A 70,007-nucleotide genomic window follows, 5' to 3' on the forward strand; every position below is an offset into this window, starting at 1 on the left:
ACTTTCCCTGAAGATGGAAGAAGGTCGGATTTCCCTAGGAGGGTCCTCACAGGACCTGCCTGGCCACTCCTTGCCCCAGGACGCCCTGGGCCGGGCACCTCCAGAAACATCTTCCCGCATCCCCGGCAAGAGCTCCCTTTCCACAGACACAGAATCCTCTGCATATTTTCTTACACGAAGACCATTCTTTCTAAAAGAATCTTGTCCCCGCTTTAAAGTTTGTGCTCCCTCCCTGCAGACGGAATGACAGTCCCCACCTCTATTCCCCTCCCGCAGCCGTGGACCCCACTGTCCCGGGAGCGACTGGCTCCCTTATGAAGACTACATTTCCCAACGTCCTTTGCGGCCACGGCTGGCCATGTGACCCAATACTGCCAATGGGGTGCGAGCGGCGCGAGGAAGTGGATGAACCCACACCCGGCAGGGCAGAAAAGAGATAGAACCCAGTCCGCCGTCGCCACCGTGAACCACTGACTGCTACAGGAGCGAATAATCGTCTACCTTGTTTAAACCATCATTAACTTGGATTTTGGTGTTTGTTTGTTTGTGTGTTTTTCGAGACGGAGTCTCGCTGGGTCGCCCAGGCTGGAGTGCAGTGGCGCGATCTGGGCTCACTGCAACCTCCGCCTCCGGGTTCAAGCAATTCTCCCTGCCTCAGGCTCCCGAGTAGCTGGGATTACAGGCGCCGGCCACCACGCTTGGCTAATTTTTGCATTTTTTAGTAGAGACGGGGTTTCGTCATGTTGGCCAGGCTGGTCTCGTACTCCTGACCTCAAGTGATCCGCCCACCTCAGCCTCCCAAAGTGCTGGGATTACAGGCGTGAAACACTGCGCCCGGCCGGTTTTGTTTTTTAATAAGTAACCAAGCCTGCATTCTAACCAATAAACTCATTCTATTAAAACACGCCTGTGGTGCCCAGGGCCAGCAGGTTGTCTCATGTCAGGTTCTCCCAGAAGCCGAGCCTGAGAGCAGGATTCAGGTGCAAATGTTTCCCTAGGGAGTTTCTCCCAGCTGAAACCAGCGAGGGAGCCAGGGAAAAAGGAGAAGACAAGCAAGGGTTTCTTCAATTTCCATCCCTGCCGTGGCCTGAACCCAAGGGAGCTCTGCAGCACAAATTATGCCTCTGAGTTTGTCCTGCCTTAAGGCAAAGGGCTAGGCTTTCCTGCTGCATACTTCCCTGAAGCAGGTTTGAGATGCAAGGGTTAGCAGCACAGCACAGAGCAGGCGGGGAGCTGGCTTGTCCCAGTAAGGAGGTCTGTAGGCTCTGGTCAAGGCACCAACATTACTCTATGCCCAGGAGTCCCAGACTCTTCGCAGCAGCTTTCCAGGCCCTCTGTGATTTCCACAACTGTCATCCTCCTCCACCCACCTCAGTCCACCTCCTCACACCTTGGCCTAACAAGATGAATGAGTGACAGCCCCACGAACACTTCCCCAGGACCTTCAACCGGGAGTGCAATACCCCCACCCCAGCAGCCTTCGTCCCCAGGACCTCCAACCAGGCACACTAACGCCCAGGCCTTCATCCTCTGCCTCCCGGAAATTTCTGGCAGACACCACAAGACCTGGGATAGGACTGCTTAGCAAAGCATGCTGGCATTTGCCCAGAGAGGGTGTCAGGTCCCAGCCATGGGACTGAGAACGTGGAGAAGCAGAGAGGTGCAGTGACTTGCCCAGGGCCACACAGCTAACAGGAGGGAGAAGCTGAGATGGTGAGGAGAGGAGAAAGCAGTGCCACAGAGAAGTCTAAAGGTGCGAGAGAAGCTGGGGGAAGTAGACCTCAGACTGTGGGGAAACCACCAGCGCTGGTGTGGAGGGCGTGGTCCAGTGGGGCAGCAAGGATCCCTGTAACATCAGGCGTCATTTGCCGAGCACTTCGTCGTCAGGTCCTGTTCTCTCCACCGTGATTCCCAGAGGCACTGTCTCCTTGGGTTCTCCCAGTACACTCTCAGACACTGAGAAGCTTTGGACTCAAGTAAATCCTAGGAAATACCCATAGGGAAGTGGAGAAGTGAGACAGGGAAGAGCCAACCAAGGCCATGTCGTCAACAGAGCTACCGCTGGGTGCAACTGGAGCTCCATCCCTTGGAGATGGCGCAGGATATACACTTCCAGGTCTCCTCTCTCGGCTGGACGGACGCTCCTGAGGAACACCAGCCTCAGCTGGCTGGCTTTGCACTCATGCAAGCAACTTTGACCCCTCCGCTCCACTTCACAGCAACCAAACCGTGAGGGACGTGGTGACTCACTGAAAGTCATCCACAGACAGAAGGGACCAAGTGGGCCCCAGGAGGGGGTCTGGGTACCTGGCCAGGCTCTGCCCTAGCTCCAATCAGGGCTCCAGGACTCCAAGATGGCAGATCTGTGCCCACTTACAAGCACAGCCTGTGAAATCTCAGAGTCCCAGGACAGATGCCTCCAGCCTCCTAGCCCAAGGTTTAAGGGCAAGCCCAGCTCTGCCATGGATGTGCATCCTGAGGGACCCCACAGGGACAGATTGTAGTTGAAGGCAACTATAGGAAGCAGAATAAACTTGGGTTTGGCCCAAGAGGGGGCAGTGGAGGCAGGGACCAGGGGGACAGCATTATTCATGGAGTACCTACTGTGTGCCAGCCTGTTCCATGCTGCAGGGTTCTGTTGAAACCACCTGCAATCCTGCCAGATCCTGCCCCAATTTGCAGATGAGGAAACTGAGTCTCTGAGAGGTGCAGTGACATCTTCAAGGTCATACAACCTGGGGTGAAAGTGTCAAATTCAAGGTTGTCTGACCCAAGGGCTGGGGACAGTGGGGGCTGAAGAGGCACGGAGTAGGGCTTTGAGGGCAAACAGGTGTGATCTTGCTGCTGCTGTTGTTCTTAATGCAATCAGATGATATCTCTCCCCGGCTCACAGCCCTCCAGTGACTTTTGCCCTGAATATGAAGTTCAGCCTCTCTGCCATGGCCTGCAGGGCCCGTGCCATCTGTCTTTCAACCCCTTGGTCTCTTGGGTGGCACAAAATCCCTGTCTGCCCCAGGGGCTTTTAAATTCAAATGTAAAAAATTTAATTAATTAAATGTAATCATTTAATGGTAATTAAGCTTAACTAGTTTAAATGACTTTGCTAATTAACTTAGAGTTCACTGCTTCTCCTTAGGGAGTGATCATGGGGTGATGCTGGAAGAATGGGGGGAGCACAGCTTTCCGTGAAGGTGAGTGCCTCCTCCCTGCCTGACACCGTGGCTGAGCAGGTCCAGGTCTGTCTGAGCCCTGCTACAGCTCTGGTTCTAGAACACAACGTGGCACATAGAAGGTGCTCAGATAACACGTGCCATGGGCCAAGCCCTGTGGAGAACAACCCAGATAAGACCCTGCTGTCAAGTTCATGCTGTGCCTCCTTTTCCTTGGATGTTGTGGGAATAGGGAGCCATGGAGGGTTTGGGAGGCAGACAAGGAAAGAATTTCCTAGGCTAGTTCACAGAGCAACTCCCCCATCCCCAACCAGAGCTTGCAGCTGCTGCTGCCTCCCCAGGCCTCCCCAACTCAAGTCCCCAATAAGGCTGGCCCAGAACAGGAATAGAGCAGCCCACGGCTTCTGCGAGGACAGAGTGGGTGGCTGCAGCTAAACCTGGCTTGGCAGGTGGCTCACTGGGGCTGGGCAGAGCCTCAGCTGGGGGTAGGGACTAGGGGCAGGACGCCTGGGTTTCTGGGCTTCCCTGGCTCTGCCTCACTCTCTGGTGGCCTCAGGAGGGGTCAGAGCCTCACTGAGCCTCTGTAACCTCCAGGAGAAGCCGGCTGCCCTGGGCGTGAAGATACACAAGCTCTGATAAACATAGTACAGCCAATGTATATATAGACCCTCCCACCTGGTTTCCAAAAGGATTTGCAACAGCTTTCACAAGAGGCGAAGAAATGAGCATTGAGAGTGAGCCAGGGTTTACACATGGGCCCCTCACGTCACAGGCCTGGGGAACTAGAACAGGGAAAAGAAGATGGAGCCCAGATCCCTCCAGGAATCGCATCTGTATGGGAGTGAGCTCCCCATCGGGGCAGGTATGCAAGCAGAGGCCAGCAGGCCTTGGTGGGGGTGTGGTCAAGGGGATTGGTGCATCAGGGAGAGGTGTGGTCAGATGCGAAGCCCCTGTTGGAAGATGAGGTGACTGGTCCTGCCTGCCCACCACAGCCCCTGCCCACAGGGAAACCAGGATGAGATAATGCTGGTGTTGGGGGCCTGTATTCATCTGTTTCATTGTTGCTATAACAAAATACCACAAACTGGATGATTTCTTCTTCTTTATTCTTTTTTTAAATTGAGACAGGGTCTCAATCTGTCACCTAGGCTGGAGTGCAGTGGCAATCACCGCTCATTGCAGCCTCGAACTCCTGGGCTCAGGCAATCCTCCCACTTCAGCTCCTGGAGTAGCTGGGACTACAGACATGCACCACCACACCTGGCTTTTTTGTACAGATGAGGTGTTGCTATGTTGCCCCAGCTGGTCGTGAGCTCCTGGCCTCAAGCGATCCGCCTGCCTTGGCCTCCCCAAATGCTGGGATTACAAGTGTGAGCCATGTGCCCAGCCCAGACTGGGTACTTTCTAAACAACACAAATTTCTCAGGGTTCTGGAGGCTGGGAAATCAAGATCCAGGCCGGCATCTGACAAGGCCTCCCTGCTGTGTCCTCCCATGGCAGAAGGAAGGCCGAAAGGCAAGAGAGTGCTGGAGGCAGCAGGGGAGGGCAAAACGCCCTTTTATTACAACCAACCCCCTCGGTAACTAACCCACTGGGAGATGGCTGGCAGCATTCATCCATTCAGGAGGGCAGGCCCCCAGGACCTAATCCTGCTGTGAGGCCCCACCTCCCAACACAGCAGCTTGGGGGACATATTCAATCCTTGTGGCCCCTGCCGATTCCCTGGGGGAAGAGGGACTTGACCACAGTTTCGGGGCTGCTGCAGCCTGAGCCGCCAGGTGGGCAGCACGGGCCTCCTAGGGCTCTGCCCTCAGAAGCAGAGCTCGGCCCCGAGGGAGGGCATGGGAACGGGAGCGCAGCCGGGACGCTAACCCCCGGCATGGGTGCTGCCCGTTGTTTGACTTGGAGCTCCTGGGTTCCCTTCTCTGAGGTGCAGAGTCCTCAGCCAGCACAACGCGCCTATCGGCTCAGTATCGGCTCGCTCCTGGAAAGCCTTCCCAGAGCAGACCCCCGGAATAAATGGAATGGCAGCACCGTCCCCAGACCACCTCCCGCACAGCCCTGCTGCCTGCTGCCTGCGCTGGGCCTTGCGGCAGCCTTCCTGCACCTGCCCTGTCTCCTGTGAGCAAGGCCGGCTCCTCCTGGTCTTGCTGGGGAGGCGGCCAGTGGGCAAGAATGAAAATAAATAAATGTGAAGAAAGTGCAGCAGGACAAGGGTGGTCAGGGAGGCATCTGAGCAGACCCCTAAGAGGGAGCACATCCGGGGAAGAGCGTTCCGGAAGGAGAACAAGACAGCTTGTGCAGAGGCCCTGCACCGCCAGGCTCGGGGTGAAGCGCAGGGAGCCAGGCACAGGGTACAGGGGAGGCAGGGGTGGGCGCCCGGGGTGGGGCACTGTGGACCATGAGGAGGCCCCCACCGAAGACGGGAGCTGCAGCAGGGATCTGGAGGAGAGGCTTCCCGCCCTGGCCTCTAGAAGGGAATTCACCAAATCCTCCCTCCGCAGCCTCCCTGCTCCTGAGCAGGCCTGTCTGCTGCATTTTTTTCTTTTTTCTTTTCTTTTTTTTTTTTTTTTTTTTTTTTTTTTTTTTGAGACGGAGTGTCACTCTGCCCCCCAGGCTGGAGTGTAGCACCTCGATCTCAGCTCACTGCAACCTCTGCCTCCCAGGTTCAAGCGATTCTCTTGCCTCAGCCTCCCAGATAGCTTGGATTACAGACGTGCGCCACCATGCCCGTCTAATTTTTGTATTTTTTTAAGTAGAGACGCAGTTTCACCATCTTGGCCAGGCTGGTCTCGAACTCCTGACCTCAGGTGATCCACCTACCTCGGCCTCCCAAAGTGCTGGGATTACAGGCGTGAGCCAACACGCCCGGCCTGTCTGCTGCAGTTTTAATGCTGCCTGATGAGGAGGCTCTCACGGCTGTAATTGAACAAAGTCTACATGCCCCTGCCATCTCCCAGTCCAGAGACTCATTAATCCCGGGCCTGGAAGAGGCGCCTGCCCGGACCCTGCTGCCTGACAGGAAATGCGGGCGTCCGGCCTCGGGGGAGGGGGGGCGGCCGCTCCCCATCCTCATTCCCCCACCTCAGGGACAGGGAACAGGGGAGAGGGGCCCTGCCGCTTGAGACCTCCACTGGTAGTATAAACTGTCAAGGGCCTGGGCTTTGTAAATGTTAGTGATCTGTACTGGCTTCCCCACTCTGATGGCTGGACACGCTCTGTAAAAGCCAAAGGATCCCATAAATGGCAAGGGAACTGCAAACGACTGGGGCTGCAGTCGTGCGCGGAGAAGCCTGCTCTCTGTGAAGGGCTGCGGCATCCAGCCAGGCCTGCGGCGTCCAGCCAGGCCTGCGAGCCGCGAGGGGCGCGGTGGGCTGCGCGGCGCTGGGTAACTAAAGGAGCGCGCACGGTAAATCTCTAGGCGTTGGGTCTGCTGCTGTCTGCAGGCTGCAGAGTCCCCGGAAGCCCCGAGGGCCGGGCCAGGGGGTGCACACGGGCGGGACAGCCGCAGAGGCCGAGAACTGGGCTGACGCGTGGCAAGCCCGCGGCCTCCAGCTGCGCCGAGGACGCACGAGGACGCGGACGGGCGCTCGGGGCCGGGCGGGGCTCCAGGACACGCGGTTGAAGCCGAGCTCTACCGCCCCCTGGCGGCTACAGGAAACAGAGCCTGGGGCCGCGCCCCGGCAAGGGATTCATTCCCTTCCTCCCCCCTTCCCTCCCTCCCTCATTCATTCTTTCATGTGTTCATTCAGCAGAAGCCGAGCGCTCCCTCGGTGTCGGCAGCATTCTCAGCGCTGACGACACAACAGTGACAAGTCAGGTCTCGGCCAGGATAACCCAGGATAATAAGCTAGATTGGCTGGGCCTAGTGGGCGGAGGCTATTTGAGCCAGAGTGGTCCTGGAAGACCTCGCTGAGGAGGTGACATGGGAGACCGGGATGGGGTTGGGGGGAGCCAGCCACAGGAAGACGGGGGAGGGGTGTTCTACGCAGAGGGGACAGCCAGTGCAAAAGCCCTGGGGTGAAAACAAATCTTCATGATTGAAGGATGGAGAGAGGGAGACAACAGCTCCCAGGAACTGTTAGCCCCTGTGCCAGGGAAGGGTTAGTGGGCAGAGACCTGTCCCAGACTGGGGCTGGAGGACAGGAGGAGTGCAGACAGACCCCATGGGGACCCTCCTCCTGGGAACACACCCTAAGCTTCCTCAGAGGACCACAGAGACCCTGCTCTCAGACCTTGAGCTGTAGTGGGCAGAGTCCCCTCATGCCTGACCTGACCTGAGCTGTCACACCCACCCTCCTGGCCTGGGGATGAATTCGACTCCTTCCCAGCTGGTAAGAGCCAGTCCTGGGACTTCAGGAGTACCCTGGGCATGGTGTGCCGAGCTCTTGGAGTCCCTGGGTCCTGACTGGTCCCCATGAGGGGGTGAACCTGAGAACGATGAACAGCCAAGGTGGATGCAAGTCCTTCAGGCCATCAGCTGAACTTTGAACCTAACGGTACCTGAAGCTGAGCACACCCGGCTTACGTGAGCAAATTCCCTGCTGCCCCAGCCATGCTGCCAGCGTCACAGGGCCAGACTGCAGGGCGCCTTCATCAGGCTGCCCCTACTCCCCTCAGAGCCTTCTCTGGAGCCCACCACCTGTCCCCAAGTCTGTTTTTCTGTCTTATAAGCTGTGTGGCTTTGGGTAAGTGATGTCAGCTCTCAGGGTCTGTTGTTCCCATCTGTAAACTGGAGGTCATGTAACCTCCATGAGGTTACCGTGTCCAGCCCAGGCACAGTGTGCGGGGTGCTCGCTGCTCTGTGACCTGGCTGTCATCACTACTTCAGGACAGTGGGATGGGTGGCCGCCACCAGCAGACTGGACCTGTGTGTTCGCTGCTCTGTCCAGTGTCAGTACAGGGCCTGGTGCCTGGATGATCACAGGATGTTACCTCGTCACAGCCCTCTGGGGGCCTCTGTGTCCTCAGATGTAGAAGGGCCTGGTAGGTTGGCAGTCCTCCCTCCCCTGAGCACGACACCCTGCCCCTGGCCCAGAGACAAGGGTCCCTTGAAGGGCCACAACCTTCCCCAAGTAAGAGGGGGGCTCACAGGTGTCATACACAATCTCACACAACCTTTAGTCCTTTTTTTTTTTTTTAATTAAAACAGCAACCAGGTAACTGCCCCAACCCATCAGGGAAAGGACCCGGGATGGGCAGTCGTTTTTTCAAAAAAATATATTTTCTTTTTTTAAAAACAACACCAAAGCAAACCCATAGCCCCTGTCAAGCCAGTCCTCAGGGAGAGTGAGCTGGAAGGCTCCCTCTGCACTTCTCTGAGCAGAGACCTTGGGCCCCTCCCACTGGACCCCAGCCTGAGCAGAGGGCAAGGCTCTGCCTGCTGGTACCCTAGGGGGTGGGGGAGAAGCGATCAGCTCCAAACCATGCAAGAAAAATAAGCCAAACCCATAAAGCAAAAGAAAAAATCAACAGAGGATAAATTAAAAAAAAAAACGAAAGGTGAATGACACCGATAACGGTGGCGGGCAGGACTGGGTGAGCCAGTGTGCCCTGCAGAGGCCCTGTTTGCCAGTGCCAGGGGAAGGCCTTGGGTGGCTCATGGCATCTCCCTCATGGGAGTCTTGGGGTATTCACACAACTCATCCCCTCTTGTGTACCCCGCACCAAAGCCGGGATAGAGGTGTGGCCACCCTGGGCCAAAGTGTGCAAAGTCCATTCAGTCGAGAGATTAAAAAAATATACAACTTGGATGGCATCCAGGCTGGGCAAGGCGGTGGCCCATCCACCCACGCACTGGCAGCCTGCTGTGCAGGGGCAGCAGCATCCACAGGGGGCATCCAGGCCCCCTCAGTCCAGGATCTCAGCAGCTGGAGACGGGTCCTAGGAGCAGCAGGGAGAGGCGCTGGTGGGGCCGACAAGGGCCTGGCCGGAAGCCCCAATGGTCTGCTTCTTTGGCACTTGGGACAAGTGGCTCACCACAGAGCCAGGTGGGAGCAGCCCCCTCAGTTCCTCCCAGATGCCCTGGGCCAGGATGGCAGTAGCTTATGGTGTGGGTGAGCACTGCCCCCGCAGATGGGGCTGTGGGGCTCTGGAGGGCCGGAGTGGGGTCCGAGGCCCAGCCCCTATGAGTCTTCTCCCAGGATCTCCTTCACGAAGGCAGCAATGTCCGTCTTCTTGGTTTTGTGCAAGGTGAAGAAGGGGTGCTCCTGGGGGTGACAGAAGGCACAGTCACCATGGAGGGGTAGCGGGAGGGAGAGGTGGCCACTCTTCCCCAACCAGCTCCAGCCCAAGTGTTCTCCTGACTGGCAAAATCCTACTCATCCTTCTAGGACCTCCACCCCCAGGAGGCCCTCCATGACTGTCACAGATGGCATTTGTGGCTCCTCCTCAGCTCTCCTGTGGTCACTCTCCAGCCACACTAACCTCCCTTTCCCCCCACACGTCAGGCCTCTGCCCATGCTGGACCTTCTGCTTGGGACAGCCTCTCCATCAGGAGATAACCCTTATTCATCCTTCCAGGCTCAGTTCAAATGGTACCTCCTCCATGAAGCCTTCCCTGATGCCACCCTTGGCCCCTCTGCCCCATTCTGTCACACACTGCCTGTGTACCCTTCCCAGGGCCTGGCATGCAGGAAGGAGGGAGGAGGGAGCCAGGTATGCAGGAGCAAACAAATGACCAAGCACCTAAAGGAGAGAACGTGGGGCCAGCCAGAGGAGCTACCCATCTGTGTGCAGGATGCAGCCCTCTCCCCAGAGCCCCACCCAGCCCCAGCCAGCCTGAAGAGCAGGGCAGGCACCTCCCGCCCATACTCACCATCAGCTCCAGGTAGCTCATACGCTCTGCGGGGTTCTTCCTCAGGCTAGGAGAGAATAGTACAGCTGTGGCCTGGCTGGCAGGGAGGAAGGAAGCCCAGCCCCCAAGGGCCAGCCAAACCACCCCAGGATTGCCCCAGACCTAGCAGCAGGGGACACGTGCACCCAGGGAAGAAGGGACAGGACTGTCTAGGGCTTCTTCCAGGGTGGAGGGGCATTCATAGGAGCAAACTAGAGACTTGCAGCGAGTTTCTCTGGCTCTTGGGGTCCTGGTTTTCTTGTCTGCATAGTGACCTAGGAATTTCCATATCAACACCAAAATGGGGCTGCAATGCTCTACCTAACAGTCACACACTTGGTATCCTCAATCAGGAGAGAAACTCCTTATCATGGGTTCTGGGAGAGGTTAGTCCACAATTAAAGGGGTCAGACTGACTAGGGACTCTGCTGGGCTCCTCTGTTGCTGCTTATGGTCAACAATAAAAGTGCGGGGACCATGGGTGTGAGCCACCGCACCCGGCCGCTTCTTCCTTACCCAATTCTTGCTCTATCTAATTATGGTCAGAGAAGTTGCCCTCTTCCTTATTCCTTCTGTAACCTCAAACATGATTTTTTTTTTTTTTTTTTTGAGACAGTCTCGCTCTGTCGCCCACGCTGGAGTGCAATGGCATGATCTCAGCTCAGGCTCACTGCAACCTCTGGCTCCCGGGTTCAAGCGACTCTCCTGCTTCAGCCTCCTGAGTAGCTGGGATTACAGGCATGCGCCACCACGCCCGGCTAATTTTCCTATTTTTAGTAGAGTCGGGGTTTCACCATGTTGGTCAGGCTGGTCTCAAACTCCTGACCTCGGGATCCACCTGCCTCGGCCTCCCAAAGTGCTGGGATTACAGGCGTGAGCCACCGCACCCGGCCTCTCAAACATGATTTTTATAAGGTTCCTATGGGGCATTCTTTAATTTGGTACAAAGTTCTAGATATCAATAAAAGCAAACTTGTTTTTTGTGTTCAAATTTTCCATATACTTTGTTCTCTTTTTCAGTCTATCTGATTTGTCCACTTCTGGAAGAACTGTATTAAAATCTCCCACCAAGACCATCGTTTTGTCAAATGCTCCTCATGCTCCAGCTGTTTCTGCCTTACATATTTGGACGCCAAGTCATCTGGGGGTTTATTTGCCAAAGGAATAAAGGAACAGGGCCCAGGAAGGTGCAGGGATCTGGCCAGGGAGGGGCAGTGGCAGGCACTCAGCAGCACCCAAGACTCACCACTGAGCAGTGAAGTCCACAAACTCGGGGGAGAAACGGTCGGCTGGGAGCTGGGGGGATGGCTCCTCCACCACCTGCTTCAGCTGCTGGAACGGGGTCCCCCAGGACTCGTAAGGGAACCGCAGGATGGCCATCTCAATCTGCAGCAGGGAAAAGGGGGTCAGAGGCCCCGGCCCCAGATACAACCACGCTCTGCACCCAGGAGCGAGGGTTGGGGGCTCCCACCCATCCTGGTACCAGAGCCAGGCATCAAAGCTGCACAGCTGATCTCCCTACCACATCCCAGCAGAACAAAGGCGAGAAAGCTGGGGATGCCAGCTCTTAGCTCCTCCGACCCAGCCAGCAGGACCCAGCTCAGGAAGCAGATTCAGCCCACACCGGGACTGGTGGGACCATCATTGGGTTTTCAGAAAACCTGAATTCTGAAGATTTTACAAAACAATGCAGGTTCCAGCTGCTCTGGAAAAATCTGAGGAGCTGGCAACCTTGGGCCGTAGCCTCATGAGCCAGGTGGGCAGGTCGCAGGTGGTCACAGCCAATCCCCTTCCTAACATCTGACCATCTCAGACTTCAGCATCTGCTGTCATTAATTTGGGCTGCTGTTTTCACAGAGGAGGCACATGGGAAATGCTACACACACACACACACACACACACACACACACACAAACACACACAGCTGTCTCCAAGGCCGCGGACAGAGTGTGAGACCATGAGGCTGCTTCACCTCTGCACCCGTGAGCCTGAAGCCTCATCTTCTGCAGGGCCCCAGCAGTTTCCCTCCTAGACAAGTGGCCTGTGTGGCCACATGTGCCCTGCTGGATCCAGATTTCCTGTGGGTGACATCGGGCCGGTGGGTCTCTGTCCTCGCTCCAAGCTCCCAGCCCTGTGGTTGGCAGGAAGTCATCATGGAAGGGACGGACTAGCTAGCTTACAACCAACTCTGGGCTCCAATCATGATGACTGGATGGAAAAAACAAGTCATGTCAGCTCTGGCCCCGGCCTGGAAGAACAGAGAATTCCGAGGCTCCAGCACAAGGGCCCTCACTGCCGGCCGTCATCACCATGATGAACGGAAGAGACCTCAGCACAAACACTTGGCGCTGGCAACTGGAGCCCAGACAAGACCCTAAGGACTGTGCTGAGACTGTGCCTCCCATCAGGCTAGAGGCCCTTTCCAGCTCAAACACACCCACACAGGCAGGGCCCACTGCGTGTGTGTGCATGTGTGCATGCGTGTTCACAGGACAAAACCGTACCGATTTGGGGGGCTTTTCTCTTAGAATTTTCACTGACTGCAATATGTAGAGCAAGTACCCCATACGAGCTGCAGGAGAAGGACCAGCGGCCATGAGAGTTATAATTAGAAAAGCAGAAGTGTCCAAACCTTCAACCTCGTACTCCTTTATTTTTTCTAAAGAGCTCAAAAAATGAAAAACAACAAAAATAGCCTCCGGGCACGAAGATGTGCCATATGGTGTTATCTGCCAGGAAATACTAAGAAACAGCCTGAATGTCCAGCGCCAGGGGCCGGCCCCACCATGGGGGCGGAGACCCAGCCAGGACCATAGTCGCACCCCTGTGACTCCCCAGCGACAACACTAACAGGCCAGCACCCAGTCAGCACTTGCTCCTGGCCAAGGGCCATCCCCGGCATGACCCCTGTCTGTTCTGGGTGATTCCCACTGGCATCCTGAGGCTTGTGCAGTGAGTGGGAAAAAGCCAACGCCAAGAGAGCTCTGGGGCCCTTGCAGGATGGGGGGAGGCCGAGGCCAGAGCCCCACCCAGGGGGAATCTCCCGACTCTGTTTCACCAGTCACTCCCCCAGGATGGCTGAGAATTTGAAATGGAAGGAAAACATCAGGAACAAGGGAAACATCCCACATCAGCAGACAGGGTGACTGAATGGTGGCAGATGGTTATGGAGTCTTTGGAAGGGATACATACAGGAGTCTATTATAATTTAGAGAAATTGGCCAGGTGCGGTGGCTCACACCTATAATCCAAGCACTTTGGGAGGCCGAGGCAGGCAGATCACTTGAGGTCGGGGGTTCGAGACCAGTCTGACCAACATGGAGAAACCCCATCTCTACTAAAAATACAAAATTAGCTGGATGTGGTGGTGCACACCTGTAATCCCAGCTACTTGGGAGATTGAGTGAGGCAGGAGAATCACTTGAACCTAGGAGGCAGAGGTTGTGGTGAGCCGAGATTGCACCACTGCACTCCAGCCTGGGCACCAAGAGCAAAACTACGTCTAAAAAAAAAAAACAAAAAAAACAAAAAACAAAAAAAAAACAGAGAGAGAGAGAAATATGAACAACATGTAATGCTACAAAATTTTTTTTAAAAAGTTTTTTAAAAAGAAGCATTATGAGGCCAGGCGCAGTGGCTCACACCTGTAATCCCAGCACTTTGGAAGGCCAAGGTGGGTGGATCACGAGTTTGAGACCTGCCTAGCCAATATGGTGAAACCCCATCTCTACTAAAAATACAAAAATTAGCCAGGCATGGTGGCGCACGCCTGTAGTCCCAGCTACTCGGGAGCCTGAGGCAGGAGAATCACTTGAACCTGGGAGGCGGAGGTTGCAGTAAGCCGAGATCGCACCACTGCGCTCCAGCATGGGTGACAGAGCGAGGCTCTGTTTCAACAACAAAAAAGAGAAGCATTACATATTGTTTGTATTTCTCTAAATTTTAATAAAACATATTTTATTATATGTAATATAATAAAAATATTATATATATAATATAATGCACAATGTTGGCACTGAAATGGGGTAAGAGGTATCTCTAGGTAGAATAACTACAGTCATTTTCCCCTTACTGTGCCTCTATTTTTATGTTAGGTTTCCACTACTTTTGTAACTTGTGAGAGAAAAACCTAACCTGTGCCTAAAGTGACCACCTCCGCCTCCCACTGTGTGCGCCTGCCAATCCTCCATTAAGCCGGGAGCATTCCCTGCCCTTGAACCTGGGCTGGCCTGTGACTCGCTGACCAACACAATGAGGCAGAAGTGATGCTGTGCCAGTTCCAGGCCTAGCACTTCAGAGAACTTCCTTTTAGATGCCAGCCATCATGAAAGAACTCCAACTCTGCTGACACTGCCATGCTCTGAAGCCCAGGGAGCAGGCCAATGTGAGTAAGTTGCATGGAGAGGCCAGGCAGAGGAGGCCCATGTTTGTGAGGCCGTCTTGGGCCTTCCAGACCAGCCCAGCCCAGCCATGACCCCAGCCAATCCCAGGTACAGCAGAAGAGCCACCCAGCTGAGCCCAGCCACAGTGGTGGAAACACGAGAAATAAGAAACCGCTGCTTGTTTGGGTCACTAGGTTCTGGGGTGGTTTGCTATGCAATATTTGATAACTGAAATATACACTTAGCACACACTTGTCCAAGTTCCACCAGCCATATCAGAAGGCCACTAGCCATGGTGGCCCCAACAATCATGATGGATGGACAACTGGAAGGGAGACAGGGAGATGGGGAAGGGACATAGGGTGTGTGTATGTGTGAGGTAGTCATGAGCGGGGTCTCTAATATCCAACCAGTTCTGTGCAGTCTAAATACAGCAAGAACTTGTCCTTTGCATCAAACTTAGGACTTGGAAAACTGTTATTGCAGATACAGCACCTGCCTTCAGGCTGAATATTCCTCTCCACCTCAAAAAAAAAATTTTTAATTGAAAAATTACATGTCACCAGTTAAAGAAAATTGAAGGTATGGCCCAGTCCCACCTCTCTGACAAAATTATTTCGACTTTGAGTCTTTCCCAGTCACTGTCTACAGATACACTATTTATAAAGTTACAGCCACAGGCCAGGCGCAGTGGCTCAAGGCTGGGCGTGGTGGTTCATGCCTGTAATCCCAACACTTTGGGAGGCTGAGGCAGGTGGATCACCTGAGGTCAGGAGTTCGAGACCAGCCTGGCCAACATGGCAAAACCCTGTCTCTACTAAAAATACAAAAATTAGCCGGGCATGGTGGCAAATGCCTGTAATCCTAGCTACTTGAGAGGCTGAGGCAAGAGAATTGCTTGAACCTGGGAGGCGGAGGTTGCAGTGAACTGAGATTGTGCCATTGCATTCTAGCCTGGTCGACAGTGAGACTCCCTCAAAAAAAAAAGGCCAGGCACAGTGGCTCACCCCTGTAATCCTAACACTTTGGGAGGCAGAGGCAGTCAGATCACCTGAGGTCAGGAGCTTGAGACCAGCCTGGCCAACATGGTGAAACCCTGTCTCTTCTAAAAATACAAAAATTTGCCAGGTGTGGTGGCTCACACCTATAATCCCAGCTACTGGGGAGGCTGAGACAGGAGAATTGCCTGAACGCGAGAGGCAGAGGTTGCAGTGAGCTGAGATCATGCCATTGCACTCCAGGCTAGGCAACAGAGTGCAACTCCATCTCAAAAAAAAAAGATAGCTGGGCATGGTGGCACGAGCCTGTAATCCCAGTTACTCAGGAGGCTGAGACAGGAGAATCACTTGAACCTAGGAGGCGGAGGTTGCAGTAAGCCGAGATCGTCCCACTGCACTCCAGCCTGGGCAACAGAGTGAGACTCCATCTCAAAAAAATAAAAATGAAAAATAAATAAAGTTATAACCACATGATGATGATAACAATGGTAGCAGCAACACCAGTAAAACCCACAACACCTGCGTCAACTCTCTACCCACCAGACATTTCTCTTCCCTCGCTCCCAACCCTCCCTCCCTCTCCTCTGACCCGGCCACCCAGGCACACAGCAGGCACAGCCCCACCTCAGGGCCTTTGCACTTGCACCCCCTGGTCTACCCTGCCCTCAGGTCAGCAGGGGGCCCTCCTTGCAGAGGCCTCCGCATCTGCAACAGTGGCCTTTCACCTGTCCCCAGAGCCACCCCCACCTGCTCCACCCTTCTCCACCCCCGTGGCATAAAAAGGAATTTATTTGGTCTTTGTTCCTGGCATGGAGCTCCTAAAACCCTTGGAATTTCCTGAGTGACAGGAGTGGCTTTGTTATCCACAAGGAGCCTGAGTTTATGCTAATGAGGTGACTCAGGGTAAGGCCCCTAGACAGCCTCAGATGGGGCTGCTCCCCAGAAAACCCAGCTTGATTATAGAGGGTGGGAACTCTCAGCATCACCCGCCAACTGATGCTGAGAGGAGGGGGGCCTGGAGACTGTGCTCTATAAAAACTTTCAGTGGGTGCGGTAGCTTGTGCCTATAATCCCAGCACTTTGGGAGGCCAAGGTAGACAGATTGCTTGAGCCCAGGATTTCAAGACCAGCCTGGGCAACATAGTGAGACCCCTTTTCTACAAAACATTTAAAAAGTAGCTGGGCATAGGGGCACACACCTGTAGTTCCAGCTACTCAGGAGACTGAGGTAGGGGGATGGCTTGAGCCTGGGAGTTCAAGGCTGCAGTGAGCTGCGATGATACCACTGCACTCCAGCCTGAGCAACAGAGTGAGACCCTCTCTCACAAAAAACCTCTCCATGTGAGGCTGGGCGTGGTGGCTCATGCCTGTAATCCCAGCACTTTGCGAGTCTGAGGCGGGCAGATCACTTGAGGTCAGGAGTTCAAGACCAGCCTGGCCAACATGGCAAAACTCCATCTCCACTAAAAATACAAAAATCAGCTGGGCATGGTGGTGCCTGTAATCCCAGCTACTCGGGAGGCTGAGGCACAAGAATCGCTTGAACCCAGGAGGCAGAGGTTATGGTGAGCTGAGATTGTGCCACTGCACTCCAGCCTGGGTGACAAAGTGAGACTCTGTGTCAAAAACAACAAAATTCCATGAGCTTGAGAAGCCTGTAGGTTGGCAAGCACAGGGAGGTACCAGGAGGGTGCCAGGCCCTGAGAGGGCACGGCAGCTCTGCACCCCACACTCACACCCCTCCCCCGTGAGTCTCTTCCATCTGGTTGGCCCTGAGTTATATCCTTTCTGATAAACCAGTAAACACAAATAAAGTGTTTCCCTGAGTTTTGTGAGCCATTCTAGGAAATTATCAAACCTTAGGAGAGGGTCGTGGGGACCCCCAATTTGTAGCTGGTCAGTCCAGTAGCATGGGAGACCCGCTACTTCCAACTGGTGTGTGATGTTGGGGGCAGTCTGGTGGGACAGAGCCCTTAACCTGTGGGGTCTGTGCGAACTCCAGGTAGCATCAGAACCGAACAGAACTGCAGGGCACTGGGTGGGTATCTGGAGAATCCGAGAATGGGTTGCGGTGTTGGAAAACACCCCGCCAGCGCTTCTCACCACATCTTACTGATTTCATCTGACGGCCTCATCCCCAACACCAAACAGTCAAAGGGACTAGGGACAAGCAGGAATGTCCTGGGCCAGGCTTCCCTGGGCAGGGAAGGAGCTGATGCCCAGGACACTCCATTGGTCCCAAGCCACTCAACTGGCCAAGGCCACCAGCCTGAGCCCGACCTGCTGATGGCATCGTCCTTCCACGCATCTCCTGCACAGCTTCCTAGCCCTGGCTGGGGGACACATCCTGGTGGTCTTCCCATCCCTCCAATCCACTGTCCACAGGGGAGCCAGAGCGGGCTCACCCACACCTTGACCTGAGCCCCAACACGGAAGGCATGGGGTTCTGCCAGGCAACTCCAGAAGCAACTGCTCTGGGCCCATCCCTACACCTGGACTTCTGCCACATCTGCCCTCACCCTACCCAAGCCAGGGATGCCTTTGGCTTCCGCAGGCCCAGGATTGAGAGCCCACCCACCCTTTCTGCCACCCCACCGCAATGTACCAGGACGCCACCGGCAACAAACCTTCTGCTATGAAATATTTTTGAAAAGATCTTTACCATCTTGCTTTTGCATGATTTACATACCAGGAACTTACGTAATTTGGGATTGGCTGTGATTTCTCAACAAGCACCAAGAACTCCAGAGAAAGCCCTGTGGCCACCATATCACAAAGCACCCAGGACTTCACGATGAGTGACCCTGACCCTAGGAGATTCCCTTAAATAGATGGTAATTTCTGATGGCACATTTTCTTCTCAGATTTTGAAGCCAATACTTCTTTCCAGAACCTAAACTATTTGATGAGTCCCCCAAAAGCTCAGGGCCCCAGGCACGGCTCCACCCAACCCACCTGACCACCAAGGGCAGGCCCTGGCCCCACACAGTACCATGGTGATGCCCAGGCTCCAGACGTCGGACTTGACATTGTAGCCCTTCTGGTTCAGCTCTGGGTTGATCCTCTCAGGCTGCAGGAGGGAAGATTGAGGCCTGAACACCCGCCCCAGGTAAGCCCCCATGGCTAGGCCTTGCCTCCCAGTCCCCAAACTGAGCGCTCAGCTTAGCCCACCTGCCCATGTGACGGGGGAGGAAACTGAGGCTAGGAGGGCCTGGGTCATGCTTAGAAGGCCCAACCCTTGCATCGGTCTGACCCTACCTGGGAGCAGGCCCCTAAGGCCCTCCTCACAATGAGGGCGGGGCGGGACCTGCACAGTCCACCAGTGTCCTCCACAGAGGTGGTCCATGAGCTTATCACCCAACTGGGGCACTGTGGGGGTCAGTTAACAACGGGGTACAGAAGGGCTGCCCCTGGGCAGCAAGACACAGGTGGCCCCACTACAGTAGGAAACGCAGTGTGGGGAGGCTCTGCCCCTACGGACAGAGGGCATGGCCGGGGTGGCCAGCCTGGGCAGATCTCTCCCCGCCCCATCCTCTCCTGAGCCTGGGGGGCTTGGGGACCACTCACGGCCATGTAGGGCTTGCAGCCGGCATCCATCGTCTTGGCCACAGAGTCCACCAAGTAGCCACTGATGCCAAAGTCACACATCTTCACATGGCCCTCCTTGTTGATAAGGACATTGGAGGGCTTCACATCTGCCAGGGAGGGACATGCCTCAGCCACGTCTGTGGAGCACGACTGGAGGCAGGTGCCATGCTCTGCATAGCTGTGCCCCCCTCCCTCACCCAAGACCCCTCCTGTGCCCCCTCCCACGCCCCAGTGGGCAGGTTCCACCAGGGTCCCAAGGGTCGGACCAGGGAACTGAGGCTGCAAGAGGTGCCGGGCCAGCTGAGAGTCATACTTGGTCCTCAGGGAACAGCCAGGACGTGCCCAGCCCAGCCCGGCCACTGCAAGGAAGGCAGGACTCCAGGTGCTTTGCTGGGGGCACCGTGCCTGCATCCGCCCTCCAGATGTGAGGTCCAGTGAGAGCCTGGCTTGTGTGGGTGCTCCCAGAGGGCAGCAGGATCAATTAAAGCCTGGGAGGCAGGATCTGCGTGTTTGGACATGGAGTCCCCACAGACCAGCATGGGAGAGCAGCCCAGCAGGGATTCTCCATACAAATGCGCATAGGACACTCACATCCCCGTGCCCTCCATGGGGATGTGTGTAAAGATGGAAATGCACATAAAAAGGACCAGAAGGTTCCATGCCAACCGCCAACCACAGTGACCTGGGGGGCTGGGATGGGCACCCAGTGGACAATGGGAACTAAGCCTAATTCATTTTTTGAAAAGCAGTAAATCTGGAAAAATAGACTTGTGCTCAGCAGCAAAAAGGAACAAACCGAGACCACACCAGACCCAGGTGGGTCCAGAAACATCAAGCGAGGCTGATGTTCCAGAAAGGGCGAAACCAACCCACCGTGGGAAAACCAGACTTGTGGGTGCCTTAGGCACATGGGGGATGGCAGGGAAGGAGCCCAAGAGAACATTCTGGGAGGGGGTGAGAGAATTGTCCTGCATCTTGGAGGGAGGTGGTTGCATGGGTGTGAATATGATTATATGCACTCTATGCTGGAGTTTCACGATTTGTAAACTATACATCAGAACAGAACCCAGTCCACCTTTCTCAGGACAGAAGTCAAGCCAGTCCTTGCTTCGAGCACCAGCAAACCTGAGGGGAGGCAGCTGCAGGGCTGCAGGCGGAAAGCGGCTGGAACCCCATCGGGCACGTCACAACCTATCACCTCTCGGAGCCACAGTTGCTCATAGGGAGACGTCCACCCGCCTTGGCCTGGGATCCCTCCCACTGGCTACACCATGCCTGGGTGGCTGCCAGGCACTGACCTCTGTGGATCACCGACAGCTTGCTGTGCAGATGCTCCAGGGCCCGCACGATCTGGCGGTGGGGTGGGGAGGAGGGAAGAGACAGGACTCTGTTATTCCTGGTCACGTCAAAAACGACAGAGCAGTAAGACCCCATCCATGTCCACCTGTCTCCCGCTCCCGCTGCACAGGCTAGGCACCCTCTCACCCCAGCCTCCTGCCCTGTCCTGGCATTTGCCCCAGCATCCTAACAATCCTGGTGCAGACACACTCGGCCTCCTGCCTCCTCTCATCCTCCCAGGCTCACCTCCCAGGGAGCCATCATCACTGCCTGCCACACTCTTCTTGGGTAAAACCCAGCTCTTGGCAGCCTCCCTGTCCCATCTCCCCTCCCGTGGCAGAGCCAGTATTCTAGCAGCTTGGAGCCATTTCCCTTGGGAAGGCTGGGTGGGGAGCCTGAGGCAGGGGTTTATTGTAAATGTTTCCAGATGCAGTGAGGATTGAACCAGTCTCACTGGTTCTAGTTTCCTTTTTCCTTTGGCTACTGGAATGCTCAAGCCCAGTGTTGCTGACCTCCCTCAAGGACTTTTTAGACTCAAAAAGCCCACATTTTGGATGCTAACCTTTCCCCCAACTTAGCTTGTACCTCTGTGAGCTGCCCCAGGGCATTTTTAGTATGACGCTGTTGTAAATACTAAATTCCTTTTTTAAAAAATGATCTGGAACTCAAGAGTTGGAATCAATGGCTCAGACACCTGGATCTGCCAAATCTGTAGGGCTCCAGGAGCCCCAGGAGCGGAGGTCTCCTAAGCACAAAGGCTCTGGTCTGGGGTGGAGAAGGGCCTATGCAGGGCAGCTGCCCAGGTTCAGGGGGCACATTGATGCCCAGCTCTGCCCAAGACACCATCATCAGGCAGGCTCCCTGCCTCCTGGCAGGGCTGGGCCTCTGCCTATGCACCTAGGACCCCCCGCCAGCCCACCCAGGCCACTCACAGACACAGCAATCTCCCCAAGGATGTCCTCTGGAATTGTCATGTTTTTATCCAGCACCTTCCGGTAGAACTTGTCCAAGGATGTGTCCATGAGCTCCATGCAGATCCACACGTCTCCCTGTGGGTGACACCCAGAGCTCAGCCAGGCTGCCGGGCTGCCCGTGTCTGCACCACCTGCACTGCTTGCCCCAGCACCAGCCCCAGCCCCAGCCCCCTCCCCGACGTGTGCCCACCCACTCAGCCACAGTTCACCGGGCTCCCACCCACCACCCACTTGCCCGCTTCCCCCACCCTCCAACTCTGCCTGCACTGCCAGGTTCGGGCGCCAGCCTCCTCCATCTGATCCCTAATTCCAGGTGTCTCCAGGGAGGAGGAGGATTAGCACACAGCCTCGCTGGGTCCCTCCACCAGAGCTTCAGGATGCACCTGCACCAGCTCCATGGCAACAGCCGGCCCTGCTGACCGACAGACACCCTCATGCCAGCTGACCCTGGCAGATGGCTCCCTGCCTGCAAGGACCTGCTCCCTCTTCCCCAGTGAACTCCTGAGGACCCTCCTGACAGGAAGGTTGGGAGATGCGCAGGGGGCACCCGCAGGCTGCAGGGGCCCCATCGGCTAGGAGCTGGCACAGAGGATGCTGAGCTCTTCATGAGTGAAGAGTGAGGACAGGTGAAGCAGCCCTGACCTTGCCCGATTGCTGGACTCAGATGCCCTGACCCTGCCACAGCTCCTTGAGGGGCAAGTGACCAGTATGAGCCCAGCATCGCCTAGGCTCCCGGCCTCCCTGCTCACCCACACCCACCCGGCTTGGCGGAAGGCAGCTCCACTCTTCCAGCCTCAGTCACTCTCTCAGCACACACCCCATCCTGTCCACAAACCTAGAACCCAGAATCCAGATCTCGTATCTCCATGGCCGCTGCCTGCTTGGGCACCCCACGCCCCATATGCCATGCCCACGCCCTATATGCCATGGGGATGCGAATGGTCACACAGACAGAACTGAGTGCAGCCGAATGCCAGGCCCCAGGCCATGTCGTTTAACTTCCGTGTCAACTTTGGGAGGCACCCACAACCACCGGCCTCATTTGACTGACAAGGAAACTGAGGCACTGAGCAGGACAGTAACAGCCAAGAGGCGGGGGAGCCTCCTGCCAATATGCCAGGTGTCCCCAGCACCTGGCGTACTGGAGGGATTGAGTGACAGTGGGTTGCAGGCGACTGATGGGTGGGAGGTGGAGATCCCCAGCTGCATCACGCAAGGACGCACCTCTCTGAATAGTGCCCCGTAGAAGGTGACAGTGTAGAAGCAGTCGACCGTGCGCATGTTGATGTCCAGGTCCATGAGCAGCCGCTTCTGCTCCTGTGAGTTCACAGTGGCCCGGATCCGCTGCAGGGAAGGACTGCCATTCAGAGGTTGCCGTGGCAGAGGCCAACACCCACACTCAAGACAGGAGGGCCAGGAGCTCAGGGGGCCACTGCCCAGTGTGCCCCAAAAAGCCTAGCCTCAGTACTGATCACTGAGAGGGATAGGCAGGGCCCCATGGCAGAGCTCAGCCCGCCTCCTCCAGGGAGCCCTCCCAGCTGCCTCCAGGCCCTGCTCACCTTCACGGCCATGATGGTGCCGCTCTGGGCGTGCCGCACCTTCTCTACCACCCCATAGGCTCCACGGCCCAGTTCTGAGATGGTCACCAAGTCATCAGCCTCCACCTCAAAGTTCTTGAAGGATGGAAAAGAGAGTCAGTGGCCAGCAAGCTGGAAGCCAGTCCTCACCCCATGCCCAGTGGAGATACCTGGGCAGCATGAAGAGGACCAGCTGATTAGATCTGGGCTCAAACCTCATATCCACCGCTCCCTGCTGTGTGACCCTCAGCAAGTCACTTAACCTCTCTGAGCCTCACGTTGCCCTCTATAAAACAGGCACAGTGCCAACACCCCAAGGCTGCTATGGAGTGTGACTGAGACAAAATGCCCCACCAGCAGGCACAGCTCTGAGAAAGAGGTGCCCCGTCCCTCTTTTCCCGACCCCACTCAGCTGGCTAGAATGAGTCACTCATTCAGAAACTGTTTACCAAGCATCCACAATGTGTTTTGGGCACTAGGGACACAGTGACAATAAAACAAAAGTATTGCCTTCACAGATGTTTCCCTCTCTTGGGAGGGACACAAAAAGGAGTAAGCAAGTAGATGAACAGGACAGCAGATGGTGAGTGTCAGGGAGTGCGACAGCCTGGAGGGAGTATCGTCAAGGACAGGCCTAGGGAATGGGGTTTATGTTTTTTAGACAGAGTGTCACTCTCGTCACCCAGGCTGGAATGCAATGGGGTAATCTTGGCTCACTGCAACCTCCACCTCCTGGGTTCAAGCGATTCTCCTGTCTCAGCCTCCTGAATAGCTGGGATTATAGGCGCCTGCCACCACACCAGGCTAATTTTTGTATTTTAGTAGAGACAGGGTTTCACCACGTTAGCTAGGCTGGTCTTGAACTCCTGACCTCAGGTGATCTACCCGCCTCAGCCTCCCAAAGTGCTGGGCTTACAGGCGTGAGCCACCGTGCCCAGCTCTTTTTTTTTTTTTTGAAACGGGGTCTCACTCCGTCACCCAAGCTGGAGGGCAGTGGTACGATCATGGCTCACTGCAACATCCACCTCCTGGGTTCAAGCAATCCTCCTACCTCATACTCTCAAGTAGCTGGGGCCACAGGCACGCACCACCACGCTGACTAATTTTCTGTATTTTTGTACAGACAGGGTTTCGCCATGTTGCCTAGGCCTGGTCCCAAGCTCCTAGGCTCAAGTGATCCTCCTGCCTCAGCCTCCCAAAGTGTGGGGATTACAGGTGTGAGCCACTGCACCTGGCCTGGGAGTAGGGTTTCTGTTGGGAGGAACGGGGCATAGCACGGTCCCTGAGCCAGGATTCTGAATGGCTAGTGCCCTTCCGAGGCTTCTGGAAGCATAAAATGCAGGTTGCCCAGGTGCTGGCCTGAGGGAGTGATCCAGCGGGTCCAGGGCGGCCTAGGAGCCTGCATGTTCAATACTCTCCCCTAGGGCTAGGATGAGGTGCAGGGCCTTGCTCTCAGCTCAGAAACCTTCCTACCAGCTCTGGGCTCGCCAAGCTCCAGTCAGGCAGCCGATGGTCCTCATTCCCACCAGGAGGGTCAAAGAGTGGGTGGCCCAGGGCCACACAGCAGCAGCGCAGGACGAGGCTCTTCTCCAGAGCCTGACCCTCTCTGACCCCTCAGTCACCTCCCCCCAGAGTGGCCCTGCAGGGTCAGCTCTACCCGCTCGTCAGGTGAAGTGAGAGGCCCTGCAGGGGTGGCGGCTGGCACCTACTCTGTCTCCAATGGTGATGAAGGTCCGGGAGTCCAGGTTCCGGGGGGGTCTGTGGAGAAAGAAGACTCCGTGAGCTTCAGAGAAAACCACAACCTTCCCCAAGTGCAGCAGTAGATGGGCCAGTGTGGGGCCTGGCGTGGGGACAAGGTGCCTCCTGCCCCGGAGGCGCCTTCTCCGGCCACCTCCTCTCACTGGCTGCTGAGCATCTACACTGAGCTGGGCACGGCCTCATCGAGCCTCCAAGACAGGGTGAGAAGTGAGCAGAGCAGAGCAAATGGTGCCGCATGAACCCCCAGCAGCCGTCGCCTAGCTATACCCACAGCAGGGGCTGCCCAGGACAGGACGAGGTAAAGCAGGGCTGGCCCCACCTGCCTCTCACTCCTTCCACTGAGCCCTGTTCGGGAAGCCTCTCCAGGGTGAGCCAGGGAGAAACTGAGGCAGACTCACGTGGGGTTGGGTGCGGGTGGCTTGGACATGCAGGATATCCGTAGATCCTTCTTCCTCTTGGATTTTCCTAGAGTGGAGAGAAGGTGAGGCGTCTGGCCTATCCCTCGGCATCAATGTCCCCTGCACTCCCCTGAGTCATCAGGCCCTGGCCCACAAGGGTGCCAGCCTCTGCCATCACCCATGCCGGGAGCCCCCTCTCTCCAAGCCAGGCTGTTAGGCCTTCAAAGGGGGAAGGAGGCCCGCCAGCCCTGCAGCAGAGCAGAGCAGGACAGACCCAGGCCTGGAGGCTGGACTCCATGGCCTTATCTCAGCCCTGCCCACTGGGCACATCTTGAGTACCTCCCTGGGCCTCAGTTTCCCCATCTGTGAGGTGTCCTCACTGCCCTGCCTGACTAGCCAACGGGATGTGGGGTGAGAAAGGGCCCAGCGGGGGTCCAGCCAGCACCTGCAGCAGCCACTGTACAGGGGCTTCATAGCTGCAGGTAGCAGGATGGGGCTCATACTGCATCCAAGATGAGGAAGGCCAGGCCCCCAGAAAGGGCAACAGGCGGTGGAGCAGGCGGGGACTCCAGCCCAGGCTGCCCTCCAGGCTAGCTCTGCTGGGCCCTGCTCACCCTGGAGGCCGACACCCGATGCCCGTTTCTCTCCCTCCCCTGAAAAGCGCTGGCTCTCTCCCCTCCCCTGCACCGGGCAGGCCAGAGTCCCGGGGCAGTACCTTCCTCACTCCACCCCTAGGGACAGGCGAGAGGCCCCAGTGTCCACACCTCTCAGGCTGGCTACAAGAGCCTGGCCAGGTGCACAGCACTCAGCTGGTACTAACGGAGGGTCAGCATTTCTGGGGCTCCAGGCACAGTGGGGCTGGCATGCAGAGAGAGCTCCCTGTAGTCAGGGCCGCCCTTTGAAGAAGGCATAGCCGCCATTCCACAGGCAGGAGAAGCAAGGATCAGAGATGCCAGGGTCACCTGGTGCTCTGGCACCATCAGGCAGCAGGGCTGGGAGTGACACGGCTCCCGGAGACCACCCAGTACAGACATGCTGGCCACATGCCTGCCCTTGTGGGAGCTTCTGCCTCATCATTTCCCAAGCATGATCCTGCCACACCTTGGCCTTCACCCACCACCCCCCACTCACTGCTGCTGGCTCACCCTGGCTGCTGGTACTGGGGCTTGGAAACTGCCCATGGCCCTGCTGCCGCCTGCCAAGAAGACCCCAGTCTCTGAAGCCGCCTCCAAGCCAGGTTCAGATCCAGCCTTGGCCACGGTGCAACACAGACTTGTGGCCCCATCTGAGAGCCACGCACCGGGGCCCAGCAGCCAACCCAGCCCAGATGGAGGGCGAAGGGTGGTTACCGCTACTGGGAAGACAAGGCCAGAACAACAGGAAACAGAATAGCCTTGGCAGGGACAGGGGTCCCAGGGTCCATCCTGGGGCAGGTGGGCAGAGTGCAGGGGCCAGGCAAGCAGATACCTGCAGCCTTTCCACCAAAGCCACCCCGGGGACCCCGCTGCCAGGCCCCAGAGGCTTCAGGAAACAACAGCGTCCACAGACAGAAGCAGCAGCAGCAGCAGCAGCTGCCGCCACATGCACTGGGTGCCTGCCTGCTAACTGCTCACCCCATGAATCAATCGCCTAGTCACTACTCCTGTGTGCAGCGTTTTTATCTCATTTTAAGATGCAGCAACACCCTGGCTGTCAGGGACCGCATGGGTCTCACTGCGAGTCTGTCACAGCCACAGCACCGGCCACGGGCAGGGCCCTTCTCATCTGTGACTCCAGATACTCCCACAGCCCTACAGGGAGGGGCTCCCAACCTCACTTTACTTGGGGAACAGGCTCAGAGAGGTGAAGCCACTTGCCCCAGGCTGCACAGCAAGTCAGGGGTCTGGCCAGGAGTCACTCCTGAGTTTATTGACTCGCAGACCCCAACAGGCCAGGCCATGGCTCACAGCACCCTTGCCACAGGGAGCCCTCCCTGAGGCGGAAGGAGGGGCCCAAGTCTCGTGCTCAACAAGAAACGGCAACAGAGTCTGGAGAGGCAGAGGCTCAGCACATTCTAACAGGAAAAACCATGGCACACAGGGCCAGCAGCTTCTGAAGCCACTTCTATCCTGCCTCTGGGCCAAAGTCTCTGAACTTCTGAGGCTCTCAGCTTGGAGTGGCACAGCCGTGGTAAACTCCAGCTCTGCGACCCTGGCATGGTGCCCTCCTCTGCACCTTGGGTTCCTCATGTACAAAACAGCTCGAGGCAGAAATGCCACCCACCTGCCCCACACAGTGCTGCAGGACGAAGCAAGATCACGTCTGCAAGGTGCTCAGCACAGGGTTCACTGCGCAGATGGGGACCTGTTGTGGCCCATAAATGGTCACCATGGATATGACCAACCTCTCTGCAGAGGTGAAAAAAAAACTGCCCTAAGTAATGAGAATTATAGGTAGCTTTTATTCCTGATGTCAGGCTTCTTGTAACCAGAATATAAAATATTTTCTGTTAAAAATTAAAGCTCTGCACAGAGACCCTGGGCCTTGACCTTGCCCCCAGCCCCTTGAGTCCCACCCTTTCCCTGTGGGGTCCACGCCACACCCTCCCTGCACTCTCTCTGCTCTTGGTCCCTCTGGCCCCAGCCTGCCACCCACCTCATGCCTTGGGATTTGGGAATGTTGTATCATGTGCCCCCCCTTCACCAAGCCTCAGTTTCCCCACCTGTCAAGGGCACTTGCACATATGGGCTGGATGGGTGGGGACCATGCTCCTCGCAGGCCTGGGTGGTATATGGACTGGCCTCTGCATCCACCGGCCTGTTGGGGACACCGAGCCTGCATCAGGAGGGCCACAGGCTCCATGGGGAAGCCACCCAGCTGTCAGAGGGAGTGGGTGAGGCCGTCATGGAGACAGCCTAGAAACAGGCCTCAGGCTGCTGCAGACGTCAGAGCTGGGCCCAGATGGCCAGGCAGCCCAGGGCTGCCCAGGTGCAGCCGTTGTGGCGACCGTCACCACAACAAACAGAGGCTCTCGGCGGCCACTGGCAACCCACGATAAGCCCGCCTGTCCCGGCTCTCAGCACGGGGTGTCCTGGGGTGTCCTCCACATACTCCAGCCTCATAGCAGCCCCCAGGCAGGGGCAAGGAAACTGAAACTGACCAGAATTCAGCCACTGACCTGAGGCTACACCACAGGTAAAGAGAGGCACCCCCAGACTAGGACACAACTCTCACTGGCTGTGGCAGTTCTGCCCTATCTCCTCCCACTCACCCCCAACTAGAGCCCCTGACCCTTGAGTGAGCCCTTCTCTGAATGAGACACCTGCTTTCCCACCACAGGGCCTTCACACATGCCCTTCCCTCTGCCTGAAATGCTCTTCCCTGTGACTGTCCTAGCTGCTATGTGGTCTTGCCTTTCACCAGTTCAGAGAGGCTGCCTGACTGCGCAGGCCCCAGTGACCGGCTCTCCCTGTGGCCTGATGGCTTCTCTGCTGTGGAGTCCCACAGGTGGCCGTTCTGCAGTTACCATCTCAGAGAGCCAGTCAGCAGGTCACCTGTGAGCACTCACTCTGGAGCCAAGGCCTGGGCTCAACTGCAACTCTGCCCCTTCCTAGCTGTGTGCCCTCAAGCAAGTGGCTTCACCTCTCTGGACATATATAAAGCGGAGACTACAGACAAACCTCCCCGGGTTATCAGCGCCATGCCGTAGCAGTGCCTGGCGCGTGGAGATTAGATGGGGCCATCTGGAAGTGCACAGCTCCCAAGAGAACACCACCCTCATCCCCAGACCACCCCTGTCCACCCTCTCAGTGACTCCACAAGGGAGTAGGGGAGGTTCACTTATCTGTTGTACCAAGCATGCGGGAGAAGAGGCGACTTAGAGAGGCCACATGGTGGGCGTCTGGTGAGGAGTGGCCATAAATGCAGGTCTGTCTGGCTCCAACGTCCAAACAGCAACAGCCTGAGGGCAGAGCCCCCACTTCGGCTGCTCCCTCTAGCCTGGGCCTGGGAAGACCAAGCTGTGTGACCCTCTAAGGGTCACCCACAGGGGCAAGATGACAACCCCTCCTTGCAGCCCCTGCTCCGCCTCCACTCATAAAGTCAGCCCCACACCATGCCACGTGCAGGAGCATCACCAGGTTTCTGACGACAGAAGTAATCCCTGCTCCTAGTTCACTGCCCTCACCTGACTTCCGGATGTTCCAGGAGGTCCCTGTTCTACTGCAGAAGTTCTGGGCCTGCCAGGGAAGGAGCCACAAGGGCTGGGAGATGTGAGAAGTAAGAGGCGCCGCCCTGCCCCAGGCCACCTCTATTCCGCAGGGTCCCTCAGAGGGACAGCAACAAGGCCAATGCGCTCCATGGCACGGGGGAAACTGAGGCCCCGAGAAGTGGGCACAGGCTTTTGCGTGGGCAGATGTACCTCGACAGTGTGGATGGATGTGTTTGGCTGTGACCTGCCAGACACTGGCCCCTCTCCCCAGGACAGGTGCCATCAGAGGTCCTGAGGTGCTGCAGGCACCACTGCCAAGCACCTGTGGGCAGCAGGGGGTGGCCATGCACCTTCAGGCAGGGCCCCTTGCCCTGAGGTTCTGGGGGCCCTGTCCTGGGCTCTGGAGAGGATGCAGGACAAGGGGAAGGTTCTCCCATCTAACCAAGTGCCTGCTCCATGCCAGGCCCAGGCTGTGCCATCTGGCCTCATACACGGCCACTGCAGGCCCTACCTTCTCTATCCTCACCTTGTAGGTGTGCAGCAGGCTAGGGTGAGGAGGAGTGACCAAGGCTCTGCCCTCCACAGCCCTGCCCTGCCTCTGCCCGGCTGTGCAAGGCCACCTGGCCAGGGCCTGGCCTCCAGGCCCTCACACCCTCCCCACCTCTCTACCCTACAGGGACTTCCTCACCTGCAGAGAACTGGGGACCCCCAGACTATCTACCTGGCAGCACCCCCTCCCCGGTGATGCTCCAGACCAGCATGGCTCGGGAGCACCCCTAACATCTGGGGGGGAGGCCAGATGCTCAGCTGCACAGGGGCAACCATGGCTGCCAGAGCGTCCTCCTGCCCAATGCCAACAGCCCAGCAGAGACAACCATGGCCCGCCTGTAACATGGAACCACTTGTGCTTTGGAGGGAAGGACGTAGGGAAGGGCCAGAGGCACGGGCCTCGCTGGAGAGGGAAGGAGGCAACACGGGAGGACCCTGGGCAGAGTGGCTGGGGCACAAGGCATGTGGAAAGACAGGGGGCCCACGGCAGGTGGCTGCGGGCATCAGGGTGCGGCCTGGCCTCCCATGGCCAGACCTCACTGGTCTGGGTCCTCCATGCCCCATGGCCATCAAAATGCCCATTCTTCTGCATCCAGAAATTCCACGTTGAGCAGCTTACCCCCACACTACAACACCCACTAACATTTAGTGAATACCTACTATGTGCTGGGGTGTCCTGAGGTGTCCTCCGCGTGCCTGGCCTATGCAAATTACTTTCATTACATCTCATTTGATCCTCTCAGCAACCCCTTGAGGCAGGTACTAATGTGATCTCCATGCTGCAGATGGGGAAACTGAGGCCCAGGGTTTATAGAATCAAAAGGCTGGCACATGGAATTGGTGAGGATCCTGCAGGTCCTCAGCAGGATGCGAGGAGTGGCCTCCCAGGGACAGGAAGAGCCAAGAGCAGCAGGAGTACAGCAGTGTGAGAAAGAAAATGCCGGTCAGACCATGTGAGGTGGTTCATGCCTATAATCCCAGCACTTGGGAGGCCAAGGCAGAAGGATTACTTGAGGTCAGGAGTTTGAGACCAGCCTGGCCAACATGGTGAAACCCTGTCTCTACTAAAAATACAAAAATTAGCACATGCCTGTAATCCCAGCACTTTGGGAGGCCAAGGTGGGTGGATTACTTGAGCCCAGGAGTTCAATACTAGCCTGGGCAACATGACAAAATCCTGTCTCTACAAAAAATAAAACAAAACAAAAATGTAGTGGGCGTGGTGGTGCGTGCCTGTAGTCCCAGTTACCTGGGAGGCTGAGGTGGGAGGATCGTCTGAGCTGTGGTGAGCCATGACTGTGCCACTGGGCAACAGAGCAAGACCCTGTCTCAAAAAAAAGAAAAACAAAAGAGAAGAAGAAGGAAAAAAAAATGCTTGAGTCTGCAGAGTATTCCGAGGAGAAACAAGAGACTGCCTTTTTATCCCTTTGAGATTCCTGCACTGTGTGATAAAGGCTACTCAAGTGCAGGCAATTTAAAGAAAAGAAGAAACAAAGAGGCCTGCTTGAAGCCAGCCCCAGCACTCTGCTCTGTCTGAAGGGGCAGCCAGGCTCACTGAGCACAGTACAGCCCCCACAGCAGGCTGCTCGGGCTGGAGGGTGCCCCAGAGACTGTCCAGTGCAGATGCTGACACCAGGGGCCCCAGGACACGCCTGAGGTGACACACCAGGGCAGCAGCAGAGTCAGGCCCCCAGCCTGGGTCCTAGCTCCTGCCTTCCCCGCACCTCAGTGGAGAAACCACCACAGCGTCAGCCCATGCCAGCCTGGGGGCGAGCCGCACTCCCTCTCTGTGCAAGCCTCGGTTTCCTCCTTTGACGTCCTATGAATGGGTGAAGGGGCCATGACCTCTGGGAAAGGATGAGCAAGGGTCCGGAGTTGTAAAGACAAAGCCATGCTCCCAGGACAGTCCTTCGTGACCTTGAGCAGGTCACTGTCCCACCAGGCCTCAGTTTACTCACTCCTAAGATGGGGGTGATGACAACACACCCAGGTTGCTGGGTAGCCGTGAAGACTAAACAAGTCCATGCACACAAAATCCCCAGCACAAAAGGGGTCAGATCGGTGGGACTCTGGCCCCAGGCTCCCACACTGTGGGGCAGGCCCCATGCTCAGGCTTTAAGAGGCCATGACAGGGCAGGGGGACCTACAAGTGATGCTCAGCCCTCCCAGAGCATCAGAAGAATGGGACATTCCTTGCACCAGGATCGTAGGCTGTGCTCCAAAGGTCCCCACGTGGGCCCGGCTCGAGGTCAGCAAGGCCATTGCCAGCCACCTGCACTGTCGACAGGCCAGTGCTGCTGCTCCTGCAGAACGGAAAACAAACCTGAACAAACGCCATCTGTGCTTCACTGTTATCAGTACGTATTGTATTGTATTGTATTGTATTGTATTGTATTGTATTGTATTGTATTGATTGTATTGTATTGTATTGTATTGTATTGTATTGTATTGTATTGTATTTATTTTTGAGACGATTCTCTCTCTATTGCCCAGGCTGGAGTGCAGTGGTGCGATCTCGGCTCACTGCAAGCTCCGCCTCCCGGGTTCACGCCATTCTCCTGCCTCAGCCTCCCGAGTAGCTGGGACTACAGGCACCTGCCACCATGCCCGGTTAATTTTTTGTGTGTTTTTAGTAGAGACAGGGTTTTACCGTGTTAGACAGGATGGTCTCGAGCTCCTGACCTCATGATCCACCCGCCTCGGCCTCCCAAAGTGCTGGGATTACAGGCGTGAGCCACCGTGCCTGGCCTACTTCTATTTTTTTTTAAAGAGACAGGGTCTCACTCTGTCACCCAGGCTGGAGTGCTGTGGCACTCATTGCAGCCTCAACCTCCCAGGCACAAACGATCCTCCCACCTCTGCCTCCTGAGTAGCTGGGACTACAGATGTGTGCCACCATGCCCAGCTAATCTTTTATGTTTTTTGTAGAGATGAGCTCTCCCTATGTTGCCCAGGCTGGTTGTGAACTCCTGCCCTCAAATGATCCTCCTGTCTCGGCATCCCAAAGGCCGGGATTTATCATTACTATTAAAATCTTACAAAGCATGGGATTGATGATGAGACATACCAAAAACTGGGTTCTTGGTGATGGAAATGCTAGCACAGACATCAGGTTCAAATTCAGCGCTGACTGGTACCTAGGGACTCCCTGGACTTGCCAGGTCTCATTCACCCTCAACAGCAGCCCTGAGAGGTAGGTAGGGAGCTGGCCTAGAACCAGCCCTGCCACCTGGAAGTCCCTGCAGACTTTCCCAATGAGTGTCTGCCCACGCCACCCTGGGGTCTGCCCCAGCCATCCGGGATGCAGTGTGCCATGCCAACGGCAGGAGGCTATGGGTTGACCAGAAGGCTAAGCCAGGCAAGAGCAGAATGACAAGGGGATGGGAGCTGTCTCCATCCCCATACCCAGAGCCATCCTGGGCAGGCCTCCAACGTGTGCCTCAGCTACCAACTGACACCGCCAAAGCAACCCTCCCAGGCAGCAGTGCTCCCCAGCCCCCACACACCTCCTGATTAGGTCTGAACACACCGCTGGCATCCACAGCCCCTCGCAGCCCTGCCCCAGTGAGGCAGCCCCCTGGCCTGTCACCGCATCACCACACACACTGGCACATGCAAACCTTGGGACGGGCCTTGGAAGCCCTTGGGGGCATCAGCACAGTGATGCAGGCAAGGACAGTCAGGGCACTCGATATAGCCGCCAGGAGGTGTCAGCAGAGCTAGGTGCAATCCCGGCCATGGGCCACACGGCAGGAGGTGGTGCCGGCCACCCTGGGCAGGGGACCAGCTGGGAGAGGGGCAGCTGGACATGGCCTCCCCAGAGAAACCAGGGAAGGTGGCCCTGGAGTGCAGGGCAGGGAGGTGACAAGGACATGTGCCCAGGACTGGGGTCAGGGGAAGAAAGTCTGGGGCCCTCTCTGGAGCTGCCGCAGTCAGGCTTGGTATCTGGAAGCTGCAAGGGGCCCAACAAACTGCTTCTGCCTCCCCTGGCCCTGTATGGCCTTCATGCCCCTGGCATGAGGCTGTTTGAGGTTTCCAGGGCCACTGCTTCGGGGAGGCATCTGCAGAAGCCACTGGGCACACAGGCCTGATGGAGGTGGGCAGCGCCAGGAGGCACGGACAAGGGCAGGCGTGGACGGCATGTGGGCATCAGTCGTGGGGCCCTGCCACAATGCGGTGTCCTCCATGCTGCTGCCCAGCAGCCCTCCTCTGGGACCCTCCCAAGACACTGGCACCCAGTTGCTCCCCTCAGCTTGGCCCACCACCCCCCAACACCCCTGACTCAGGACCGAGCCCCTAGAACCATGACCCCAGGCCCTCTTGCTTCCCGGGCTGGCCCAGGGGCCTGAGTCCTAATTCCCAGTCCCACCCCACCTTCCCCATATTCGTCCTGTTAATGCTGCATGCCAAAGCCAGGGGCAGGGCAGGCCTGCAGGAGCAGGCCCCAGCTCTCTGTTCCCCACTCACCCTCCCAAGGGAGGCCCAGGAGGCCAGGGGCAGTCCCCAGCCCCACGTTGGGGACCAGTGGGTTAAGAGGCCCTAAAGCCTGGTAAATTCTGGCCTGCGTGAAAGGACCCTACAGCCAAGAGGCCTCATGTCACAGCGCCTACGAGCCCATTGTCACGAAGCCCTGCTACTGTTTATCCACCTACCAATGAACTACACCCACAAAAGTAACAATAATAAAATAATAACAGGTGCCATTCACTTAACAAATGCTATCTTCAATCTCGACCACTACCCTGCAAGGGAGCATGTTTACTCCCACTTTACAGAAGAGGAGACTGAGGGCTAAAGAGGGCACAAGACTTGCCCAGGTAAGGAAGTAGTGGAGCCAGGATTCGAACCCAGGGCCATCCCAGCAGAGCCCAGGCCCCCCGGCTTCCTGCCTGACAGAGGCATGCCTCGGCTGGGTTCTCTGCAGGCAGAGGGCAGTCTCACTATGACTTGTGCCTGACACTTAGCAAGTGTGGAATGGAACTGTCTACATCCAGACAAGCAGGGTCCCCATTCTCAGTCTGCAGATGAGGAAATGGAAGCTTCTCCTCTGAGAGCTGGGCCATGCCCAGGGGACAGAAATCATTTACAGAGTTCAGAGAGTGGACCAGATGCAACTTGTCCCACGTCACATCGCAAAAGGGACAGAGCTGGGGTTTGGACCCAGGCAGTCAGGCTCTGGAAACTGAGGTCTTAGCCTCTCCACATCACCGTCTTCCAGGAGCTCAGGCCGGGTCCCACCCCAGCCGACCCTGCACCACCTCTGCTCCTCACCCTCCCTGAGTCCCAGCTGCACAGCTGAACCTGAGGTGTCCCCTGGGCCAAGGGTGGTAAACAGTCACTGCCACCTGCTCCTGCTCTGTGAGCAAGAGGAAGCAGAGCCCCTTGCCTAATAGAGGAAGTTCCTGGGTGGGGCACAGAGGGCCTGCCCAGGGGTTCCCAGCCCAGTCCGAGGCCCAGGAAGGGGCCACCTCCAGTGCCCCAGCTCAGGGCTAGGTGCCACCTGCAGGACACGTAACCCCCTCCCCACCCACCAGGCTGGCAGGCATCGCCCCTTTAAGCTGTAGGCAGCCGGCTGGCATGCCCAGCGGGTGAGTCAGCACCCAGTGCCCGCTGACTCACCGCCGGAAGCCTCCGCTGCCCCGGCCTTCTCCTCACACGGGCCAACTGAGAACTTTGCTCCCTTTGGGCGCTGGGCCATGGGTTGGCTGACAGAGAGTTTCCTGTGCGTCACAAGAGGGGTGGGGGAAGTCCCCGAGGTGCCACCTCCAGTCTTTCCGACAGCCAGGGGTTGGGGGGGTGGCCACAGCAGGCAGGGCTAGGATACAACAGTGCTCTATGAAACCTCAGTGTCACCATCGGGCAGTCAGGAGTCCTACAGCCACAGTCCAAGCTGTGTGAAGATTAGCCATGAAGTGCCCCCACAGGTGGCACTCTTAGGGCAGAAGGGGCAGAACCCATGTTCTGAACGACAACAGGACACATGTGGTACCCTCCAAGGACAAATGTGGCTTGCACACATGCCCCCACCCACTGGCCCCAGCGCCAGCCACTTGGCCTCTAACCCCAGCCAGAGATGGCCATGTGGGCAAGGAGGCCAGGGGAAAACCAGCAGAGCTGTGGGCCTGAGGGCCTCACACACTCATAGAAAACTCCCCAGGCCCATGGCATGGAGAACAGTGCAGGGCACCTGCTGCCAGGCAGGAAGCTCAAAGGTAAAGCTCCAGTAAGGTCAAGCGCCAGCCACTCCCTGCTTTGTTCAAATTCCTTTGAGAAGGTGGAGAAGGGATCAGTGCTGGGAGGCCCAGTGCCCAGGATGGGGTGGGCACAGAGTGAGGCTCTCCACCTATGGGGGCAGTCCGGCCACTCCTCCAAGCTGAGTTCTGCATCTGTCAAATGAGTGGGATTTTGCAGCGAGTATGCAACAGGCCCAGTGTAAAGCGCTGTGCACAGGAGAGGCATCACCTCTGCCTCAGTCTGTCCTCTAGGTCCGACATGGCCATGAGGACAGGCCCACTGCACATGCTCTGAGCAAGGCCAGGGGTGGGGACACCCCACCAGCTCAGCTCAGGCATCCAGCATGGGAGGGGCACATAGGGGAGCATGGGGAAGGCCACTGTGGAAACACAGTCCTAGGGGGAACCCTAGCTCCGCCTGTCACAGTTGTGTGGCCTCAGGCAAGGCACTTAATGCCTCAGTTTCCTTATCAGTAAATGGGGCTATGAGGAATAAATGAGAAAATGCATGGCACATGAAAAAAAAGAAGGAGCTCATAGGGTTTTTGGTGAAGGGCATTGTGGCTCTGCCACCACAACCTTCCCCAGACCCCAAAGAGACTACAGAGTCCCTGGGCCTGAGGGAGGTCCCTGACCCTCCATCCAGCCCCCTCAACCTCATCTAGGACCTGGGTCCACATCTAGAAGTTCATTTTGGCCCTCTCACAGCGTTCTCACTGCATCTATGACCCCTCTCCTTTCACAACTCTGCAACTGGAACTTTTATTTTGATGAGGCATTCTCTGCCTGGAGAGCTAAAAAGCCTCCAAAACAAACAGTGCTTCCTACCCTTCCCCGAGCTCTCCAGAGTGGAGAAGTGTCTGATTTCCTGGTTCCCAAGCTCCACGAGGTCTGTGCAGTGCAAGTCCCTCCCCAGACACCTCCCCCGTCGAGTGCCTCCCGAGTTACTCACAGTGGTTGGGCAATGGTCAGGGATCCGGCCTCCCACTTATGTAAGGCATAATTATCCAGCCCACCCAGCTCCAGCCACCATAGCAGCCAGCAGCAGGGGCCAGGAAGAGCCCATGCCCTCCCCAGGCCCCCATAGGGCTCCCACTGGCCTGCACCCTCCAGAACAGTAGAGCGGCTGACCCCTGATGAGGTGCCCACTAGGTGCCCGCTGCTAGGTGCTTCCTCCTGCTCACTCTGCGGCTGCACTTCCAGCAGTGGAGGCCTTTCCAGCAAGAAGAATGGAAACAATAGCGAGATGTGTGCAGCCAGTGTCCCCTGGTGAGCACCGGCTCTGCGCCAGGTGCTACGCTGAGTGAACGCCTCAGAGCTCTTTAGTATTCACCACCCCACACCACACTCCCACGTCCACAGAAGCAGGTGCGATTACTTCCAATTTACAGAAAAGGAAACTGAGGCCCAGAGATACCAGGGAGCTTGCTGGGGTGAAGCAGCTGCAGGTTCAGAAAGCCAGGAGGCAGCCCATTCATTACGGCTATGTCCGGTTTGGAAATCTCTCGCACAACCCAGCCTACTGAAACTCCGACGCACCAAAAACATCCTTTCCTCTTCCTGAAAAAAAAAAATTCCCCTTTTGCCCTCCGAGTTTCATCCTTCCCCCTCCGCATGACAAATCCTGCTGCTGCCACCTCACAAAAATTTCCAGGAAGGCCAGCTACTTGGAGAAGAGCAAATCCCTTGCACAGCCAGCACCCTGGCCTGGCGGCTGGCCCAGATCCCAGGCAGCCAGGACAGGAATAAGATGGGGTGAGAACCCCAAGTGCAGGGAGAAGCTTGCAACTCAAGACAGAGAGAGGCCGGTAGAGAGGGGGCTGTACCTTAGGGAGGGGTGGGAGGACAAGGAAGGTTCCTGGGAGCACAGGGCTGCAGGACAGGGTGCAGGCCAGCCAGGGAAGGGGCAACATAGGGCCTATAAGGATAAGAAGAGCTGGGGAAGAGAAGGACGGGGAGTTCCGAGCTGGGGTGTAGCCAGAGCACCCGCATAGGGGGTACAGTGAGGTCCGCAACAACAGGAGCACTCTGGGGCCCAGATGGAGACTCAAGTTAAATCCCAACCTGGATACTGCCCTGGGACCCGAAGCTGGAAATGGGACTGGGTGCTGCCCAAGGACCCAGGTGAAGGCCAGTGTGAATCTCACCTGGGTCCCGCTGAGGGAGAAGACTGGGAGAGTTCATGTCCAGGCTGCAGCCATAAGGCCCAAATGAGGTCAGAATGAGGCTCCTGACTTGGAAGGGGTGAGCAGAACAAAGTCCTAGTCTGGGTCCAGCCTGGGTGATCTCGGGCCTGAGTGCAGTCCCAAGGCCTAACGTGGGGGTCCAGGTGAGGGCCCAGGCGGGGGCCGGTCCCGGGACCCCGAACAGGAAGGGGTCCAGGTGAGGGCCCAGGCGGGGGCCGGTCCCGGGACCCCGAACAGGAAGGGGTTCCGGGACCGGACGCCGCTGCCAGATCGAGAACAGGATGGGGTGGGACCAAAGAAAGGTCGGGGTTTGCAGCCCGGCCCCAGATTGGGCGCGGGGTCAGGCCGAGGTCCCGGCCGGGAGCGCCTACCTTTGGACTGGGGCATGCTGGCGGGCTGGCTCGAGGCGGGCGACTCCATGCTGCAAGTGGGTCCTGGACGGCGGTGGAGACTAATCTAGAGGACTGCGGGCTCCACCGGGGCCGAGCACGCTCATGGCTGCGGGCAGACGGCCCAGGCCAGGCGGAGGAGCAGCGGCGGCGGCGGCGGCGACTGCGGCGGCGACTGCAGCAAGGACGAGTCCGCGACGGGCGGCGCCGGAGACAGACTGGGCAGCGCCGGGGAGACCCCGGCCGAACTGCGCTGACTCAGGCCCCGCCCCTGCGTGCCCGATTGGTCCTTTCGTTTCCAAGGCCCGTCCCCTGCCTATCAGACGCCGGCCTGTCCCTGCCTGTCAAGCACACGCCCCACCCTCCGTAGGCCCAGGATCCGGGCCCCTCCCGCTCTCTGTCAAGTCCGCCAGCCGCCCGAAAAACCCAGGTCCGGTCAGGCTCCGCCCCCTGGACTAAAGCCGCGCCCCTCGCGCTGCCCGTCAACACGCAAGCCCCACCCACTCCCGGGACCCACTGAGCCCGCTGCTCCCTGCAGGCGCCAGGCCCAGCCCGGCACCCCCAGACCCGCAGCCCCGGCGGGTGCGATGCGCGGGCGCGTTCTCCTGGGTGCGTCGTCTGGAAAAAACCCGAGATCCCTAAAGGTGGCACGGCTGGGCCTGCCGAGGTGGGCGGGGGTTAAAAGTGCGCTGCTGGGCTGCCTCCTGGCTCTCTGAACCTGCAGCTGCCTCACCCTAGCAAGCTCCCTGGTGTCTCTGGGCCTCAGTTTCCTTTTCTGTAAATTGGACCCGGGTTCGGATCCGAGTCGGCAGCTTTGTAGCGGAACTAGCCTTGGTCAGGTGGTGACACCTGAGCCTCAGTCTACGCATCTGTGAGCGGGCGGCGGTGACAGCCATCTCCCGGCGCTGCTCGCTAACACGCACTGAGGGCCTGGCGCCAGCAAACGTCGCCCGCGCCCGCGCTCCAGGCGCCCAGCCAGGGCGCGGGGTCGGTGGTGAGCTCAGCGATGCCCGGTGACGAGGCAGCACGAGGAGTTTTCGTGGCTGGTTACTGCTGCCCCTGTTCTACACAGGGGGAAACTGTGTCTCAGAGGGAGTGAGGCGGCATGCGGTGCATTTTATCCCGCGAGCCCCGAGGCCCCATCCTGGCTCTCTCCTGGACCTTCATTCTCTCCTCTCCTCCTAGGATCTCAGTCTGCCCATCTGCATAATGGCTGGATGGGCCAGTCCTCCCTCTGCTCCCACACGGAACCTCGGGGGATTTCAGGAACCGCTGACCAATCTGGCGCTGGGAACAGATGACTCTGGATGTAAAGCCAGGGCTAGTGAAGGCAGAATGTACCAGGCAAAGGTCAAGGGGTCAGCCCCTGGCCTCCAGGCAGACATGAGTGTGTACCCTGTCAGGGACCTCACGTGAGGGAAGCGGATTCCACCACCTGCTAGAAAGGCTTGAGGCCGGGCCTGACCTCTGCTTGCCCAGGTGTAAAGTGGGGGTGATGCAGGGCCCCATGCACAGAGTGGGGAGCCACATGAGATAAGAGGGAAGCCTTGCAGCCATCACCATTCTCTTCCTGCGTCTCCTGTTCACCCTTCCCAGGCAGTGGGACGGAAAATCATGAGTCTGGGGCTCAGATAGGTATGGGTTCCAATACCAATTCCTCCACTTACTAGCTGGATGACCTTAAAGAAGTCACTGAGCAGCTCTGTGCCTCAGTTTACCTATCCCATGGGGACAATAAGGTCTCTGAAAGCGTTTCATGAGTTCAGGAGTGGAAACACCTGGCCTAGGGCCTGGCACTCACTAGGTGCCCAGGAACTGTGAGTTCGAAAACACTGTGGGCTGCCTCCATCCTTGCCATATCATCCCTGGTGACCTGTGCTTATCCGTCTGTAAAATGGGCATCCAGGAGCAGCTTCCTTTCTACCAGTACTGCAAGGCTAGTCCAGCGAGTTTTCTGGGTTCAGGCACCGGCCAACAGCCTTGACTTCTGCACAAGGCCACACTCCGCCTTGTGCACTCTGCTCCTTGGGATGTTCAAGAGTCTCAGTATTGCCCCTCAAATGTGCCAGGGATGGTCCTGCCGCAGCAGCTTCACCCTTGCTGCTCCTGCCCAGAACATTGCTCCACTCAAGCCTCCTGGGGCTGGTTCCCTCTCATCCCTCAGACCGCTTCCTAAATGAACACCCCTAAGAGGCCTTCTCATCATGGTCCCCAGACTGAGGCACAACACTTATGCTGCTGATGTCTTTGTTACTGACTCAGTTTTTAACACAGCTCTCCCTCCAGACCATCTGAGCCTCATTCCCTGCTGTGTTCCCAATGCACAGCCCAGAACCAGGCACATAGTAGGTGCCTGATAAATATTTGAGGAATGAAAAAAGGAAGGAGGAAAGCATCCACAGACCAGGGTGAAGCGACTCCAGTCCCGTGCCAACCTCCTTGGCAGCCAGATGACTCAGACAGGCCCTCGCATACAAGGAGTTTGTGGATTAGTCAGGAGCCCGATAAACAGCTCAGGAATCACAAAACTCCATGTGAGTGCTATAAATAGATGCATGAGCAAAAGTCCCAGGAGGGTGCCTGGGTGATGCAGCCATCTCCATCTGGGTGGGGATAAGGAAGGCCTCTCAGAGGAGGTGATTTTGAGACTGGACTTTTAAGGACCAGTAGGAGCTTACCAGGCAGAGAAGCAAGAAGAGCATCCCTGGAAAGGAACAGCAGAGGCAATGGGTTGGAGATGTAAAAAGGGCCACACATGAGGACCAGGTGAGGGCCAGACTGGGATGCACAGCTGCACCACTGGAGCTCAAGAAGTACCATCAAGGACCATCAGAGACAAAGGTCTCTTGCTGGCTTGCTATAGTGACATCTCTTGATTTCTTTCTGTCTGCAAGTGGCACAGTCAGATTGGGGAACTCCATGACCATGCAGAAAGCAGAATAAATGTTTGACATGGGTCACAAGAGGCTGCCTCTTACCTTGATTCCTAGGAGAAAAGTCCCAAACCTGCTCTCTGTGGATGCAGGAAACTGAGTCTCTGGATGGGAAGGATTGTGGCCAAAGTCAGGATACAAGCATGATCTGAGGTGGGCAGGACCTGGGGTGACAGAAGGCTGTAAAGAGAGGCTGACTCAATAGCATTAACTATAAGTTTTGTGCTTCCAAATCACTTTTTGGTTTTTAAGAATTTCTTGATACTGTTATAGCCTGCCTTCGATTTTGATCCTTTATTCTTTCTAGTTGTCAGGTGCACAAGATTACCTTCCTTTTTTAGCCTTCTGTCTTGTCACCAACCATTCCTACTTGGTGGCCATGTACTTGGAAAAAGGCCGCATGATCTTTCTGGCTCCACTCAGTGTCTAAGGCACCCTGCTTCCTTTGCTTGCATCCCACACACTATTTCCCTCATCCTATTTACTGCAGCAAATCTCTCCTTAGTCGATGAGACTGTGTTTATCTCCCTTTAAAACCCTACCTATCCTGAATGGTCTGTCATTGTCTGCCTTTAAAATCCTTCCTCTTTCTTCTTCCTCTATTCTCTAAATAATGATGGGGCTAAGTTATACCCAAAGCATCACTTTACAAAATATTTCCTCAGTACTTTGCAGAAAACACCAAACAAAAATGCCATTTTAAAAGAGGTGTATTTTTTCTTTTAAAATGTAAGCTCCTCAAGGGCAGGGACAATGTTTTCTGTATGTTCTATTGTGCCTAGTACACTGTAAATGCTCAATAAATACTGTTGATGGGGGAAAAAAAAGAGAGAGGCTGACCCAAACCCAGGATGTGGGCAGCTCCTTCATTCATTCAACAGATATTCATTGAGCACTTACTGTGTGACTGGCACTGAGAACACAACATTGAACAAGATGGACACAACTCCCTGGGGAGGTATGACCTGGTGTGTGAGCCAGACAAGCAAAATGCCTAAGTCAAATTATGTCAGGCCAGGCATGGTGGCTCACACTTATAGTCCCAGCACTTTGGGAGGCCGAGGCAGGTGGATCGTTTGAGCCCAGCAGTTTGAGACCAGCCTGGGCAACATGGCAAAACCTCGTCTCTACAAAAAAAAAAAAAAAGTTGGCTGGGTATGGTGGCATGCTGCTCAGGAGGCTGAGGTGGGAGGATCACTTGCACCCAGGAGGTCAAGGCTACAGTGAGCCAAGGTTATGCCACTGCACTCCAGCCTGGCGGGCAACAAGACCCTGTCTCAAAAAACAAAAAATTATTACAAATGCTATGGGGGAAAGTAGGGGAGGGGACAGGGTGTGTGTCTGGACATGGGGGCTATAATTTTAAGGAGGGAAGTCAGGAAAAGCCCCCCTGGAAGGTGCCACATAAACAGAGACCAAAGGACTTAACGGAAGGACCCACAAAGAGATCCGGGGGAAAAGCATTCCAGGCAGAGGGAACAGTTGTGCAAGGGCCCTGAGGTGGATGGCTTGTAGGCGAGTAACAAGGAGACCGATGTGGCTGGGTGGTGGGAGCTGAGGAGTCCCTGTTCTCACCTATATACACCCCCTTGGACGTACTCACTCCCACGTGCCCCTTCACACCTGTGCAAGTCCACACACCCCCAAATACACATGCACACACACATGACACAAGGGGGTGCACAAGTGTGTACGTTCATGTGGAGGGACCACATGGTCACGTCCACAGACACAACCCACAGGCACAGCGGTGCACATGATCTATGCATAGCCTTGCCACCAGCTGGGGCCCCCACGGCTTGCTGCCCCACAGCGCCCTCTGGTGACCAGGGCCCGGCAGTGCTCTAGAGTGCCCAGGAGCACAGGATCCACTGCCCTCACTGCTTTGACGGCCATCCAGCCTCCTCTTCTCTGTGCTGCCTGCCCCCAGGCCTTCCAAACTGCAGCCAGAGCCTTCCCAAACACGGCTGGCCAAGTTCTAAGTCCTGCCCTGGCTCCCTAGGCGGGGAACTTCCAACACTCCAACCCCTGGTGACTTCTCCAGACATCCCCCAGTCCAGCCACTCTGAATTCAAGCTTTCCTCTTTGAACCTTTCTTTGCAAAGGCTGTTCTCTTGGCCAGGAATGCCCTTCCCTACCTTCCCACCTGACACATTCCCTCCGCTCCTTCGAGGCCCAATTCTGAAGGTGGGACAGGAGGCCCTGCCTGACACTGCTCTGCCCAGTGCCCCTGCCCCCGCCCCTCTCACCATGGCTCACCCGCCCTGTCAGTGGCTGCGCCCCTGTCTGCCTCTCCCATACGACTCCTGCTGCTTGAAAGCAGGGCCTGTGACTGGTTCTCCCCAGAACAGCATCAGGCCATGCTGGTGGTAGTGGAAAAGTGAAAACTTGAGAAGCTTGGAGGCAGCAATATGTGGTTCCTGAGCAGCTTTTTTTACTCAGGGGCCGGTTCTGAAGTCGAAATATAGAGAAGGAAACCTCAACGGAGGCTCACCTGCTTTCTTTAAATCATCATCACTCTCAAATATCAAAAGATGAATTCACACAAGTGACTGGCTCCACTAGCAAAACAGCAAGTCCTATTTTTATAGCTCCTACTATGTGCTAATCCCTCCAAGCACAGCATCTTATGGACTCACTGTGATGCAAGCTGCACGGGGGCAATGCCTTTGCTTTGGTCACTGCAGTGTCTCCGGCACACAGTAGGTGCTCAGTGAATACTTGCGGAGTGGAGGAAAGTTTTCAATGTCCCAACGAGGTGTCTAGTATCATCATCATCTCCACTAAACAGATGAGAAAATCGAGGCTCAGAGAGGTGCCCAGAAGCATCCAATACCGCTGGTAATGGCAGAGCTATTGTTTGAAATCTGTTCTGTCAGATGGAGATAGTTTTCCCTGCCTTTTCCTGCCCACACTTCCACTAAAGTGTTTTGCAACACCCTGCTTCCGAGCAAAACAAACTCCCCTTGAGCTCCCTTCACTGCTTTCTGGAAAGCCGCCAGCTCTGCTTCTAACAGAACAGTTGAGTCTGGCCTGCCCGGTTCCCTGCAGGGTTGTACGAACAACCCTGTGGCTGTCCCCAACACCAGTCCAGGGGTCCAAGGAGCCTCAGCATGGTGTCTCCCTGCCCAGGGTTCTCAAACTTAGCACTTCCTGCCCAGCAGGCAGGAGGCAGTCAAGGGGACAACACTTACTGGCACCTGTTGCATGCCAGGCCTCGTGACTTGACACACATCCCAGGGAAGTGGGTGTGGTTAGACTTTCATCTTACAGATGAAGAAACAGAAGCCCAAGGCTTCAAGCGCTTGCCCAGGTTCCACCACCAGGAAGGATGACACCAGATTTTTAACCCAGACCATCACTGTAACAGCCTACTGTGTGTCAGCCTTTTTAGTTCAATCCTGTGCTTCATTATCTAGATGCCAAGACCACAGGGCTGTTCTTATTGTCCCATGATGGGTGAGAAGTACTGCAGACACAGAGATGAAGCAACTTGCCTGTGAGATCACACAACCAGGGAGAAGAGAGGCAAAAGCGTCCCAATGGGGCTGACTCCACAACACGGGTGCATCCAGCATATCTGCCTTCAAAGTGCTGTTTTCTAATCTAGGCCAGGAAGTAGCCAAGTAACCGTGAACCAATGAGTTGTCTCAGCCAGGCCTTGGAGGTCACCCTGTCCATTCCCATCAATGCTTCTGTCCCTTTTCGGCCATCCAAGCCTGGGCTTATGTCCCTCCCACAATGAGTGTCTCACCCTTTCATGGCAGGGTCTTTTGTTCCCAGTAAGCTTGGACCATTATCAGCTTTTTCTTTTTTTTTTTTTTTTTTTTTTTTGAGACGGAGTCTCACTCTGTCGCCTAGGCTGGAGTGCAGTGGCGCAATCTCAGCTCACTGCAACCTCCACCTCCTGGGTTTAAGCGATCCTCCTGCCTCAGCCTCCTGAGTAGCTGGGATTACAGGTGCACACCACCACACCCGGCTAATTTTTGTATTTTTAGTAGAGACAGGGTTTCACCATGTTGGTCAGGCTGGTCTCGAACTCCTGACCTCATCAGCCGCCCACCTTGGCCTCCCAAAGTGCTGGGATTATAGGCGTGAGCCACGGCGCCTGGCTACCACTATCAGCATTTTCTTAAGCAATCCTGAAGTTGTGTCATGCTCAAACCCATCCATTCGTTCCATATGCTTCCTGAGCATCTGGTTTTGCCTGACATTATGGGAGGCACTGAGGATACAGTGAAAACCAAGACAGAAAGGTCCCTGCCTTCATGGGGCAGTGAAGACCTCCTGCCTTTATGGGGCAAGCCTTCTAGAGGAGCTTGAGAAATAAGGCAAATTCAGCATGGATGAACATAAATCTATAAAATAATTTCGAAAAGCCGTAAGGGCTATGAACCAAAGTAGAGCTGAGTGATGTAGCAGAGAAGCACTGGGTAGTCAGGGAGACCTTCCTGGAGGAGGTGTCTTCTCTGCTCAGGCCTGGGTGACAAGAAAGAGCCATGTGAAACTGGGGATAAGGGCTGGCTTAAAATAGGCTGTGGCACATAGTAGATGCTCAGAGTGAGAGGGACTTCTAGCTAACATGGAACGAACAAGGATATTTTTCTCTTTTCCCTCTCCAAACCCCACTAAGATGACAATATAAGGAAAAATGTTTAAGTCGCAAACTTATAAAGAAAGTCAATGACAAAGAAAGTCAATGGCAAGGACAAAAAGTCTACAGAACTTTTCCTTTGGAGACAGGGTCTCTCTCTGGCACCCAGGCTGGATTGCAGTGGCGTAATCTTTGCTCACTGCAGCCTCAACCTCCTGGACTCAAGTGATCCTCCCGCTTCAAGCTCCAGAGTAGCTGGGCCCACAGGCGTGCGCCACCACACCCCACTAATTTTAAATTCTTTTGTAGAGACAGGGTCTTGCCACGTTGCCCAGGCTGGTCTTGAATTCCTGGACTCAAGCGATCTTCCTGATTCAGCCTCCCAAAGTGCTGGGATTACAGAAGCGAGCCACCGCATCCAGCCTACAGAATTTTCGAAGCTGGAAAATTAATAGTAATCACCTAGGCAGAGTGGAGGAAGCTGCAACCAAATTCTGCATGTCGAGGGAACCATTCAAGGCCAGAGGCCCCCCAGATACACAGCCTGGGAGTCACGAGGTCCCTCTGGAAGTGGAGGGGCAGGTGGGGACGGAAACAAGATGAGTTCAGAGCTTGTAAAAACAGCACTTGTGCCTTCCAGCTTCCCAGAACCGAAGGTCATGTCTCCAGATTTGAAAGGATCCACTGAGTGTCCAGCTTGATGCAAGAAGAAAACAGGCTATTATGGATTCCCAGGAAAACAAACAACACAAAATGGAAAATGTTGTCACAATGTACTGCACAGCTCAGCTGGGAACAATATTTACATAACCATAATACTGTAAACACCAAATACTGATGCATCCCAAAACTGATGAAATGAGACTTGGAGTTCACAGGAGGTGAAGCACAGGGTTCATACCTAAGAGAACCAAATCCTCACTGAGTGTCCATGGTAGAGAGCCGGCGGATACTGCCTAAAATCGCAAATAAATAAAAGAATCGCAGTGTAGCATGAGACTGAGAAATAAAGAGGGAAGAGCTCAAAGGGCCGAAGAGGTGTTGCTGCCGTGTCGCGGCGAAGAGGTGCTGCTGCCGTGTCGCGGCGAAGAGGTGCTGCTGCCGTGTCGCGGCGGGACTGGGTCTGTTGGGGGGCCACGACCCGGGCTGCACTGGCGATGCGCATCCTGTGGGTGGGGGTGGCGGGTGGGGCAGACCGCTTCGCCGTCGCCACCTTGAGCCCTGCAGCCGCGGGCTCCCACCGCTCCCTGCGCCACTGCCTTCCTACAGACCAAAGGTGGCTGCAGGGAACTGGAAAGGCCCACGTGTCCCCAGCACACAAGACCGAAGGAGCAGAGAAGCAGAGGAGCGCAGGGACACAGAGTGAGCAGGCCAACCCAGGTCGTCGAAGTTCAAAAATGGAGTATTTTTAGAGAATGTTAAGTCACTCGGGGACTCTCCGGCCCGCCACAACCCCCTACACAGCCGCGCAAGCAAAGGCGGCAGCGCAGAGACGCCGCGGGTGCCGCCCGGCCACGCCCTCCAGCCACGCCCCCCAGCCCGGGACGGAGTCCAGGGCGAGCCTCTGATTGGCTGCGCTTGCTCACATGGCCGCGCGGGCTGCAGGGCAAGCTGCAAGGGCGTGTGTGCGGCTGCCTTCAGCTTTTCAGCCGCGAGTGGGGTGGTGTGGAGCGGCGGGGTCAGCGCAGGGCCGGCGGATGGGGCGCATGTGCCCAGGGCAGAGCCCTCTGGCCTTGGCTGGGAGAGTGGCCTTCGGTCCCAGGGCAGAGCTCAGCCCCCAGGGCCGGGCCTCCCGAGGGCCGCGGACCGTGGGGACATGGGGCAGGCGTGGAGCCGGACCCGAAGCCAAGCCTTAGATCTGTGCGAGTAGCTGCGTGGCCGAGGCTGTTAAACCGGTGCTGTAAAGGCCTCGTTTTCTCTCCCTGAGCGGCTCCCCACATCCCCATGCTGAGAAGAGGCCGCTTCTCCTCTCCCGTCAGCTGTGCCCCCGGGTGCAGCAGCTACGGGTCCAGCCCTTTAAAGGTTGAAGACGATCACCCACCCCATGCTTTCCCAGCAAGGAACAGGTCTTGCTTTTATGAGGGTAGAGAGGACATTCAAGTGGTCGGTCTTGGAAAACTGCCATCCGAAGGATTGCAAACATTCTTGGGTGGAGAGAAGAATTTGTCCCCGGGTGGAGGAGGACTGCTGGGGGCTCGAGGCCGCTGATGAAGGGAATTCATTTCCTCTCCCGGGTGCCCAGGATTCAGACTGATCCAGACATCTGTTGGGCGGGCAGCCAGTATGCCCCCGGCGTGCTTAGAGAAATGGCTTTCTTTGCCCTCCTGAGGATAGATTTACACAGTCCTGAGTCTGCAGGTTATTTTTTGTGCATGGGGACTTGAGAGCCAAGAATAGTCTGCAGCAAGAAGGATGCACCGTCTTCAAGGCTGCCCCTATACAACAGAGCAAGTCGGCGGGGCATGGTGGCTCACACCTGTAATCCCAGGACTTTGGGAGGCTGAGGCAGGCGGATCACCTGAGGTCAGAAGTTTGAGACCAGCCTGGCCAACATGGCAAAACCCATGGTTTTTTTAGTCTCTACTAAAAATACAAAAAAATTAGCCGGGCGTGGTGGCGTGTGTCTGTACTCCCAGCTACTCGGGAGGCTGAGGCAGGAGAAACGCTTGAATCCGAGAGGCGGAGGTTGCAGAGTCCACCTTGCCCAAGTGATGTGAATTGCTTGAGGCAGGAGGAACGGCTGTGAGAACCCCTGCGGCAGTCGGTGCAGGGCAGAGAAGGAGCAGCCTTGGACTGGGGATCCTGAGTAGTCCTGTCTGGGAATGGAGGGCACTGAACTGGCACCCTCCTTGGAGGCCACATGGCCCAAACATGGGCATTTCTGCTGGTGATGGGATCTCTCCCTTCTGCCAGCTGGTCTCTGCCCTGTTGGAGCTGGGAAAGTTTGCTAAAGGCTGCAGCCTATTCTGAGTTGGATGGTAGAAATGTAGGAAATACACCAACACATCGGCCATGATTATTTCTGGACACTGAAATTACAAAGATGGTTTTGTTTTTGTTTTTTCTTTACACTCTTTCTGTCAAACATTTCTGCAAAAAGTGTGTATTATTTTCAGGATATATTAAATTTATAGTATTTTAATGTTAATGCAATCAATATAATTGTTAATATAATATTTTAATATAAATAAACAAAATGTCACAATTATTTCAACTCTGCCTGTTCGTTACAGCTCAAATCCTGTCTCTTCCATGCAGCCTTCCAGGATTACCCAAATTGAGGTCCTCATGGGAAGCCAGAGCCAGGAGGAACATGTCACCATCTAGTGATCTGAGACCCCAGACTGAAATATTGTCAGGGTCTAGGGTGGGTGCAGTGGCTTGGGGGTAGTGCAGGGGGTCCTATCAAATGTGCCCTGATTCTAATCCTGCCCCCACTGTTTTACAGGGACAGAGAAAACAGTGGATCTAGGATTTGACTTTGAGCTGCCTGCACAGCCCCTGTCCCCTCATGGGTTCCAGCAGATATGTGTTGAGAAAGGAATGATGACCAGGGTTGGGGGAAGTCACATAATCCCCTCTTTGTTTATCTCCTGCTGTGTCACAAACCACCCTAAACTCAGGGGTATGAAATAGCTGGCACAGTAGGGATGGCCTGTCCCTGTACTATAAGGTCCCAGCCTCGGCTGGATTCATGTGCAGTTTCCTTCACCTGCATATTTACCTCCTCCTCACCCGGGCCAGGAGGACTCTGGCCCTGCCTGACTGGACTGGAGCACTTCCATCCAGCCTCTGCCTATGACTTCCTCATAGCATGGAAACAGGCACGGAGCATGAGTGTCCCAAGAGAACCAGACGAAGCTGCATGGCCTGATGTAGCTTAGACAGCCTCCCAGCGTCACTTCTGCCTCGCTCTGTGGGTTGAAGTAGCCCATTTAGATATAAGGGAGGAGACACAGACCCTGCCTCTCAATGAAGGAATGACAGAGAATTTGCAGCCATTCTCTAAAACCTCCACACTCCTGGAATTTAATGTGAACCGTGACTATTCACGGGGCCACCTGCCACACCTCCCAGTCTGTCAGCACGTTTCCTAGAGCAGGGCCCCTGGCGGAGGCTTCCTCCTCCAGTGGGGAGGGGACGGGACCTGAGAAAGATTCTGAGGCTGTGGTGGCAGGTAGGCAGTAGAAGGAGGCTGAGGGAGGAGGCCAGGGTGATGGAGAGGCTTGGAGCCTCCTCCAGATTAGGGTTGGGGAGCCTGCCAATCACACAGATAAAACCAGGCGGGGCAGTGGGTGTGGGAAGAGGAGATAGAGCTTGATGGAGAAATGTGGAGTTGATAGGCTGATGACCACGTCATCTTTCTAGGCCACATGCCAGCACCACCTCCCCAGGGCAGCCTTCCCCGATGCTTCAGGTGGAACTACCACTGGCTCCTCTGGGTTCCTGCAAACCCTTTACTGACCTCAAGCCTGCAGGCCCAGGCCAGATGTATCTTTGGATTCCTAGTGTCATTCAGAGCAAGAGAAAGGCACCTGCAGGCCTCGGGGCCTCCCTCAGTTGGAAGGTCCGGGCCACCTTGGCCAGTCTCCCTTGGCCAATCTCCCTCAGGGGCTGCTGTGAGCCTCCGGATGGAGTTCTGGTTCTTACTAACTGCTTGGGTGGGGAAGCTGGCGCAGGAAGCAGCCCTGCACGGAACAAGGTTCAGAGATGGAGCCACATGAGCTTGAATGGAGAAGGAAACAGGATTTCAAGGGTGAGTGGGAATGGCAGGGCCTCCTGGAGGACCTTTGTGATGATTGGTGAGGGCGCACACACAGCATGTGTGCTCCCAGAACTATGGGCCAGATTGGGGCCCATCCCACTGAAGGGACACAGACCATGGATTCAGTTTGGCCCAGCAGTCAGGCACTCAGGCTGAGGAAATAGTGTGCCCAGGTTCAAATCCTGCTCTGCCACTAATTTATTGAGTCACTAGGTCTCTTTAAGCCTCAGTTTCCTGGTCTGTAAAAGGGGACAATAACACAACAACAGCCACCTCCCTGGAGTGAGATCATTTATGCAGTCTCGTGCTTCATACCTGCTGGGTGCTCAACAGTCCCTGCTTGCCTCTGGCTGCTCTCCCGCTTGGGCAGGCAGCAGGAGAGGTGGATGAGGGTTTGCTGAGTGAGAATGTGAGCAAGTGATGACATGAGAGCCAGAGACCCTGCAATCGTATCTCAATGCGAATCTTCTGGGCCGTGGGACTCTCAGCAACCACAACCAGGTGGCCTCTTTGAGCCTCTGTTGTCTCATCTGGCAAATGGGAATCAGAACCTAGACCTGGGTGCTATGGTGTGGCTCTAATGAATGGGAGATGTCTGCAGGCACCCAGCACGCTGGGCTGTGGGTGCAGGCCAGGTGATGGGGAGGGCTATGATGTTGTCTCTCCCACAGGTCCAGGAGGTGGAGGCCACCTCCCACGCCTCCCCTCCCATGAGCAGTGCAGCCAAGCAGCCTAAGCCAGCTGGCTGGTTTTGATAAATGAGTATTATAAACACCAAACAACACACAAAGCGCATCCCGGTGCTCTGGTGGAAGCTGGGGCTCCTGCGGGGGGTCCTGCTGGAGGGGACCCAACTGGTGGGTATGGGGCACCAAAGAAGCTCCGTGAGCAGGTGCTCCTGGCAGTTCTGGGCTGGGAGACACATCATCGTATCCACAATGACAAAATGAAGTGATAAATAATAGTAGTAATCATAATAATGATAAGAGCACCCACTATTGGGTGTTGATGATGTCATTTAATGCTCCAAACAACCCTGAGAGAAGATCTTGGCAGAATACTTCTCAGAGGCTTGCACCCAGAGCATGCAAACAACTCCTACAACTCAATAGTAAGAGAAGAACACAATGAAAAATGTGCTCTGGCCGGGCGCAGTGGCTCACTCCCAGCACTTTGGGAGGCTGAGGCAGGTGGATCATGAGGTCAGGAGTTCAAGACCAGCCTGGCCAACATGGTGAAACCCTGTCTCTACTAAAAATACAAAAATTAGCCAGGCATGGTGGTGCACACCTGTAGTCTCAGCTACTCAGGAGGCTGAGGCAGGAGAATCGCTTGAACCCAGGAGGCGGAGGTTGCAGTGAGTGGAGATCACACCACTGCACTCCAGCCTGGGTGACAGAGTGAAACTCCATCTCAAAAAAAAAAAGAAAAGAAAAAGAAAAAGAAAACAGATAAACATAAACGTGCTGAAAATCTGAACAGACACCTCCCCAGGAAAGACATGTGGATGGCAAATAAGCACATGGAAAGAGACTCAACCTGGGAGTCATCAGCGGAGTGCAGTTAAAACCAAAATGAAATAAGTACACACCTATTACAAAGGTGAAAATTAAAATGACTGAAAAACGTGCTAAAGATCTGAACAGACACCTCCCCAAGGAAGACATATGGATGGGGAGTCTCTTTCCATGTGCTTATGTGGAAAGTGACTCAACCCTGGGAGTCATCAGAGGGATGCAGTTAAAACCACAATGAAACCACTACACACCTATTAGAAAGGTGAAAATTAAAATGACTGACACAGCCTGGGCAACATAGCAAGACCCAATCTCTACAAAAAATAAAAAATTCGCTGAGTGTAAAGGCCGGGCGCGGTGGCTAATGCCTGTAATCCCAGCACTTTGGGAGGCCGAGGCGGGCGGATCACCTGAGGTCAGGAGTTTGAGACTAGCCTGGCCAACATAGTGAAACCCCGTCTCTACTAAAAATACAAAAATTAGCAGGGCATGGCGGCAGGCGCCTGTAATCCCAGCTACTCGGAGGCTGAGGCAGAAGAATCGCTTGAACCCGGGAGGCGGAGGTTGCAGTGAGCCAAGATCGCGCCGTTGTACTCCAGCCTGGGAGACAGAGCAAGATTTCGTCTCAAAAAAAAAAGTAGCTGGGTATGATGGCACCAACATGTGGTCCCAGCTGTTCGGGAGGCTGAGGCAGGAGGATCACTTGAGCCTGGGATTTCAAGGCTGCAGTGAGCCATAATCATGCCACTACCCTCCAGCCTGAGTGACAGAGCAAGACCCTCTCTCAAAAATAAATAAAGAATTAAAACAAAATTAAAAAAAGATAATTCCAGGCCGGGCACGGTGGCTCACGCCTGTAATCCCAGCACTTTGGGTGGATCACGAGATCAGGAGTTCGAGACCAGCCTGACCAACATGGTGAAACCCCGTCTCTACTAAAAACGCAAAAATTAGCCGGGCGTGGGGGTGCGCACCTGTAATCCCAGCTACTCAGCAGGCTGAGGCAGGAGAATCGCTTGAACCCAGGAGGCAGAGGTTGCAGTGAGCCGAGATCGCGCCATTGCACTCCAGCCTGGGTGACAGAGTGAGACTCTGTCTCAAAAAAAAAAGATAATTGCAAGTATTGGTGAGGATGTGCAGAAACTGGAATTCTCATACATTGCTGTGGGAATGTGAAATGGTAGGATCACTTTGGAAAACAGTTTGGCAGTTTCTTATAAAGTTAAATACACCTACTTAGGACTCAGCTATTTCACTTCCAAGAGAAATAACTATGTTTACACACACACACAAACCTGAACACAAAGGTTAGTAACAGCTTTTTCCATAATAGATAAAACCTAGCAAGAACTCAGCTGTCTATGAACTTGGAAAGGGATAAACAAAACATGGTATATATCCATCAATGCAATACTACTCGGTGACAGGAAAGGAATGCACTCCCAAAACATGCCACAGCGCAGATGGAGCTCAGATGCATTCCGCCGAAAAAAAAAAGCCAGATTCAAAAGGCTACCTACAATACGATTCCATTCACAGGACGTTCTGGAAAAAGCAAAACCACAGTGGCACAGAGCCATCAGTAGTGGCAAGGGACTGGGGTGGGGAGGGGATCAACTGCAAAGGGGCCCAAAGGAAACTTGGGAGTGAAGGAAATGTTGTGTATGATGATTGTAGTGGTGGTTACACAACCGTATACATTTGTCAAACATCATCAAACCATGCGCTTAAATGGCTGCATTTTATTGTATGTAAATTATCCTTCATTAAAGCTGAGGGAGGAGCAGAGAAGTCCTTTCAATGAAGGGAAAAAACGGTGAGCATTTGGGGCCATTACTGCCATGTTACACACAAGAAAACTAAGGCTCAGGGGGTGACATGATGGGCCCAAAGTCAAGGAGAGAGAGAGTCTGTAGTGAGACCGGGATTTGCCTGCACTCTCGCCCTCAGGACTCTGCCCTGCATTTGCTGTATGATTACAGGCTGGTCTCAGTTTCCCATTCTTTAAAATGGGTAGGGGGATGAGCAAAACCCAGGCCCTCTCAGGCGATGGAGCAAGAAAACCCACACCCACATAATGGTGGCACTCAGAGGGACTGCGGGAGCCACTGGGTGGTGACTGACCCAACCTGGGCTGAGGATGGGGGAAAGCTTCTCAGAGTGAGGATATTTAACCTGGGCTTCAGAAGATGAATAGGAGTTTGCCAATTGGAGTGTAGGAAAAAGGACATTCCAGACAAGGGGTGAGAATGTCCCATATATCTCCCCAGTCGCTCTGCCTCTTGCTGCCTGAAATTCCACTAGTTTATGCCATCCCTCAGGGCCAAAGCCTGGCTAGTGGCAAACCCTGACAGGAAGAGACACGCAGAAACCTATACAGAGGCTGGAGGGAAATAGCAGCAAGGTGGGGCGGGGGCCATGGCAATTGCTGGAGATTCTGAGATTCCAGGGACTGCAGGGACAGAGGAATATGTGACAGAATTGATCGTGTGCAGGGCAGCAGGGCAGGAGCCTTCTCATGGGTCACCTCATTAACTCCTCACCCCTGGAGCAGCACAGAGAGGTCAGATGAATCACCCAAGGTCACACAGCAAAACTGGGGGCCAGGCCGGGCCTGCTGATCCAAAGCCATTGCCCTTGATCTAGGGATCGGAGGAAGGTGGGGGCCTAGGGACCAGTTTCCCACCCCAACTCAGTGTGTGACTCAGGCAAGTAACTTCTGCTCTCAGGCCCTCAGCTTCCACCTCTGTGAAATGGGCTGTAACAGAACCACCCTCACAGAGCTCTGGCAGGAAGAGAAAAGACAAAGGGACAGGAAGCGCCAACTCAGCCTCTCCTGCCCAAACAGCTGCTTGCATGCGGTGTGAGGAAAACAGAATTAGGGAGGGAAGTCCGCTCTGAGAAGAGACCCTCCCTCCACCTCTCTGGGCCTCAGTTTTCCCATCTTGCATTGAGGGAGGATTGGGCTGAATGACATGTCACAAACCAGGGGCCATTTCTAGCACCCATATGTTTTGTTTCACCCCTGTGGTCACTTTCTTCCCCCCTTTCCTCTGAATTTTTATTATGTAAAATTTAAGCACACAGGAAGTCAAAAGCAGAATCCACAGCTGCCATCTGGTGCCACCTGCCCGGTGCTGACAGCTCTGCCCACGTGCACACTCCCCTCTCTACACACAGCTATGTGCTGTTTTCGGAATCTTTTTTTTTTCTTTTTTTTTTTGAGATGGAGTCTCGCTCTGTCGCCCAGGCTGGAGTGCAGTGGCATGATCTCGGCTCACTGCAAGCGCCGCCTCCCAAGTTCACGCTATTCTCCTGCCTCAGTCTCCCCAGTAGCTGGGACTACAGGCGTCCGCCACCACGCCCGGCTAATTTTTTGTATTTTTAGTAGAGACAGGATTTCACTGTGTTAGCCAGGATGGTCTCAATCTCCTGACCTCGTGATCGGCCCGCCTCAGCCTCCCAAAGTGCTGGGATTACAGGTGTGAGGTACCACACCTGGCCCTGAATCATTTGAAAGTAAGTTACTGGCCAGAAGCAGTGACGCGTGTAATCCCAATGCTTTAGGAGGCCAAGGCAGGAGGATCACTTGAGGCCAGAAGTTCGAAACCAGCCTGGGCAACATAGCAAGGCCTCCCCCGACTCCTCAATCTTTATCTAAAAATCATTTAAACAAAAAAAAGAAAGTAAGTTTTTGACTTTGTGACCTTTTGCCCCTAGTCCATCAGCATGCACTCCCTGAGAAGAAGGCCGTTCTACAAGACCATGATACGCTTACCTCACTGCAAAAAACACTGTAATTCCACAGATATCTAACACACAGTCCACATTCAAGTTACCCAGTTGTCCCCAAAATGTCTTTTATGGCTGGACTTTTTGTTTCAAACTAAGAGCTAGCCAAGATTCAGATGTTACATTTAGTTTTATCTCTTTCAGAGTGAGCAATTTGCTTTTTTTTTTTTTTTTTTTTTCCCTTCAGAGAGAGTCTTGCTCTGTCGCCCAGACTGGAGTGCAGTGGAGCGATCTTGGCTCACTGCAACCTTCCCCTCCCGGGTTCAAGTGATTCTCCTGCCTCAGCCTCCCAAGTAGCAGGGACTACAGGCGCCTGCCACCATGCCCAACTAATTTTTGCATTTTTAGTAGAGACGAAGTTTCACCATATTGGCCAAGCCGGTCTCGAACTCCTGACCTTGTGATCCACCCGCCTCAGCCTCCCAAAGTGCTGGGATTACAGGCATGAGCCACCGCACCCAGCCTGAGCAATTTTCTTATTTTGAAAAAATTAACACCTCCAAACAAACAGCCAGAATCGTGGGTGAATCTGTACATGGCCTTTGCCTGGACCTAGCAAGGGTTTCCCATTTGCCAGAGTACCCCTCTCCCTCCCTGTCTCTCTGCCTCTCTCTCTCTCTCACTCTCCCGACCATCTAAGTTAGCAGCAGACACACCTACCTGTGTTTTAAAATCAGTTGGCATTTATTTATTTGTTTGTTTACTTATTTTTTTTTTTTTTAAGACAGAGTCTTGCTCTGTCACCCAGGCTGGATTGGATTGGCACCATCTCTGCTTACTGCAACCTACGCCTCCCAGGTTTAAGTGATTCTTGTGCCTCAGCCCCCTGAATAGCTGGGACTACAGGCGTATGCCATCATGCCCAGCTATTTTTTGTACTTTTAGAAGAGACGGGGTTTTGCCATGGTTTGGCCAGGTTGGTCTCAAACTCCTGGCCTCAAGTGATCCCCTCTGCCTCGGGTTCCCAAAGTGCTGGCATTACAGGTGTGAGCCACCTCGCCCAGCCTATTTATTTTTGAAACAGCGTCTCACTCTGTTGCCCAGGCTGGAGTGCAAAGACTCAATCTGCTCACTGCATCCTCAACCACCCAAACTCAAATGATCTTCTTACCTTGGCTTCCCATCCCAGCTAATTTTTGTATTTTTTGTAGAGGCGGGGTCTCACTATGTTGCCCAGGCTGGTCTCAAACTCCTGAGCTCAAGTGATCCGCCCACCTTGCCCCCACAAAGTGCTGGGATTATAGGCATGAGCCATCATACTCAGCCAAAATTAATTGCCATTTAAACATCAAGAAGTCTCACATTCTTATTCGATTTCCAGCTCCTGTTGAAAAGCAGAAGACTTAGCCCAGGGCTCCCTTGTGGAACAACTTTCTGGAAGGAGCAGAAGCTGCCCCTGGGACAGACCAGGTGGTCCCACTTTGCCACACTCCACACTGCTCCCTCCTGTCTGACACCCAGCCATTTCTTGCAATCCTGTAACCTGCCTGGGTCCTGCACCATGGAATTTTTTACCCTCAATTAATTCCACATAATCTTTTTTTTTTTTTTTTTTTGAGATGGAGTTCTGTTCTTTTGGCCCAGGCTGGAGTGCAATGGCGCATCTTGGCTCACTGCATCCTCCACCTCCTGGGTTCAAGCGATTCTCCTGCCTCAGCCTCCCTAGCAGCTGGAATTACAGGTGCCCACCACCACTCCCGGCTAATTTTGTATTTTTTAGTAGAGACGCGGTTTCACCATGTTGGCCAGGCTGGTCTCGAACTCCTGACCTCAGGTGATCCGCCCACCTCAGCCTCCAAAGTGCTGGGATTACAGGCGTGAGCCACCGTGCTCAGCCAATTCCAGAGAATCTTTAAGAGCCTCAGGTCTCTTCAGGGTGGGGGAGGCACCTTATCCTGGGGAGGCAACTGCCCATCAGTGCCAGTGGCTTCACAATGCATTGACTTTGTAGCCACTTGTTCTCTGCTCAGGAGATCAGACTCCAGACTTACCCCAACTGGGGTTCAGATCCAAATTCCAAGAGCTACCACCAAGGAGACTTTTGGAAAGTTCTCAGGCTCCTCAGAGCCCAGTCCCTTCATGAGTGCAACTCCTGCTTCCGAGGGTGGGTGTGAGGACTGGACGAAAGAATTCCCAGGAAGCACTTAGCATGGCACCTGGCCTAGGAGGAGCCCTCGGGTCTCATTTTCCTGAGAAGACAATCAGGTGGGTGGGCGGAAACAAGTACTAACACACTCATCCATCGCAATGCAGTGAAACACTGGAAATTACCAAAATCCCAACAAGAGGGAACTGGATAGATCACGAACATATCCCTGAGATGAAAGAATCAACAACTGAGACAAAGATGCTGTATTTTGAAATTACCCAGATAGCCATCGGTAAAGGACTGCTGTATCCAGGAGAATGGTTAGGGTCTTTCAGCTGTGAGTGCCATGTCCCTCCACTCCGTGGACCACTGTGCTATAGGGAGAGACAGACGGGTCTCCAGGAGAGACTGCTAAGTGATATGCCAACTTGTGGGTTAAAAGTGGGGGGAAAGAATATATATTTGTATTCACTTGTATTTATGTGTGGAAAACACTGGAAGAATTCATGAGAAACAAGTAAAAATGCTTCCCTGTGTGAAGTGGAGGGGCTCTGGGCAGAAGGCAGATGGCAGACAAAGGCAGTGGGTAGATTTTTTCTTGGTACCCACATACACTTCATTTTAGTTTTTGAAACATGAATATATTACCTAATCAAAATTATCTTTTAAAATATTCTTTTTGGGGCCGGGCGTGGTGGCTCACACCTGTAATCCCAGCACTTTGGGAGGCCAAGGTGGGCAGATCACCTGAGGTCAGGAGTTCGAGACCAGCCTCAACATGGAGAAACCCCATCTCTACTAAAAATACAAAATTAGCTGGGCATGCTGGTGCATGCCTGTAATCCCATCTATTCAGGAGGCTGAGGTAGGAGAATTGCTTGAACCTGGGAGGTGGAGGTTGCGGTGAGTTGAGATTGCACCATTGCACTCCAGCCTGGGCAACAAGAGCGAAACTCCATCTCAAAATAAAAAAATAATAAATAAATAAATAAATAAATAAAATATTCTTTTTTTTTTTTTTTTTTTTTTTTTTTTGTAGAGATGTTTCCCAGGCTGGTCTCAAACTCCTGGCCTCAAGCGATCCTCCTGCCACAGCAGGAAGTGCTGGGATTACAGGTGTGAGCCAGCCCACTCAGCCTAAAAATATTCTTATAGAATAATTCTGTGGTTTCCTATATATTAACAAAGGAAAATGATCACAGCATATTGTTAAATTGAAAATAAAAAACAAGCTATAAAACAGATAATCTGATTTGATTACAATTTTGTTGGAAAACTTTTTTTTTTTTTTTTTTTTTTTTGAGATGGGGGCTCCCTCTGTTCCCCCAGGCTGGAGTACAGTGGTGCGATCTGGGCTCACTGCAACCCCTGCCTCCCGGGCTAAAGCGATCTTCCCACCTCAGCCTCCCAAGAAGCTGGTGCACACCACCATGCTTGGCTAGTTTTTGTATTTTTGGTAGAGATGAGATTTCACCATGATGCCCAGGCTAGTCTTGAACTCCTGGACTCAAGCAATCCACCTACCTCTGCCTCCCAAAGTGCTGGGATTTCAGGCATGAGCCACCGCACCCAGCCTTGTTGGAAAATGTTCTATTTGCATATAAAGAGCTCCATGTGTGCAGGGCTTTGTCTGTCTGTTCACGCTGTGTTCCCAGAATCCAGAACATACCTCAATTGCTCAATAAGCACCGTGTGAGTGAGCAAGTGAATGAGTCAATTAGTGAATGACTGAGTAAATGAGTACATGAATGGATGGTTACAGGATCAGGAAGATGTCTGAGGGCATGTGGCCAAACTGAACAGTGGTGGATTTATGACTTTTATCTTCTTGATATTTTTCTGCGTGTTCTGAAAATTTTAAACGAGCACTCCTCATGCTTCTAATCAGAAAAGAAAAACAGTAAAGGCAGGCCAGGCATGGTGGCTCATGCCTGTAATCCCAGCACTTTGGGAGGCGGAGGCAGGTGGATCACTTGAGGTCAGGAGTTCGAAACCATCCTGGCCAACATGGTGAAACTCCGTCTCTACTAAAAATACAAACATTAGCCAGGTGTGGTGGCACGTGCCTGTGATCACAGCTACTCAGGAGGCTGAGGCAGGAGAATCGCTTGAACCTGGGAGGCGGAGGTTGCAGTGAGCCGAGAGAGTGCCACTGTACTCCAACCTGGGCGACAAGAGCAAAACTCTGTCTCAAAAAAAAAAAAGAAAGAAAGAAAGAAAAGAAAAACAATAAAGGTATGGAAAGAAAAAGCAAATGCTCTGTCTGCAGGTGTCAGGGCACTGGGGTCTGGGCAAGGGAAGGGACTAGACTCACTAGGAAGAAGCTTGGGCTGGTGACCAGCACGCGTCCCACATGCCTTGCTCACACTATTCTGCCCCAGCAGCAGAGCCAAGATTCCCGGGGCGGGCAGCTCAGCAGCACAGAGAATCAGGGCTGCAGGAGCCCTGTGAAGGGAAGATGAGGCCCAGAGAAGGACTGTGACTGGCCTCAGGCCACACAGCAGGGCCAGGATGGAACCAGGCCTGCTCAGGTGTCAGCCTCCAACACCAGGACGCTTTGATACTTGTTGAAGTAATTCACACTTCTTACCTCTGGTTCACAGATGGGGAGTAGAGCTAGAGGCTCTGAAGACAGACTCAGCGTCTCATCCTAGACTGATCTGTCACTAAACTTTTGTTGGTGCTCCTCCCTCTCCTGCAAGGAGACAGTAGGATCTGGGCCAAGCCCAGGAGCTGCCTGCACATGCGGGGGTCCTCAGGCTGCAGTTGGCTGTTAGGATTCTGAGGTCAAGCTTGGCTGACTCCCTGTAATCGGTTCCCTGGCCCCACAGTGGGGATCAGAAAATCTACAAATGTCCATAGAGCCCCTGGGGAGCCTTGTAGAGACAGCGCACTCCTGGAGACAGAACACGGAGGGGCTGGGTTTGAATCTGACTTTGCCACTTGCCAGCGTGTAACCCAAGGAAGTTACCTCCCCTCTCTGTAAAGTGAGGCTGAACTGAGCATAGCACCTTCTGCACAGCACTGCCGTAAGAGGGAGGAGCTCAGGGCCACAGGCTACGCGACTGCTGTCACTGCGTGTAGGGAGAGGATAGGGGTCCCCTGCTCTCCCCCTTCCCCTCCAGGGTTCATCCCCCACATGGAGGGCAGAGCGGTCTTCAAAACCAAGGCCAGTACATCATTCCCTGGAATCCCATGCAGCTGTGAAGGGACAGACTGCTGATCCGTGCAGCACCCAGGTGGTCATTCTTTTTTTTTTTTTTTTTAATTATGTTTTATTATACTTTAACTTCTAGGGTACATGTGCACAACATGCAGGTTTGTTACATAGGTATACATATGCCATGTTGGTTTGCTGCACCCATCAACTCGTCATTCTTTTTTCAAGACAGAGTCTCACTCTGTCACCTAGGCTGCAGTTAAGTGGTGCAATCACTGCTCACTGTAGCCTCGACCTCCTGAGCTCAACCAATCCTCCCACTTCAGCCTCCCAAGTTGCTGGGGCTACAGGCACATGCCATTACGCCTGGCTAATTTTTTTATTTTCATAGAGATGGGGTCTCACTAGGTTGCCCAGGCTGGTCTCAAACTCCTGGGCTCAAGCAATCTTCCTACTTCGGGCTCCCAAAGTGCTGGGATGATAAACTGTTTTATAACTTGGTAGTGGTCATGGTTAAATGACTAGATATGTTTGTCAAAACTTGCAGAGCATGCTGAAAGAAAGAATTTTTACTGCATATAAACAGTACATTAAATTTTTCTTTCTTTTTGAGACAGAGTCTCACTCTGTCACCCAGGCTGGAGTGCAGTGGCGCCATCTCAGGTCACTGCAGCCTCCACCTCCTGGGTTCAGGCAATTCTCCTACCTCAGCCTCCCAATTAGCTGGGACCACAGGCGCATGCCACCACACCCAGCTAATTTTTGTAATTTTAGTAGAGACAGGGTTTTGCCATGTTGGCCAGGCTGGTCTTGAATTCCTGGCCTCAAGTGATTGGCCCACCTCGGCCTCCCAAAGTGCTGAGATTATAGGCATGAGTCACCATGCCCAGCCATAAACAGTACATTTAATTTTTTTTAATGAAAAGAAAACCAAACTCCTCAGCCACGATACAGGTACATGGGCTTCATTTTCCTATTGTATATATTTACATATATCTTTGAAGTTTTCTAAAATTAGGGGGAAAAAAAAAAACCAAAAACACTAAGATTGTTACTGGAAATGGGTCCCAAAGAGAGGGTTCTTGGATCTCACCCAAGAATGAATTCAGGGCAAGTCCACAGAATAAAGTGAAAGCAAGTTTATTAAGAAAGTAAAGGAGTAGGCCGGGCGCAGTGGCTCACACCTGTAATCCCAGCACTTTGGGAGGCCAAGGCGGGCGGATCACAAGGTCAAGAATTCGAGACCAGCCTGGCCAACATGGTGAAACCCCGATCTCTACTAAGAATACAAATATTAGACGTGATCAGCTTCCCAGGCAGGGCGGAAGGCCCAGGCATTCCCTGAGCCTGGGGAAGCCAGCTGTCCCGGACTGACCTGCTCCAGGAGAGCCAGCAAAGGACACATTCGGCCTGGCCCAAGCCCTGATGATTTCAGTGTTATTTTCTGCATGCACAAAACATCTAGGGGGGATGGCAGTGGCAGTGGCATCTGAGCTTTGCAAACTCCTGAGGTCTGGCAATCCGCCCGCCTCGGCCTCCCGAAGTGCTGGGATTACAGGCGTAAGCCACTGCGCCTGGCGCAGTTTAACCTTTCTTTTCAGACCCCTTTGCTGATGCAAGTAAGGCTGATGACCTGTTTCTTGCTAGCACTGAGGATTATATCCATATAAGAATTCAACAGAAAGGCCAGGCGCGGGGGCCATGCCTGTAATCCCAGCACTTTGGGAGGCTGAGGCGGGCAGATCACGAGGTCAGAAGTTCGAGACCAGCCTGGCAAATATGGTGAAACCCCGTCTCTACTAAAAACACAAAAAATTAGCTGGGCGTAGTGACGGATACCTGTAATCCCAGCCACTCGGGAGGCTGAGGCAGGGGAATCGCTTGAACCCGGGAAGCAGAGGTTGCAGTAAGCCGAGATCGCGCCACTGCACTCCAGCCTGGACGACAGAGCCAGATTCTGCCTCAAAAATAAAAAATAAAAAAGAAGTTTGCCTGCAGTGGTGCTGTAACTGAGCATCCGGAATATGGAGAAGTACTTCAGCTATAGGGTGACCAACACAAGAACATATGCCAGTTCCTCATAGAGATTGGACTGGCTAAGGATGATCAGCTGAAGGTTCATGGGTTTTAAGTGCTTGTGGCTCACTGAAGTTTAAGTGAGGATCTCCTTGCAATGAGTAAAATTTCCCTTCTGTCCCTTGTCACAAGTTTAAAAACCTCATAGCTTGTACAATGTAACCATTTGGGGTCCGGTTTTTAACTTGGACTAGTGTAACTCCTTCATGCAATATACTGAAAAGAGACATTTAAAAAATACAAAAATTAGCTGGGCATGGTGGCACGTGCCTGTAATCCCAGCCACTCAGAGGAGGCTGAAGCAGGAGAATCGCTTGAACCCGGGAGGCAAAGGCTGCAGTGAGCCGAGATCACGCCACTGCATTCCAGGCTGGGCGACAGAGCAAGACTCTGTCTCGAGAAAAAAAAAAGAAAGTAAAGGAATAAAAGAAGGGCTATTCCATAGGCAGAGCAGCAGCTTGGGCTGCTGGACTAAGGATAGTTTTTTGATTTTATATTAAATAACGGGTGGATTATCCATGAGTTTTCCAGGAAAGGGGTGAGCAATTCCTAGAGCTAAACCCCTTTTTAGACCACACAGGGTAACTTCCACACATTGCCATTGCATCTGTAAACCCTCATGGCCCTGGTGGGAGTGTCTTTTAGCATGCTAATACATCCTAATGAGTGCATAACGAGCAGTGAGGACGACCAGAGGTAACTCACATTGCCATCTTGGTTTTGGTGGGTTTTGGCTGGCTTCTTTACTGCAACCTGTTTTGTTTTGTTTTGGTTTGGTTTTTGTTTTGTTTTTGAGACAGAGTCTTGCTCTGTCGCCCAGGCTGGCGTGCAGTGGCTCGATCTTGGCTCACTGCAAGCTCCGCCTCCCGGGTTCCAGCGATTCTCCTCCCTCAGCCTCCCAAGTAGCTGGGACTACAGGTGCCCACCACCACGCCGGGCTATTTTTTTTTTTTTTTTTGTATTTTTAGTAGAGACGGGGTTTCACCATGTTAGCCAGGATGGTCTCAATCTCCTGACCTCGTGATCCGCCTGCTTCGGCCTCCTAAGGTGCTGGGATTACAGGCATGGGCCACCGCGCCCGGCCTTCTGCAAACTGTTTTATCAGCAAGGTCTTTATGACCTGTATCTTGTGCTGACCTCCTTTCTCATCCTGTGACTTAAAATGCCTAATTTACTAAGAATGCAGCCCAGCAAGTCTCAGCCTTATTTTACCCAGCCCCTATACAAGATGGAGTCACTCTGGTTCAAACGCCTCTGACAAGATCATGCCCCAAACCCTCCCAGATCAGAGTCCAAGCCAAAGGCCCCTCAATCCGCCTGCAGGACCTCTGGTCTCATCCCCTGTCCTCCAGGGTCTCTCTGTCCTAGTCACGCTGGCTTCCCTGTGTTCTGGAAATGCACCCCAAGGCCTCTGCACAGCCACTCTTTCTGCCCTTCCCCCTATACCACCTGATTCACTCCCTCACTTCCTTTAAGTCTTTTTTTTTTTTTTTTGACATCGAGTCTCATTCTGTCACCCAGGTTGGAGTGCAGTGGCACAATCTTGGCTCACTGCAGCCTCCGCCTCCCGGGTTCAAGCAATTCTGCTGCCTCAGCCTCCTGAGTAGCTGGGATTACAGGCATGTGCCACCACACCCAGCTAATGTTTGTATTTTTAGTAGAGACGGGGTTTCTCCATGTTGGTCAGGCTGGTCTCAAACTCCTAACCTCAGGTGATCTGCCCACCCGGGCCTCCCAAAGTGCTGGGATTACAGGCGTGAGCCACCACCCCGACCCCTCCTTCAAGCCTTTCATAAAAGACTCCACATCAGCTGATGTCTGTCCTGGCCACCCAATCTGAAACCATGACCTCCTCCAGGAGCACGCCCCTGCCCCCTGCTGAATCTCCCACTGGGCCATGTGAACGGCCAGATCATTATTTTCTTCTTTGCTTATTGTCTCTCCCCCAACTAGAGCATCAGCTCCTAAAGGGCAGGGAGTTTTTTGTTTTGTTCACTGTTGGGTCTCCTTATGACAGTACCTGGTATGCAGTAAGCATCCAATATTTGCTAAATGAACTGATGACTGACTGAATAAATGATATCCTACGTCTACAACCTGGTCTCCACATGGCCGGGTTTCGGCACATACTGCTTCCCCAGGGTAGGGAGGCAGAGCACATCCACTGACTCAGCAGACAGTAAATGCTCACTTGGTTCTTTTGTTTATCCTTGTTCCAGAAGGGATTTCTGCAAGGTGAAAAGATGCCAGTAAGCTAAGTATATTCAAAAGCAGGGGAGAAGAAAGGGAGCCAGAGACAAGGAAGACCCTGGCTTTTAACTGGCCCTGGTGTGTGCTGGGCTCTGCCAGGGACTGATGAGAGAGGAATCTGTCCTGGATCTAGGATAGCTGGGGGACAGACACTAAATAAATGTGACTGCAGAGATGAGGGCTTCCCAGAGGAGGTGATGTTTGGACAACAGCACATGCATAGGCCCAGAGGAGGGAACGAGTACGGCCGGTTCAAGAAATTTCAGGAGGCGCGGTGGCTCAAGCCTGTAAGCACTTTGGGAGGCCCAGGCGGGTGGATGACGAGATCAGGAGATCGAGACCATCCTGGCTAACATGGTGAAACCCCGTCTCTACTAAAAATACAAAAAAAATTAGCCAGGCACGGTGGTGGGCGCCTGTAGTCCCAGCTACTTGGGAGGCTGAGGCAGGATAATGGTGTGAACCTGGGAGGCGGAGCTTGCAGTGAGCCGAGATTGCGCCACTGCATGCCAGCCTGGGTGACAGAGCGAGACTCCGTCTCAAAAAAAAAAAAAAAAAAAAAGAAATTTCAGGAACACGTTCTGGCCTCCCTAAACCACTTAAGTGCTCTGGAGATGGAGAAGTCACCTGAGACACTCATGAGGTTACATCTTGCTTGCTCAGGACTGCAGCCAACATGACTCAGCTGAGGCCAAGGACTTACCTGACCCCAGAATCACTTTCTGTCTCCTTGCATGTAAAGACTCACTCTCTAGCCTTGTTTTGTTTACAAACTCCCCAATACAAGACACATTGGTTGAAATAACAATAAAAATATGCTAGCAGAGGTTAGTCTCAGTAAATATATCTGACAAAGGAATGGTAACTGAACAACAAAAATCACTCTAATGAATTTAAAAATTAAAAAAATTAAATTTGTGCCACAAAAACTGTGGCACAACAGTTGGCCAAAGTGTTCACAACAGGATATCCAAATGGCCAAGGAGCATATAAAAAGAGGTTCAACATCTCCATTCAACAGGCCGCCGCGAATGAGAGCTACAATGTGATGCCACTTCACATTCAGAATGGCTAACTTGGAAAAGACTGTACAACGAATGAAACTCTCAAAATTGTCAGCAGGAGTGTAAAATGGTATACCCGCTTTGCAAAAAGCTCTGGCAATTTCTCACAAAACTAAATATACACCTACTGTAAGATCCAGCAAAGGCCAGGTATGGTGGCTCATGCCTGTAAACCCTGCACTTTTTGAGAGACCAACACAGGAGGATCACTTGAGTCCAGGAGTTTGATACCAGCCAGAGCAACACAGAGAGGCCCCCAACTCTATGAAACTGAAAAAAATTAGCCCAGGATGGTAGCACACACCTGCAGTCCCAGCTACTCAGGAAGCTGAGGCGGATCACTTGAGCACAGGAGATCGAGGCTGCAGTGAGCAGTGATCATGCCATCGCACTCCAGCCTGGGTTACAGAGACAGACTGTCTCTTAAAAAAAAGTCCAGCAATCCATTTCTGGTAGCTACACAAGAGGAATGCTACAATGCAGACACTAAAAGACATGTTTAAGAATGTCCATAGCAGATTTACTCATAATAGTCCAAAACCAAAACAACCCAAACGCCCATCAACAGATGAATAGATAAACTGTGGTATATCCACACTATAAACCAAAAATAAAATTCTAAGCTCCCCAACCGACTGAATGGATCCCCCCTATTCCCCAAGGGGATTCCAAAGACACTTGAAAAGCTAGTTCAGGCCGTGATGGGAAGGGAAGTGAGACATGCCTCATTTATAACCCCCTCCCTTTGGAGTGTAGGCACAACTGACCAGTATTAACATTAAAATATATATCATGGCCGGGCACGGTGGCTCACACCTGTAATCCCAGCACTTTGGGATGCCGAGGCGGGCGGGTCACCTGAGGTCGGGAGTTTGAGACCAGCCTGACCAACATGGAGAAACCCCGTCTCTACTAAAACTACAAAAACATCAGCCGGGCGTGGTGGTGCATGCCTGTAATCCCAGCTACTTGGGAGGCTGAGGCAGGAGAATCGCTTGAACCCGGGAGGCAGAGGTTACGGTGAGCCAAGATCGTGCCATTGCACTCCAGCCTGGGCAACAAGAGTGAAACTCCGTCTCAAAAAAAAAAAAAAACCCATAAAATATATATAATTAGACTGACAAAACAGACTCTTTTTTTCCTTTTTTTTTTTTTTTTGCTCACTGCAAGCTCTGCCTCCTGGGTTCGCACCATTCTCCTGCCTCAGCCTCCGGAGTAGCTGGGACTACAGGCGCCCGCCACCACGCCCAGCTAATTATTTTTTTGTATTTTTAGTAGAGACAGGGTTTCACCATGTTAGCCAGGATGGTCTCGATCTCCTGACCTCATGATCCGCCTGCCTTGGCCTCCCAAAGTACTGGGATTACAGGCGTGAGTCACCGTGCCCGACCCAAAACAGACTCTTTGTAGCACTAAGATACCAAATTCCAACCTGACTCTGGTATAGCATCGCATGACAGATAACAGGCCCTGAAGGAAATTAACGAATTTTACCCAAAAATATATTATTCGACTTATTTTGGAATGGCCCTGCAATGCCATCTCTTATGGGGGAAATTTGCATGTGTGGAGAATCCCCCTCCCTTTCTGGGTCTTTTTCTGATTAAGGAGAGATTTGACTAAGAGTCTGACATCTTTTAAAGTCCTAAAAGAGACATTTACCATCTATTCTTTCTGAAGCCTGCTACTTAGAGGCTTCATCTACATAATAAGAACCTTGGCTTCCACACACCCCTCCTTATCTTAACTCGAGTATTTCTTTCTGACATCAACTCTTTTTAGGAAAAGCTTAACTCTTTCAACCACTTGCCAATCAGAAAATCTTTGAATTGGGGGGGGGGGCGCGAGGTGACGGTGGCTCACACCTATAATCCCGGCACTTTGGGAGGTCTAGGCAGGTGGATGAGGTCAGGAGTTTGAGACGGATGGATCGCCTGAGCCTGGGCAACATGGTGAAACCCCATCTCTACAAGAAATACAAAAATATTAGCCGGGTGTGGTGGCCCATTCCAGTGGTCCTAGCTACTTGGGAGGCTGAGATGGGAGGATCAGAGGATATTCTCGGTAAATATATCTGACAAAGGAACGGCTTGAGCCAGGTAGGCAGAGGTTGCAGTGAGCCGAGATGGCGACACTGCACTCCAACCTGGGTGACACAGCGAGACCCTGTTTCAAAAAAAGAAAAAGAAAATATTTGAATACACCTGAGCTGTAAGCCCCCACCACTTTCTGGATGGCCGAACCAATGTACACCTTACAGGTATTAGGTCTTTGCCTGTAACTTCTGTCTCCCTAAAATGTATAAAACCAAGCTATAACCTGACCACCTCAAGCACATGTTCTCAGGACCTCCTGAGGCTGTGTCCAGGGCCATAGTCACTCATATTTGGCTCAGAATAAGCTCTTCAAATATTTTACAGTTTGGCTTTTTTTTTGTCAACACAATGGAATAATTACTCAGTGGCGAAAAAGATGCAAAAACAGGGATGAATCTCACAGATAAAATATTGAGCAAAAGAAATTGGACATTAAAAGTACATATTGGACTGGGTGCGGTGGCTCATGCCTGTAATCCCAGTACGTTGGGAGGCCAAGGCGGATGGATCACCTGAGGTTGGAAGTTTGAAACCAGCCTGGCCAACATGGCGAAACCCTGTCTCTACTAAAAATACCAAAATTAGCCCGGCTTGTTGTTGTAGCCCTGTAGTCCTAGCTCCTCAGGAGGCTGAGGCAGGAGAATCGCTTGAACCCAGGAGGCAGAGGCTGCAGTGAGCCGAGATCAAGCCACTGCACTCCAGCCTGGGCGACAGAGCGAGACTCCGTCTTAAAATAAAATAAAATAGTACATATTGTATGATTATGTTTACATGATGGTCTAGAGAAACCTAATTAGTCAACAACGCTAGAAGTCAGGGCCAGTGGTTACCTCAAAGGGTAGGGCATTGCTTGGAAGAGGGCCCTAGGGAACCACCAGTGTTCTGTATTTTGATTTGGATGGTGGTCACACGGGTGTGAACATCAAGTTTGCACCGTAATTAGCAAAATATTAAAAGTAACCTGTATGATTCACTGCACAGCTATGGGCAACAGGAGTGCCCCTTCAGGTGAGCAAGAGGGGAGGGTTTGGCTCTAAGGTTGAGCCTTGAGGAGCCTAATTAAGGCGCCTTTCAAAGAAGTCTGAGCCCCAACAGTCCTGTGTGTCT

The 70,007-nt window shown here is 54.0% G+C and overlaps 1 protein-coding gene across 9 annotated transcripts; it reads right to left on the minus strand.

The window, feature by feature from the left end:
• Positions 1-8,289: 8,289 nt before the first annotated feature.
• LOC107972404 (dual specificity mitogen-activated protein kinase kinase 3) lies at positions 8,290-44,280 on the minus strand. 9 transcript variants are annotated; one of them, XM_024350417.3, is made up of 14 exons: positions 38,547-38,782; positions 27,720-27,814; positions 27,281-27,405; positions 25,019-25,085; positions 24,572-24,620; positions 22,845-22,958; positions 22,510-22,629; positions 21,244-21,360; positions 20,272-20,323; positions 18,953-19,080; positions 18,378-18,455; positions 11,252-11,391; positions 9,988-10,033; positions 8,290-9,379 (listed from the first exon to the last, which is right to left on the minus strand). In XM_024350417.3, exons 4-14 carry the CDS (start codon positions 25,045-25,047, stop codon positions 9,296-9,298), a joined length of 957 nt encoding a protein of 318 aa, XP_024206185.2. In that variant the 5' UTR covers positions 25,048-25,085; positions 27,281-27,405; positions 27,720-27,814; positions 38,547-38,782; the 3' UTR covers positions 8,290-9,295. The 9 variants fall into 9 exon arrangements, 8 of the variants coding, with proteins under 8 accessions (XP_024206185.2, XP_063655758.1, XP_063655756.1 ...); XM_063799688.1 differs by lacking the exons at positions 27,281-27,405; positions 27,720-27,814; positions 38,547-38,782 and adding exons at positions 41,543-41,677; positions 44,137-44,280; XM_063799686.1 differs by lacking the exon at positions 27,720-27,814 and having other exon boundaries at positions 38,547-38,824.
• Positions 44,281-70,007: the final 25,727 nt, after the last annotated feature.

Source organism: Pan troglodytes, chromosome 19 (assembly GCF_028858775.2).
Source record: "Pan troglodytes isolate AG18354 chromosome 19, NHGRI_mPanTro3-v2.0_pri, whole genome shotgun sequence".
NCBI lineage: Eukaryota > Metazoa > Chordata > Mammalia > Primates > Hominidae > Pan > Pan troglodytes.

Bases quoted from the DNA above. Each gene is read 5' to 3' on its own strand.
- LOC107972404 (XM_063799690.1), bottom strand. From the start codon at position 35,454: ATGGCCCAGCGCCCAAAGGGAGCAAAGTTCTCAGTTGGCCCGTGTGAG. The intron at 22,630-22,844 runs GTGAGCAGGGCC...CCTTCCCTGCAG, and splicing joins GCACCATCATGGCCGTGAAG to CGGATCCGGGCCACTGTGAA. The intron at 21,361-22,509 runs GTGCGTCCTTGC...TGTCACCCACAG, and splicing joins ACGGGGCACTATTCAGAGAG to GGAGACGTGTGGATCTGCAT.